This window comes from Musca vetustissima, unplaced genomic scaffold (assembly GCF_032173495.1).
Source record: "Musca vetustissima isolate MV318-11 ecotype Yass unplaced genomic scaffold, APGP_CSIRO_Mvet_v1 utg119104, whole genome shotgun sequence".
NCBI classification, from domain to species: Eukaryota; Metazoa; Arthropoda; class Insecta; order Diptera; family Muscidae; genus Musca; species Musca vetustissima.
The window spans coordinates 11-72,099 of record NW_026886194.1 but is presented as its reverse complement, the minus strand read 5'-3'; the positions used below and the strand labels follow the sequence as shown (position 1 = coordinate 72,099).

Genomic DNA, 72,089 nt, shown 5'->3' with positions numbered 1-72,089 from the left:
ATCACATCGATTTGACGCAAATACCCCCAAAACTTGTTGACTAGCATTTATTTAATTTTCAATAGATAATGTTTTAAAAACAGTGATTCATGATCTAATTAAAAAGGCAAATTGAATCAAGAAATAAGTAACATGTTGCTGTCCGATAAATAAATCAGATATATTGACAAAAAAAAATTGAAGAAGTGTCACGCAGAAATTGTGATGAAAGTTTATTTTCTCATTAGCTTCAACAGAATCATAGCGGATCCATCAAATTTATTTCACATCACATTATGTTCATATTCATAATTTTATTTATGTACACTCATGTGTGAGTGATAGTAAACTCAATATTTAAAATTGTGTAATGTAATTCAGATTTTGACAATCTTTGTATATAAATTTCAATAAACAAGAATGGCTGATATTACTAAGTAGTGAATAAACTAAAAAGTTTCCATTGAATGACCATTTTTCTTACCCATCACGCCACAGTAGCGAGGCTTTGATATCAAAAATTTAAATTGAGTTGATAAGAATGCTTCTAAACGCCTTGATAAATGAATGAAAGAAATCTTTTTAATAATATTGATTTTATGAATTTATACCCTACACCATCAGGTGAGGAGGGTAGGTGCCAACGGGTTGTTTAAAAAATGGCGCACTTAGACTATATCTTTTATCGTAATAATATCCATATGAATATTTAGAATGGCGTCAACGTAACATGGGCGTAGCTAGTACAGATTATTTTCAACAAAAATGGCTTGTCCCATATTTGCAGAAAACCCGACCCAACGATAGTTTGGTAAGTAACGAAAAAACAAACACAATGGTCACAGCAAATATAGACAGACAGTTTATTTCATTAACGCATGCAAATTAAATAACGGAAGCATCTTGACAATGACATCGTTTTCAATGTTCTTCAAACGTTTTTTTCCAAACCTATCAATAAATTTGATTTTTTTCGTTTTGTTTTGGTTCATCTTTTGTTGATGTTGGTGTTTTAGGTGAATGGAGCTGCTAAACAACTCGATCGCAATCTAAACGATTTCGAAAATCTCTTTCTGAATTCGAACAAGTTCATAATTGGAGATAATATTTCATATGCTGACCTGTTAGCAATATGTGAAGTTGACCAACCAAGTAAGTTAAATTTTAGAAACAAAACATGGTACAATAAAAAGTTAGCGTAAAGCAATCATATGATTTCCCTTAGAGTGGCAACATAATGTAATATTGATATGTTGTGTGTGCATTGTTTTGAAAAAAAAAATACCCAAAACACATTTAAAATTTATTAAAAATAAGTCACTTGTTACAGAAGTCAACACATCAATTTTGATGGAGTGCGGAGTACCTATTTTTTTAATTGTATAACATTTTTATTGTACCATGAGTGCCAATATAGGTTCAACACTGAGATAATTTTTTTATATGCAATTACAAATTGGCACAATTTACTTCGACTCAACGTAATGTTTGTTCCCAATGTCAATGTCAATAATAATAATATTAAAATTATAGCCTGACTATTTTGCAAAAACAAAATTAAAATTATACTTCATCTGTAATTGAATATTATTAAACATAGTAAATAGTAATTCATAGTAAATCTTGCAATTTTATGAAAAATTATTTGAATTTGTATTATTTTATCAAAAAAATCGTATAATTTTATTCAATCATTTTGCAAATAGTATAATTTTATTTTATTACTTTTTTTCTAGAATACATTGGTTATAATCCCTTTATTAAACGAAACAAGCTCTCAAAATGGTACGATGCAGTTCGCGAGGAATTGGGGCCATATTACAAAGATATTTCTGCCGAATTTGAAAACAAATTGCGAATCGCTGAGAAAGGCCATAAAGAAGCCATATCAATGAAACAATAATTATTACATAAAATGCATGATCCTCTATGTATTTTGTTGTATTATTTCCATTCATATGGAATATTTGTTATTTAGCATATAAGTTCATATTATAACCGTGCTTTAGTTGCGGAATTAGATATTAATGTTATAGTTGCTAAGAAAACGATTCACACAAATGAAATGTTCATATTAATGTATATACATGTAAATACATAAAATAATAATTACAAAAATTTTAATAAAAAGCAAATATAGTATTTAAAGAATATTAGAGCATTAAAGGTATTAAAAATAATATTTTAACTAATACTCTCAAAATATGATATTCTTCATAGATTCTTTGAATGTCAGATCTCAAGTATTTCACAATGTTATTTAAACTGAATGGAATATGAAATTTTTGAAATTTTTTTAACGAATACATGGCATAATTATGGAAGGTATTCTAATTTGAGAAATTGATATTGAATTGAAGAGGAAAGGAAATAGCTATGTGTTTTATCATGGTCCAATTAACGTATAGCTGCTGGCAATTTTATATTGTGTATAATTTTGGAATGTAAATGAGAAACCGCCATATGAAATGACTTACTAAAAGAGAACGTAGAGAACGAGCTTATTGATGTATGTAAAACAGGTCACTAGCTCCCATGTTTGCCCAGCAGTAATAGAGTTGTAGTCAATTTTCATACGTACTTTAAATTGTGTGGATTTACAAAATCCTGAAAATAAATGAAGGATAGGGGGTAAGTGCACCAATAGTCGGCACTTTAAGGATTTTCTCATTTTATTCTCGGGGTCAAAAATTTTTTTGATTTAATTCGAATCAACACTAATTCAAGAATGTCCCATCAAAATTTCAAGTGAAAATCTCAAAAACTCTTGAAGATATAGCCAAAGTTGTTGGCAACCCTGTTATCAACCAGACTGCAAAAATACTGTGTGCGATTGTTACAAATTACAAATCAAAATTAAGGTGTATTTACACTGTCAAACCAAAATCAATTGTGTTAGTGTAACAAAGCTTTTATTGCTCTTTGTGATAAACATCAAGAATGCCGAATACAAAGCGAAGAAGCACAAATAATGTTAAAAAAATAATTTCGTGTGTTCAATGCAAGACTCCAGTGTTGGAAAGCGACGAAGCAATAGAATGTGACAAATGCAAAAAAATGTTTCACTGGCAATGTACTCAACTTAATAAAGTGGAGATAGAGAAGCTCGCTGATGATGACTCTCTCGAATTCAAGTGTCATTTCTGTGAACCGTGTAACAACGGATCTGAGTTGAAAAGCATGTTGCGAGAAATGAGAGAAATGAAGGAGACAATGCAGTTTATGTCAACACAATATGATCAAATATTAAATGGTGTGAAGAAGAACACGAAAAAAATAAAAACATTACAAAAAGAGAACAAGAGCTTACGAGAAGATGTTACCAAATTGAAATCAACGGTTAATTTTTTAAATAATATTAGAATTCAAAATGATTGTATCATCAATGGTGTGATTACTGATGATAATTCTAATCCACTCGATATTGTTCTGAACATTGCGAATAAAGCTGGTGCTGTTATTGATGTCAACCAAATTGAAGACGTATATTTTATTAATCGTAACAAGCAGACCAGGAAAGCGTCCATAGTCGTTAAATTCATCAATAAAAAGTCGAAAATTTTGTTTATGAAGGAGAAAAAACATTTGAAAGATCATGCAGAGATGAAGAATGTGTATGTTGTTATGTCAGCCGGTTAACGCAATGCGCAGCGTAAACATCGCCCGCATTGTGGTCGATGCATTGATAGCCTGACGGCTACCGGTTATCGATTACCCCTTTTTTTTGCAAGGTAACATTTTCGATTACGAACAGCCTAATCGTTTACAAAGGGAATGCAAAAGAACGCCATTTGCATTCTGTCATTTGTTTCAAACTCATCAAGGCGGCAATTGGAGAAAAAAATAAAATAAAAGTGAATCGTGCTAATTGTGAATAAAAAGTGAGTGCTCCGAATTTACTACCATCAGAATTTTGACGGCGCCCGGGATTTTTTTTGTATAGAGTGAGTTGGATCAAAATCCTTTCATGCAGATAAGGCATTGTTATAGTTGTGCATTTTTTTGTTTCTTATTGGCAACAGGTATTTCTTTGGGCACATGGGAGCGTAGGCCTCGGCCTCAACCAGCACTTATTTAAATTGCTACCACGTTGCCATTACCAATTGCTATTGACCAACGACCACAGTTTGCATTTTTGTCCATTGTTACCATTCCAATACCGGGTTTCTTTCACCGGCACCACAACTCATTGAGAGTGACCACCACCAGAACCCATTGGCAGTAATCCCAACTACAACGCATTGCAATTTATCACCACCACAAACTATCAATAGTGATCACCACCATTGTGTGAAACCATTCGGTACCACAAGCTGTTGCATCAACCATTAAAACCATCCCAATAAAGTCCAGCCTTCCAGTTGCTGAAGTTTTTTTGTAAGACCTGAGTGCGCTTCTCCCATCACCGCAGTAAGCATTTAGTGTAAAGAAAATATATCATAATTAGTTATTCGTATTTTTCTGCCACAGGCGGGAAAATACGGATACTATTATTTCTATCTATTCATCGACGGACAGCCGATCTGAAAAACATACATAGTACTTACATACATTTATGTATATATAGTGCAAATATAACGGCATATTACCGTTATTTTAAGCAGCCCATGTGCATTCGTTTCCTTTTTGTTGTGTTCCTAAATTTTTGGTACAGTACAGTTACAAACAACGATAGTTGTCGAAGACGATTAATAATTAAAGTTTGTGAAATAGCTTTAATCGTTTAAATTATTTAAAAAAAAAAAGAAAAAAAACTGAATTCATTAAAATTTATGAAAAATCTAGAATAATAATCTAATTTTGAGATTATTTGAAATGAAAAATGAATAATTGAAAACCAAATAATTATAATAATTAATCATTAAAAAAAAAATTATTAAATTAGAATTTTAGTCGATTGTACAATAAAATTTTTTTGATTCTCGATCGCATTAATCATTTAGAAATTCGATTATCAAGAAATTGATAAATTAATGAAATCGATTAATAAAAAAATATTAATTAATTATTTGCATTATAATCTATCATTAATTTAAAGAAATTAAAATTAACTTAATTAAATTAATTATTCTAAATCAAAAAAAAATAATAATTATCTGAGGGTATAATAATTAACGAAATTAATTATACTATAATAAGTAAATTGTTAATATTATTATATAATTTAAATAATTAATGAAATTAAGCTTTGATAAAATTAAACTCAAATTTTAATTCTCAAATAATTATTAAAATTGATTATTTCAAACCCAAATAATTATTAAACTTAATTATTTCACAATCAAATAAATTAATTATTTCAAAATTTAAATAATTATTAAAATTAATTATTTCATAATTAATAAAATTAATTATTTTAAACTTGCTGGACGAGTAATTATTGGAAGACTTCAAAAGATTGATTATTTGAATCGCAATCTAACGTTGAAATAATTAAATTAATATTTTTTTGAGAATTAAAAAAAACGATTTCCATCATTGAATATTTAAAAACTAATTAAATAATTCAAATTATCATTCATATTATTATATTATATATTTTCTAACTATTACTGTATGTAAATGTTGATCCCTATTAAATACTAGTAGCTTTTCAGTCATACCCGGTCTAGAAGGTGACCGAATATCTTACCTCTTGAGCTCAATAGGGTCGAGATTTATTTTACAAATTCTCATATGTTTGCATATTTCTTTTTATTGAATTTATGTTGGGATAAACATAGAACAATATAGGTATTTTGTTACTATACATATTCCTACCTTTGTTTTAATATAATGTTCACTCATATAATACAAACTTAATGTCATAATGTACTATATATGAATCCCGATACAAATAAAAGGGAATAATGATTTTTTGTAACGGTGAAGTGAAAATGTGTTAGTCATTTATTTAATGGTGAAATAAGGTAGGTTCAGCCAAATAAAAATGTTTTAGGGGGTTTCCTGCAAAAGAAGAAACCCGCAGGGGATTTTGAAGAAATCCGTGGGAGGGCTCAAGGTACCCATACACCATCTGGGGTACCAACAATATCGAACATCTGTATCGCTATCGTGACTCTTTAATGTTATTTTTCTTTAATATACTGTTGTGCATGGTCGAGTGAGGACGATGAGCTGAGCCGAGGCAAAACAATAAAAATTGATGACATACCAACAACAGCTGAGTATGACACAAAGCCATAATACACTCTCGCCGATTTCATGTTACAACAAAATGGCGCCCAACGTAAAGCAAATTTTGATTTTTAGTGTCATCGGTTTGATTTTTGAGTCCTGAGGTATTATTAAATTATAATACTCAGTTGCGTCAGAAACAAATCACTGCATGCAATTGTTATAAGATCTCCATCTTCTTATAAACTATTTTGTTCGTCTTGAACAGTTGTGTATATAACAAGGTTCAATCTTGCGACAAAATATAGTCAAGTTTCTTGTTTTTCTATTTTTAAACAATGCTAGTACATAGTCATTAGTTGCAGATTTTTATGTCAAGCTACTAATTTGCGGTATTAGATATGTTTATTTGGTATATTGATACAAACAGAATTTTATTGGTAAAATTTTCAAGATGATCTTTACAGATGTTTGATGGTTACAAAGTTCTTGTTTCTTTTGTTTGGCTGGAACCTAACCTATATTCATATTTCACCTTATCATTACATATATATATACCATACTTTTTCTTGAACATATTTTTTATGATTTCTTTTTGCGGAATTTCAGTGAACATTTTGGAAGATTTTTTATCAGATCTATATCGTTTTGTTTTTGGATATTTTTTTATGGTATTTTATGTTAATTATTGTTGATGGTTAATAGATTTCTAAAACTTCGAAATTTTACAGATTCTAGTTTAGATTACGGCAAAGACAATTATTCTACATTTACATTCTAAATTATATTTGGCATTCAACTTTATTTTCATGTTTTTTTATCTTGGTTTATTTTTCTGGAATTTTTTTTTCAATTTTTTTTTTAATTTGAATTTTTGAATTTTAATTATTATGCCGCTTCCACCTAAAACGCAAGGCAGGACAACTAGGTCCAGCAGTAAGGCAACCGGAGAGATGGAATTAAATACGGAGTCATCTACCAGTCATACCGCAGGCATACGTCCAGTTACTCAGCCTGATGTAGATGGTGAGGAAACTGTGATACAGTCAACCCCTGTCACGGGAGACGAAAACTCTATCAGTCAGCCTTCCTATAGTCCATTGACCATCCGCGGCAATAGTGTGAATGAACCGCAATGCCATCATATGAGAATCGAGATTATTTCAATAAACCCAAATATCCGTACATTAGTAAATGGGGAATCCGTTTTGATGCTACTTCTAAAACCCCGCAAGTGGAGGATTTTATTTTTAGAGTGGAGAAACTCCAGAGAAGTTATGGTTGTTCGGATCAAGATCTTTTAGATGGTTTCCATCATTTGTTGGAAGGACGTGCAAATCAGTGGTACTGGGCACAAATCAGATTGCATCCGAATATGAACCTGGCGAATTTAAAACTTTCTATTATACGTGAATTTCAGAAATATCAGTCCAATTTAGATGTGTTGAGGCAGATCATGGATCGTAAGCAAGGTCGGGAGGAATCTGCAAGCCAATATATTGATGCCATAACTAGTTTGAGGTCTCAGTTGAGCAATCCGTTGAAAGATTACGAGGTCATTGATATTATTAAGGCTGGTCTGAAACCCAGATTAGCTCATTTAATATTCAGTGCTGGTGCTTATTCAGTTGAGGGATTACGAAGCGAGTGCAGGAAAGCCGAAGAATTTCTGGATAGGGAATCTTTTCAGCGATCTAGAAGCAACTTTTCTCCTCGTGCAGTAAACGAACTTTTTGATTCCGAAGTTGATGATTTGGTTGAAGAAGTTGATGAATTGAGGTTGCGACATAAGCCAATTGGTGTTTCAAAGAACGATACTGGACATTGTTGGAACTGTGGTAAAAGCGGTCACGGGTTCAAGCAATGCACCAGTTCTCAACGTTCATTATTTTGTTTTCGCTGTGGTGCACCTGGTGTTACTGCTCCTCAGTGTAGTCAATGCAAGCAAGGCAGTCGTTCAAAAATTGAATCCAAATCTGAGTCTGTTTCTACTCAAACAGTAGATTGACTATCTGCAAATGATAAGTCTACTTCTACCGATCCTTTTGTTGTTGACCCGAATTTTGTTATAACCAAGCCATCTGAACACTCTGCAAAAACAAAACCTGACATAACTCAGCCTTTTCATATTCGAATGGCGAACTATTTGAAAGTTCGTGAGCGTATTTTCAACTCCGAAGTTTCCGTAAAACCCATTTTTATTTCCAAACGTATTTTGAAAGCTCGAGAGCGGTATCGTATCCGTCGTTTAAAACGAATTTCTATTTCATCTGCAAAATTTTCTGAATTGGGATTTAACGATCCTCGTCCATTTCGAGAAGTTCTAGTTAATGGAGAACCTGTTTTGGCATTATTTGATAGTGGAGCAACAGTGACCTGCTTAGGCAAAAATTGTATTTCTTTAATTGAAAAATTGAATCTTAAGATTATTCCTGTTTTCAAGTGTAGTGTAGGTACTGCTAATGGACAGCGTGTTACTTGTGCCGGAAAAGTTAGGGTAGACCTTACATTTGATGATATGACGAAGACCATGGAAGTGTATGTTATTCCGGGTCTCGAAAACTCTATGTATTGCGGTGTCGATTTCTGGAAAGCATTTAATATTGCTCCGAAGCTTATAAGCAGCTTAGAGATCAGTCCAAAAGTTGAAGATTCCGATTTACATATTCTTAATGATGATCAGAGAGCTCTGCTCGAGAAGAGTAAAGAAAGTTTTCGTGATTTTGACAAATATGGTTTGGGGAAAACTCATTTAGAGGAACACGTCATCGATACTGGTGATGCCGTTCCGGTTAAACAACGTCACTATCCCGTTTCTCCAGCAGTGGAATCTTTAATTTATCAGGAACTTGATCGCATGCTTAGTTTGGGAGTCATCGAGCCGAGTACTTCACCGTGGAATTCACCAGTTACTCTTGTGCGTCGTGGGGAGAAGAATAGGTTATGTCTGGATGCACGCAAGTTGAATGAAGTCACCATCAAAGATGCGTATCCATTACCTTTTATTGATGCATTGCTAGGTCGTTTGCAAGATACATATTTCATTTCGAGCATAGATTTGAAAGATGCCTTCTGGCAGGTACCTCTGGCAGCTGACAGCCGTCCGAAAACTGCGTTTACAGTACCGGGGAGACCACATTATCAATTCACTGTCATGCCGTTCGGGTTGTGTAATGCAGCTCAGCGGTTATGTCGGTTGATGGATAAAGTGATCTCACCGGAACTGCGGAACAAGGTTTTCGTATACCTTGACGATCTTTTAGTGGTTTCGCCAGATTTTGAGACTCATGTCGATCTGTTGCGCAAGGTAGGAGAGATGTTGTCCAGAGCAAACCTGACCATTAACTTGAAGAAATCGAAATTTTGTCGTCGAGAGTTGCGATATCTAGGATACATTGTCGGTGAGGGGAAGCTCAAGCCAGATCCTTCAAAGATAAACAGCATTACCGATATACCAATTCCTAAGAACACACGCGATGTTCGCAGATTTTTGGGAATGGCCTCTTGGTTCAGGCGTTTCATTCGAAACTATGCCGAAATTACAGCTCCTCTCACAAGCACGTTGAAGAAAGGTAAATCTTTTTGTTTTCATGATCAGGCCATTGATGCTTTTAACAAGTTGAAAGTAGCTTTGACTACAAGTCCTGTACTGAACCATCCTGTTTTTGATAAAAGATTTTATGTCCAATGTGACGCCTCTAATTTGGGTCTTGGTGCAGTCTTGTTCCAACTGGACGCTGAAGGTCTGGAACGTCCCATCGCATTTCATTCCGCTCAGCTATCCAAGGCAGAACGGAATTACAGTGTAACAGAGCGTGAGTGCTTAGCTGTCATCAGTGCTATCAAGAAGTTCCGTCCTTTTATTGAACTTATGCCTTTCACTGTAATTACTGATCACAGCGCTTTGAAATGGTTGATGAGACAGAAGGATCTCAGCGGTCGATTGGCAAGATGGAGTTTAAAGCTCCAAGCTTTTAATTTTGATATCCAGCACCGTAAAGGATCACAAAATGTAGTCGCGGACACATTATCCCGTTTGCACATGGACGAAATCAACATGTTTATCGATGAAAAACCTTTAATTGATTTAGAATCTCCCGAATTTAAAAGTGAAGAATATTCACAGATAGTTAGCATGGTGCTCGAGAACCAAGACAGTTTACCCGATTTTAAAGTTTGCGATTCGTTTGTTTATAAAAAGACACTTCCGTCTGATGGCACTTCAGTCCACGAAAATTTCATTTGGAAACTCTGGGTTCCAAGTAGCTTAACCGAATCACTTATTGAGAACACACACAAATCTTCTAGTCACTGTGGTATAGGTCGAACGATCGCGGCACTTCGACAGTATTTTTATTGGCCTAAAATGGCAAAACAAGTTCGAGACTTTATTAATGGTTGTATCGTTTGCAAGGAGACAAAAGCTCCAAATAAAATTTTACGAGGCAAGATGGGAAACGAAACTGTCACACACAGGCCATGGCAAAAGATTTTTATCGATTTTATTGGACCGTTTCCGAGATCGAGGTTAGGTAACGCATTTATACTTATCGTTTTAGATCACTTGACGAAGTTTGTTCTTTTGAAACCACTAGCTAAGGCAAATTCGAAAAATGTTATTAAATTTCTAGAATCCGAAGTATTTCACAAGTTTGGTGTACCACAATTAGTCCATTCGGACAATGGAAAACAATTTATCTCGACTGAATTCACTTCATTTTTACAAAAGTATGGTTGTAAGCAGATTCGTAACGCGGTGTACTCTCCACAAGCGAATGCATCCGAGAGGGTCAATCGGACCATTATCGCAGCGATTCGATCTTACGTTTCGGAGGATCAAAAGGATTGGGATAGATATTTATCCTCAATCGAATGTTCATTAAGATCCACGCTTCACACTTCGACCGGCTTCACACCATATTTTTCACTTTTTGGCACACACATGATCACACATGCGAGTGAATACGATTTGGCACACAAACTTGGGATTCTAGAGGACGGCACGGTAGATATTGTTCCGAAACACGATATTTTGCACTTAGTCCGAGATACGATCAAAAGTAAATTGCACGATTCGTTCGAAAAATCGGCAGCACGTTACAACACTCGATCTCGCGAAGTTAATTACAAACCGGGACAGGAAATACTGAGGAGGAACTTTGTTTTGAGTGACGCTTCCCGCCATCTTAATTCAAAACTATGTCGAAAATTTGTCAAATGCAGAGTTGTTCGGAAAGTAGGGAACTCACTTTACGAAATTGAGGATTTGAACGGTAGGACGATAGGGGTCTATCATTCGAAAGACCTGCAGCATATGGTACCAAACAAGTAGTCGCAGGGCTATTTCAGTCGGTAGAATTCTTAATCTCAGGGTCGCAGTTCTCCCCCATTTTTTTTCTTTTTTACACATCACGGTTGACTTCCCGAATCAGTTAGACTTCGGCTGGCCTGCGTCAACATGTTCGGGTTTGTTATGTCAGCCGGTTAACGCAATGCGCAGCGTAAACATCGCCCGCATTGTGGTCGATGCATTGATAGCCTGACGGCTACCGGTTATCGATTACTCCTTTTTTCTGCAAGGTGACATTTTCGATTGCGAATAGCCTAATCATTTGCAAAAGGGAATGAAAAAGAACGCCATTTGCATTCTGTCTTTTGTTTGAAATTCATCGAGGCGGCAATTGAGCAAGGAACAAATAATAAAAAGTGAATTGTGCAAATTATAAATTTCTAAAATAAAAGTGTGTGCTCCAACAACAATCACCATTGGTAACGGCGTCCGGGATTTTCTTTTAAAAGTATTTCACTGGGCACGTAGGCTTCGACCTAAACCAGCTCCTATTGCCCAACGCTACCATTGCCAATATCAATTTTGTTCCCCGGCACCACCACTCCAAATCAATTTAAAGTCACCACCACTCCAAATCAATTTAACGTGACCACCACTCCAACTCATTGCAAGTGACCACCACCACAGCCCACTGAAATTTACCACCACCATAACCCATTGATATTGACCACAACCCACTGAAAATTATCACCACCGAAAAACCATTAACAGTGGACATCACCATTAACCAGCATCAACCATAGACACCCTTCCAACAAACTCCAGCTTCCAGTTGCTGATTTCCTTTTTTTTGTAAGGCCTGGGTGCGCTTCCCCCATCACCACAGTAAGCATTTGGTGAACAAAATTGTATCATAATTAGTTATTCGCATTTTTCTGCCACAGGCAGGAAAATACGAATACTATTATTTCTAACATATCCATCGACGGACAGCCGATGTGAAAAACATATATTGTACATAAGTACATATGTATATATATAGTACAAATATAACGGCATAGGACCGTTACTTTAAAATCACATGTGTCTTCGTTTCATTTTTTTTTGTTGTTTCTAAAATTCGAGTACAGTACAGTACAGCTATAAGCAACGATAGTTGTCTAAGTGAGTTGATGATTGAAATTTATTAGATAGTTTTAACTTTTTATATTATTTATTAAATCTGGTTAAATTAAATTTATTAAATAATAATAATTTCAAAATCAAATCATTTATATAATTAATTATTTTAAACTCGCTGGACGAGTGAAATTCTTTGAAGACTAATACATTAATTATTTGAATTGTAATTTATCATTAAAATAATTATTTAAATTTAAATTTATTTGATATTTCAATTATCTAATAATTAATAATTAATTACATTAACCTAATTGCCATTCATATTTCTTAATATTATATTTTCTGGAGTCTCATTATAATCGTATGTAAATGTTGATCCCTATTAAATACCAATGGCTTTCCAGTCATACCCGGTCTAGAAGGTGACCGAATATCTTACCTCTTGAGCTCAATAGGGTCGAGATTTATTTTACAAATTCTTATTTTCTTACATATTTCTTTTTGTTGAATTTATATGGGGATAAACATAAAGCCTCATAAATATTTTGTTCCTATATATAAGTATATATATTAATAGATATATATTTATATTCCTATGTAATGTTTATAAAAATCCCAATGCAAATAAAAGGGAATAATGAATTTCTGTAATGATGAAGTGAAATAGTCATGTATTAGTGATTTATTCAAAAGGTGAAATAAGGTAGGTTCAGCCAAATAAAAATGTTTTTAGGGGGTTTCCGGTAAAATAAGAAACCCGCAGGGGATTTTGAAGAAATCCGTGGGAGGGCTCAAGGTACCCATCCACCATCTGGGGTACCCACAACAACAACATCAAGCATCTGTATCGTTTTCGTGACTTCTTAATGATATTTTTTTTTTTTGATATACTATTGTGCATGGTCTGGTGAGGACGATGAGCTAAGCCGAGGTAAAAATAAACACAATTAATGGCATACCAACAACAGCTGAGTATGACACATAGCCATAATAAACTCTCGCCGATTCCTGTTGCAATTCTGGTTAAAGAATGATTTTGCCACGTTTCAGATGTTCTAACCACATTTTCCGCATATGTTCGGTGGGAAAAAACTTCCAGCATTACAGTATGAGTTTTTTAAAATTGTTTTATTTCCCAAATATCCTGTACCTATTCACATACATCCCGGTGTACATTAAGCTATTACCCGTATTTGATGCAATTCAACATGACTGACATACCATTAACCATACCATAGCACAGCAAACTATAACATTTCTTCATAACGTTCCATAACTATATCATGTCATGACATCCTCATCATGATTTAAGTACGGAGAATGACTCTTCTTCGTCTTCGTTTGTTCGTTGATTTTCCACAACTACAGAGTTCCAGTTTGTGTTCTGCCACAATATTTCAAAAGGTTACTCAGTGGTAGGTATGGATGTTCTATTCCAACAGTTTTAGTCTCCCGGTTATTGATGTTTTCTGTTGTTGCTGTTGTTTTTTAGTTTATGTTTTGAAACTTTTCGAAAGTTATGTGAAAAATGTGAGCTTGGATTATTTGTATTAACAGCATCTGTCTAGGCCATGAACTTCTACACAGAAGAAGGTAATACATTAACGCTAACATATGTTGGCATGCGAATTGTTTATCTGTCTTTTTCAGTTTTCATCTTCTTTCCAATTGAGTTATAAACAAAAAAAAAAACTTAAAAATAAGGCCATAAAGCCGCATAACAGAGATGACTTTTGTTTTATTTTATTTTCAAAATAATAAAAAGCTTCTAAGAAGTAAAGGAAGCATAATGACAAATGTTGTCTAATATAGCGGGATGTTTGAAAAACTTTTGGTTAATGGTTATTAATTTTTCGCATTACAATGTTATGAGAATGTGATTAATTTTACATTACTTGTAAGCAAATAAATAATGAGTTACATCACCAATATCTCAATTATGCCAAAACCCCTCCTGATATTCTCGGCAGTTGCTGCTACCGGTGTACTTTCGAATTGCTTCCTCAACTGCATCAATGTTAGTACAAAATAGTCCTATTGATCTCGAGGATCTCTTTTGTACTTAAACAGTCGTGATTTAAAAATCGCATACTTTTTTTCTAAGTGAGTAGATCGCACAACAATTCCGTGTCTATTTAATCTAAACCAAACCATGAAATCGGCATGAAATATACAACCTGCCTTTAAAACTTTCTTCTTCTGTTGCTACTTTTGGGATCTAAGTGCTTACACAAAGCATCGCTATCTTATTCGATTAAATCTTGTGCGCATTATTTCATTGGTTTTTATTCCATTTATGTAGATACATGATTGATCTGATATAGTCTGCGCTGGGTGAGGGTACTGCCATCTATCGTTGCCTAGAAATAACCACCTCGAATTGTAGTGGTTCGAGCCCTTGCTTATTTAGTAATGTCACTTTTATCAGGGTAGCGTTGTCTCCGGCAATTTCTAAAGTTATGAGGATATCAAGAATTTCCTGTTTTCAAGTATATAGCTAAAGCTATCGGTGTGAAAAATTTTACAACTAAAATTTTCTTGCTCTGTTACGACCCTTGCAATCATAGGTCTTTCACAAAACATCGCTGCCTTACTGAATCTGTTATTGTGTTCGTTTTTCATTTAATTGTTTTTTTATTACAGTTAAGTCGTTGATTGGTCCAATACAGTCTATCCTAGGTGATGACGCTGTCATCTATAATTGTATAGAAGCAACGACTCTGCATTTTGTGGAATGGTTGGAACCCTTGCTTATTTAGTGTAACAAATTTCCCTCTGGTAGATGTTATCTGCTGACATCTATCGTTTCCTAGAAACAATGTATCTTTGAATTTGGTTTGTCATAGGCGATGAGGCTGCCATCTAACGTTGTTATCTCCTACAATTCCCATTATATGTTATCCCCATGTAATGATGACGAGTTTGGTTATTAGAATGTGGGATGCATTTCTTCTCTTTTTTTAATATTCATAAGCCACTTTGAAGGCTTTCCACTTTTTCGCACAACTCATATTATCCTTTAACATATAACCTAATATCTAAAAGTTTTATGATTTAAAAATGAGACGAAACCTCAAGAAGTATAGTACCCTAAAGCAAGAATCGACACGGCTCATTTTTTATTCTCAATGTCATCCAAGGTAGTTTAACAAAATCATTTTTTTATTATTCATAATTTCTGAAATATAAATAATCTCTCCCTGATCCGAATAACTTTTATTCATGTGATGTCAAACTCAAAACAAACATAAGCAATATAAAATAAAAAAAAATATAAACAAAAATTGAGCCACAATTCTAAATTGCTTTAGACAGCCAATTTCAGCACCGAGAAAAAAATAAACTACCGTTAGTTTAAGTCCAATTCTGTAAAGGCGATGAAAACAACAAATAAGTCAATGATTGCTTCTATGTGTCCTATAGCCAAGAAACAAAAGCAACAACAACAGCAACAACCACTATGTATTCTTTTTGGCATTAATTATATGGCTAAAAGCCATAATAGACACATAAATAAGACAAAACTGTGATATGTCCATGACATGATCAGTGGGCGGGGAATACCAGATTGGTGGTGGAAACCAAAGCGACAACCACAACGTTACAAAATTGGGGTGAGAAGTACCTTCGACGTCCTCGAACAGTTTGGCCAGTAGTAGCAATGCCTCAAAGACCTTAGCTATTGGCTACACACGTGAAATCGGTCTGTAAGATTCACCTTTGCTTGTCTGATTTAGTAGTGCACCATCCTGTCCATTTTCCAGTTATGGGGAAATATAACATCCAGGATGAACTGCCTCCATAATTGTTTTATCGTACGGGCTTTTCAGGCGAACAAAACTGTTGTCTATCCATTCAACTACCGGAACCCATGTCGATAATCAGCAAGTTGATAGCATTCCCGAATGTTTAGGAGTAGCAATGCCTCAAAAGCCTAGCAATTAGCTACAAAAGTGAAATCAACCTCTAAGATTCACCTTTGCTTCATTCCTTGTCTGATTCAGTAGTGGGAACATCTCGCCAATTTTCCAGTCATCGGGAAATATTAGCGTGGCTGACATCTATCGTTTCCTAGAAACAATGTATCTTTGAATTTGGTTTGTCATAGGCGATGAGGCTGCCATCTAACGTTGTTATCTCCTACAATTCCCATTATATGTTATCCCCATGTAATGATGACGAGTTTGGTTATTAGAATGTGGGATGCATTTCTTCTCTTTTTTTAATATTCATAAGCCACTTTGAAGGCTTTCCACTTTTTCGCACAACTCATATTATCCTTTAACATATAACCTAATATCTAAAAGTTTTATGATTTAAAAATGAGACGAAACCTCAAGAAGTATAGTACCCTAAAGCAAGAATCGACACGGCTCATTTTTTATTCTCAATGTCATCCAAGGTAGTTTAACAAAATCATTTTTTTATTATTCATAATTTCTGAAATATAAATAATCTCTCCCTGATCCGAATAACTTTTATTCATGTGATGTCAAACTCAAAACAAACATAACCTATATAAAATAAAAAAAATATAAACAAAAATTGAGCCACAATTCTAAATTGCTTTAGACAGCCAATTTCAGCACCGAGAAAAAAATAAACTACCGTTAGTTTAAGTCCAATTCTGTAAAGGCGATGAAAACAACAAATAAGTCAATGATTGCTTTTATGTGTCCTATAGCCAAGAAACAAAAGCAACAACAACAGCAACAACCACTATGTATTCTTTTTGGCATTAATTATATGGCTAAAAGCCATAATAGACACATAAATAAGACAGACTACTTACTGCTGGCCAAATACAAAGGATCATGAAATACAGAATTGGCTACCATTACTCCCAACATACAGTAGACGTGCTTGGTGTAGACAGCTATGTATGCTGCTGCTGGGTCCATAGTATTTGCATGAACCAACCAATGAAAGAAAAAAAGAAAACTGAATAAAAGCCAAACTGGTAGACAGGCCGACAGACAGACATACGGGCATACGTAAAGAACGCCAAATTGTTAAGCTATTAATGACAATTCAAAGTCTACCGTTTGTCAAAGCCAAATCAAGTCAAGATAAAGCCAAAAGCGGAACAGAAATGCCAACAACAACAACTAGTACGATGGCATACCACGAGAATGCAGCAAATTAAATCAGCCGAAATGACCCCCCGAGTCAAAACCAAACATTTGAAGAAAAAAAATCAAAATCGAGGCAATCTAAAATGTAGAAGCTCGAGAGAGTTTCACAAATTGAATGGCAAATGGCGAAGCTGTTCGCATGACATGCAGCCAGCCATGAATGAATGAACGGAACGAACCAATGCCCGATTCTTTCGGGCATATTACATCGACCTACAACAGATGCTGGCTAAAATGTTTGATTGCCTTTTGGCAGTACAGATTTAAAACGAGAGAAAGAGAGAGAGAGGGCAGAGCTAAAAAGGATAAATGCAATACATATGAATGGTTCACCTTTTCGATGTTTGGGATGGATGGATATGTTAGAATCCAAAAATGTAATGAAGAGTTTTTTTCTTTTTGGTAATGCTTGTGGTTAACAACAACCGAATCCCAAATGATGAAGTTTTTGTTTTCATTGTCGTTAGTTTTTTTTTCGTTACTTGAGCTATCAAATATTAGCCAGGCAATGGTTGTTAACCACCCAGCCATACAACCAACGAACCAACCGCTCACTCATCATCAAACCCCATGTTGGTGGCTGAAATCGTGATTAGCGGTATTTTTAATGACATTTAAAGCCTTCAACTTGAAAATGCGTCACAGCAAAACTCATCACCACACGCTCACATACACATCACTTGAAGTAGGGAGCGAGTGAGAGAGGTAGAGTAAAAAATCTAACTTCAAATCCATGAGATGATTATCAAAACGTGATCATATACATGACCAATTTTTGAGGATGATGGGGACATGAACTTTAGGAGATAATGAAAATTGCTGGAAAGACAGTGGTTAATATTGAAAATGAACAGAAATAAGACAAAAATCGTTAACTTCTACCGGATCGAATTTTGGATACCCTCAATATATTTAAAATCAATCGGGACTATTACATGAAGGTATATGTAAGCCAGGAAAAGGATTCATACACCAGCACGTAGTAACATGAGCACATTTGTAAAGTGTGAGTTTGATCTGGCGAGAGGTGACCTTGTTTCTAAATTGCTTACTTTGACCATAGTAGCATCTGTTGGCCAACACTATCCTTCACCGAATTTAAAAACTGATGTCATTAGTTATACCCTACACAACTATGTTGTCAGGGTATTATAGCTTTGTGCAGCCCAAGAGTTTGTAATGCCGCCAAATATTGGTCCTAGACCCACCTTTTAGTATACAGCTCATCATATCTCGACTAGCTGAGTCGATCTACACATGTGTGTCCGTCCGTCTGTCCACTATAATTTGTAGACACGATACAGGCCACAGCTATGGACCAATCTTCACGAAATTTTGCATGTAGAATGGGTTCTGGCCAATGAAGACCCCTATTCTTTTTGGTAAAGAGCGGTTAATATTTAGGGGATGAAATGGACAAACTACATAATTTTGTCGGTTTTTCTAGTCGCTCTAGAGGCCGCAATTATGGTCCGAACATCGCGAAATTTTACATGGAGAAGGAGATCGGACCAAAGAATAATCATGCCTGTTTTTATACAGATCGATCAATATTTAGCGGGTCAAATGGACCCTGACTTTTGTGTGAAAAATTACAAAATTTGTATTCTAGTACTCGGATGTGGGACCTTTAGTACTCCGATGTGGGAGTTACACATACAAATTTACAGGTGCTTACGTATTCATATATTATTTAGTAGCCCATTACCGCACTATAGGGCGGAAATATAGCGCTGATCGCTTTGAAATTTTCCATGACGATCCAGGTATGGTCAAGGACAAGGAATTTGCGGTGATGACCACATAAAAAATTTGGAATGAAGTGGACCGAACACATAATTTTTGTAATTTTTCGTGTCGATTTATAGACCACAATCCGAACATCACAACACAACTCAAGGTGAAGGGAATCTGGATAACTAATTATCAAGGATGTACTGAATATTAGAAATATTCGGAAAATATGTCAACGTAAGGAAGAGGTGCTGTTGATTTCTAATCAGTTAAAAGTTTCTGTTCATATTCGCCTCTCGTCTAATCGTTTCCAGGATGTTAAGAAGATCACACGACAAACAGTCACCTTGTTGGAATCCTCGTTCGGTATTGAAAGGCTCTGAGAGATCCTTTTCGACTTTAACTGCTGAACATGTGCCAGTTAAAGTTATGGCTCTAAGTACCTCTGAACGGATTTTCGTAGGTCTTTTCCAGAATTGGCAGAGTAAACATCTGTTATTATTATTGATCAACATAGAGATCACTACATAATATGTGTTGCCAATTACATAATTCACAATATTTAGCATTGGTATGGTCCAATAATGTCGTTCACACAGTGCGCTGTATAGCACTTTATATGCGACAAGGCAAGGATTCTAATGTCTCTATAGTTGGCATATATCGTCTTGTCTCATTTTTTGTGTACTGACACAGGATACTAGGTTCCAATCATTGGGCATTCATTCCTCTAGCCAGCTGGTGCATGCTCCTGGCAGGCATCTGAACCTCGGTGTTGAATAGTTCGGCTGGTAACACATGGGACCTTCCCCAAAACTAAAGTCAATATCAATACTTTTTGGTATCAAGAAGCACTGTGCCCCTAAAACACTGTTCCACTGCGCATATTCACAACATCAATTCACAAAACTCACAAAGAAGATTTTTTGCAATGATAGGTTTTGTGATAATTGCTAAATCTGTCAGATAAGCTTCTTAGACCCACAGAAGCAGAGAGAGAGAGTCCGAAAGAGCAAGATGCAAAATAAACAAGTATTTGAAGATAAACAAGAGTCAGCGGAAAGAAAAAAACGAAACAAAACATTGACATCAGAAGCTGGATGTCATGTTAATTTCACTTTTGTACCCGCAACAACAGACGACACGACGACGACAACGCTGAGGATGACAATGACCAATGCTACAAGACATCTTAGATTACTTTGTATTATGATTATGCTTTCGTTGTTGTTGTTGCTGCTGTTGTTTTTGTAGTTTTCTTTTAAAACTGGCATGTTTATAGTATTAAATTTCCACCACTATTTTATTTTTGTATTAATGTTTTGTTATTCTCTTTTTTAATTCATTTCAGGCTATAACATTGGCCAAAACCTGTGAGGCTACAACTGAAATGCGCGAATGTCGTTCACCCAAAGATTGGTCATTGTTGGCATTGCAAAATACCCGTACTGGCAAATCACATTATTTGGTCATTTGCAGATGTCCAGATCATTTTAAAATGGGTAAGTTTCAGAGGATGGAATTAAATTGGAGGAAAGAAAAAAAACTGCTCGTAGAATTATGAAGGAGATTCAGCAAGTAAAAATGTCGTTAATTTTGGTCGGATTGAACTTTTTACACCCTGAACTATGAGGTGGATATTTCAAATAGCTAAAATCGATCGAGACACCCAATGACACCTAATTATAGGTTAAAACAAGTAAAAAAGTGTCAGTCGGTGTTGCCGACAGATATATACCCTCAGCAGGTTTTATTATTCGCTTTATATAAGGTATATATTTCTATAAGTATGGTTTCGGATTTAATGTTGTTCAGATCGGTTATTCACTGCAATTCGCTTCAAATTAAATGTACAAGTTTATAAAATATTGAACCTTTGTTGGGGATGTATCGGAAGGAAAGGACCGGGTCCCATCTTCGGACTTGACTTAGCTTGGCAAAGATAATAGGTTTTGCAGAGTTTGATTCAAGTCGGACATACCATTCGCCTAATGTTGGACTTATAAATATTTAAAGTTTTCACCATTTGTGGGGAGGTACCAGAAGGTGTGGACCAGTGGGTTCCATCTTCGGTCATGATCTAGGCTTGCTAAAATATAATGTTTAGTTTAAAATCGGACAGTCCAATCGCCTGATATTGGATTTAAAATATTTTGACCATTTGTGGGGGAGGTACCGGAAGGAGTAGACCAATGGGTCCCATATTCGGACTTGATCTAGACTTGGTAAAGATAATATGTTGTGCAAATCGGATAATCTGTTCACATGATATTTTTAAATTAATTTTTTGCTAAATTTTGCCCGATTTGTGTGGGAGGTACCAGAAGGAGTGGACCGATATTCCCCATCTTCTAACTTATACTTAGTTTATGTTTGGAGAGTAGGAGAATTAAATATTACGATGTGCAGAGTTGGATGAAATCAGTTACTCTCGTCGAGATTTATCGTGCGCACTAAAACCAATATTTCAATGAGGCACATACAAGCCGTAGCAAGGTGTATTTACTCTATTTAGCCTGATTCTACCCATTCAGAGTCCAAAATACTAACTACAGCCAATTTGGTTCATAAGCTCCCAAAATACCGAAAATTGAGAGGTACCGTTTTATGGGCCCTAGCATAAAAAGTGGACCAATATTAATAAGTTTAAACAGGAAGATTTGCGTTGCCCAATGAGAACCCTAAATACCAAATTACAGCCAGATAGAAAAGAAACAGATAGAAAAACGCGCCCAAAACTCCCTAAAATATCGAAATTTGGGAGCCAACGTTATATGCGGGCTATCCTTAAAAGTAGACCAATATTGATAATTTTTTGAAGGAAGATTTGCTACCCAATGAGAATCGTTGTCCATTCCGAAATTTTCTTAGCGTTATTTTGGTTTTTCATTGGGTTGAGTTTTTTTTTTATTTTCATAGTCTTCGTAACACTATTATCCTATTTCAAAATTTATTTTTTTTTATCTTCTTATCTTCACAGAGGGACCAATGGCCCATGATCAACCCACCTATGCCAGTGTTCCGGGTATTCGTGTCTTCGGTATGATGTGTGTCAAACCTGGCTATTCGGTGCGCAAGCCATCCGTACAACCACCCAAACGTTATCAGTTGCAAAAACCATTCTATCGTCCCGGTTCTCAAACGTCCTTCAGTCAACAATCGAATAGCAATGTTGGTGGATCCTTTGGCGGCAGCAGCAATAGCGGCAGCGGTTTGTCATCACAACAATATGGCGGTGGCAGCAAGGATACCTATGGTAGACCCACATATGGCAGCAGTAGCAGCAGCTCTTCAAATTCCCAAACCTCTTTAGGTGGTGGTTTCAATTCGGCCAATAGTAACAACTATCATGGTGCCTCCGATTCATTCGCCTCCTCCCAGGGCAATTATCAATATTTGAATCGTCCCGAAAGTATATCCAACACCAACTTTAACAACAAACACACCAACTTTAGACCCGAACCGGTATCCATTAACAATTTCCCTGGTGGCAGTTATGGTCGCAACAATGAACGTGAAGGCTCCGATACAATTGAGGCCGCCACTGAAGTTGATAACAAGTTGTTGATCAATGGTAGCTCAACACCACCAGCCCAGACCAATGATGAAGAGGAGCTGGCCCGTACCACTCAAAGTGAGGAGACCACGAAAATCAGTGAAGAGCTGAAACGTGATAAACGTTCGCTAAGCGAAAACTCTGTTGATGGTGATTTTGATGATATGCCCGAATTTCCCTGGGATCGTGTTATAGAATTTGAAAAGACCCTGGTGTGGGACTAAACACAAATTTGAGTGAATCCTGAAGTAATGAAAACATAATATAAAACAAAAAACACAACAAAATAAATTGGGAACTAAAACGAATACTAAAACAAACAGGGTGTAGGTAGCATTTATATAGAATTTTTCATAATTCAATTAACAATAGTAGAAAATATACGTAAGAAAAATATTAGAGATTTTTTCGACATAGCTAAACTTCTTTGACTGAAATCGACAAATGAAATTTATAATAATTTTTTTTAAAATTGGTATTATATAAACAAACATAAAAATAGATATTTATAAATAACGAACGGAAACTAGATTTTGAATACACACTGAAGAACTATTCTTAATATGACATATATAATTTATTTTTAAGTAAACATTCTTCTATTAAGCATTTATTTAATTTGTTTTATAAAAACAAGAAAAACAAATAATATATAAAAAAACACACACTATTATACAAATAGCAATGAATTAATTAAATAATTTGATATTATTAATCCTAGTTATTAATGCTGTAATTTTATTTTCTTTTATTTTTTTGAATTATACTCGATATTATTTATAAATTATTTAATTAATTCGTTGATTTATTTATTTGAATGCATTTATTTGACAAACAAAAACATCACGAAACGAAACCTAAATTTATAAACACACAAAAGAAACATATTTAATAATTAAATTTAGTTTTTAGTATTTAATAAGCTATTTATTTTGTAATAATTACTTAACCACACTCAGATACACCCAGCACGTACTGTGGATCAAAGTCGAAATGTGTTATTTTGAAAATGTTTTAATTCAACTCCTAATATGGCATGCACAATGTTTATCTCAACTCACAAATATTAAAGATTCAAATTCGCATTTTTGTTCTGATTTGTATTTGATCTGTTCCCTTCCGAAGTACAATAGTAAAACAGGGCCTTAAACAGTGCCAACTGTAAAAAAAACCCTTTTACAACTACAAAATATAACAGATTACATTGATGTTGGAACGGCTTCAATCGGCGCTGGATACAATACAGTAAGGATCAAATTAGCAAGATATTATCCAAGTTGATCTTCGTCAACAAGTTTGATAATATTTTTGTTACAGCTTCAAGTTCCCTTATACATAAAAGTGTATATTTAATAACCGATTTTGACTTTGAGCCACTGTATGCGTACATAACCATGACCACAAACTCACACTATCAATCTATGTTACTTTATATTATAATACACATGTATATGCTAAAAAAATTATATCATATATTTACACACTACATACATACATAGTATGTTCAATATATGGTGTGGTAAAATAGAAAATTTTAACTGAGTTGACCTTCGTTAGGACACTCTTACACATACACACATACTCTAATATAAAAAAATAAACAACAAAATTAAAATCAAAAATTACATAAATTATTATTAAGCGGCATTTATTAGGTATTAATATAAATCATAGAAACAAAAAAACGTGAGAGTTAACTTTTTTCTCTTAAATAGAACTCAAATTTGAAAAAAACCGCAATAGCGAGTTAATAATATGTAATAAATTAATTATTTATATATATATATATATATAATGAGAAAATTTTTGTAATAAAAAACACAAATTAAAAATAATTGCATTTTTGGATTATTTAAAATTCATGGTAATTTGTGGTTAAGAAATATGATGTAGAGCAATAAAAAATATGGACTGAGTGCTAATTATTTCATGTTCGGGAAAGCCAAGTCCTATATAAGGTCGGACAGTAAGCACAGCTGAGTATAAAGTTTGCTGTCAAATCATATTTTGAAACCTATACAAACATACAAAATTATATGTTAGACGTCAAAACGAAAATATTACTATTTTGTCAACACTCAATTCTAATTTATATTGTCTTTGTGAAGCACATTTGGACTATTTCAAGAGTTTAAAGAAGATTTTCAAGTAAATTATCCTACAAATTATAATTTGTGTTGTGTTTTCTATTTAAAGCGAAAAATTTTGTTTTCGCCTCGGCGAAAAAAATTGACGTTAAACATAAGTTTTCTCTATGAATTCGCTTACTCGCAGACCGTATATAGGCATTGGCGGAAAGCCATATTGTTTTATTGTATGGCAAACATTTTTGATCTAATGATAAAAAGGGGGATCTTTATAAAGGGAAGATAACAGATAAATGGAATGGACAAAGGAAATTTCAAAAGTTCGATAAGTGCGGTTAAGTCTGAAGTGGTTTCCTCACTTAAATGACATAGTAAATCAGAAGGTTTTGCCACAAGGTCATAGGGAATACTACCTTGAAGTTATTTTGAACCATAATAACGAATCAGCTCATACATCGAAGCTTATGCGTGAGTTTTAATAAAAAACCGTTATCATGTCTCAATATATTTACCGACATTGTCATCGCCGATTTTTTCTTCTTCCCAAAATTGAAGACACCAATGAATGGAAAGCTTTTTGCTACGATTGCAGAGGGACTTGAGTAAACGAAAAAGAACCTATCGGCTTTACCAATATGCGCTGGCATTGTAACGACAGATTTCCCCTTCTGCGAAAGAGAAAAAAGACGAGTGTTGTTAAGTTTTATAATATTTATTCAGTACGACCTTTTTTATTATTTAATTCCTTCTCCAACTAATCCACTTTCTACTTAAAATAGAAGGTATAGGACCAAGCACACATATGTAGACACCGCCTAAAAATATCTATAATCACTCAAATTTTTTTATTCGATGATAAACTATAATTTCGTCCAGTTCGGAAGATAAAACACGTGGCGAAAACTTAACACAGCGCCATTGTAAGCCCGTATGCGTAATTAACTCCTTATTGCCAGCCGTCCGAAGACGAACTGCAGTAAAAAATTTATTTATACACGAAGAAAACTTAAGCTATTACTGATTACTATGGAATTGCCATCTGTCCGAGATTTGATTGGTAACGTAGTCGTCCTTCGAAGTGGAGACCTGGATAAGTGCTCCTGGTGGGGCAAATGCTGGGATACTAGGATTTGGAGACCTGGGTAAGTGCTCTCACAAGAGTTGGGATTCGGATTTTCCAAATAAATAGGTCTATTGGGGAATTATACTACGGGATACGCAAAGATTCTACTGCAAGGATACGAAATGAATCTACTGCGGGAGACCGTAAATAGTACTCAAGCAAGGATACCAAGGGATTATACTGCACGAGACGTTAATAAGCACAGTAACAAGGGTACGGATGGGGTTTACTGCACGAGACCCTAATAAGTACTCAAGCCTTAATAAGTACTCAAGCTAGGATAAGGAAGGATTCTACAGCAAGAGACCTTAATAAGTACTCAAGCAAGGATATGGACGGATTCTACTGCAAGAGACCTTAATAAGTACTCAAGCAAGGATACGGAAGGGTTTTACTGCAAGAGACCTTAATAAGTACTCAAGCAAGGACATGGAAGGATTATATTGCAAGACCTTAATAAGTACTCAAGCAAGGAAATGGACGGACTCTACTGCAAAAGACGTTAATTAGTACTCTAACAAGGATACGGAAGGGTTTTACTGCAAGAGACCTTAATAAGTACTCAAGCAAGGATATGGAAGGATTCTACTGCAAGAGACCTTAATAAGTACTCAAGCAAGGATATGGACGGATTCTACTGCAAGAGACGTTAATTTGTACTCTAACAATGATACGGAAGGGTTTTACTGCAAGAGACCCTAATAAGTACTCAAGCAAGGATATGGAAGGATTCTACGGCAAGAGACCTTAATAAGTACTCAAGAAAGGATATGGACGAATTCTACTGTAAGAGACGTTAAAAAGTACTCTAACAAGGATACGGAAGGGTTTCACTGCACGAGACCTTAATAAGTACTCAAGCAATGATATGGAAAGATTCTACAGCAAGAGACCTTAGTAAGTACTCAAGCAAGGATACGAAAGGATTCTACTGCACGAGACCTTAATAAGTACTCTAACAAGTACACGGAAGAGTTCTACTGCAAGAGACCCGAATAAGTATTCAAGCAAGGATATGGAAGGATTCTACAGCAAGAGACCTTAATAAGTACTCAAGCAAGGATATAGACGGATTCTAATACTACTCTAACAAGGATACGGAAGGGTTTTACTGCAAGAGACCTTAATAAGTACTCAAGCAAGGATATGGAAGGATTCTACTGCAAGAGACCTTAATAAGTACTCAAGCAAGGATACGGAAGGATTCTAATGCACGAGACCTTAATAAGTACTCAAGCAAGGATATAGACGGATTGTACTGCAAGAGATGCTAATACGTACTCAAACAAGGATATGGACGGATTCTACTGCAAGAGACCTTAATAAGTACTCAAGCAAGGATACGAAAGAATTCTACTGCAAAAGGCCTAATAAGTAATCAAGCAAGGATTCCCAAGGATTCTACTGCACGAGACCTTAATAAGTACTCAAGCAAAGGCACGAAATGAATCTACTGCAGGAGACCGTAATAAGTACTCAAGCAAGGATACCAAAGGATTCTACTGCAAGAGACCTTAATAAGTACTCAAGCAAGGTTATGAAAGGATTCTACTGCAAGAGACCTTAATAAGTACTCAAGCAAGGATATGGACGGATTCTTCTGCAAGAGACGTTAATTAGTACTATAATAAGGATACTGAAGGGTTTTACTGCAAGAGACCTTAATAAGTACTCAAGCAAGGATATGGAAGGATTCTACTGCAAGAGACCTTTATAAGTACTCAAGCAAGGATATGGACGGATTCTACTGTAAGAGACGTTAAAAAGTACTCTAACAAGGATACGGAAGGATTCTACTGCAAGAGACCTTAATAAGTACTCAAGCAAGGATATGGACGGATTCTACTGCAAGAGACTATAAAAAGTACTCTAACAGGGATAAGAACGGATTCTACCGCAAGAGACCTTAATAAGTATTCAAGCAAGAATACGGAAGGATTATACTACAATATACCTTAATAAGTACTCATGCAAGGATACGGAAGGATTCTACTGCAAGAGACCTTAATAAGTACTCAAGCAAGGATACGGAAGGATTCTAATGCACGAGACCTTAATAAGCACTCAAGCAAGGATATGGAAAGATTTTACTGCACGAGACCTTAATAAGTACTCCAGCAAGGATACGAAATGATTCTACTGCACTAGACCTTAATAAGTACTCAAGCAAGGATACGGAAGAATTCTACTGCAAGAGACCTTAATAAGTACTCAAGCAAGGATACGGAAGGATTCTAATGCACGAGACCTTAATAAGTACTCAAGCAAGGATATGGAAGGATTCTACTACAAGAGACATTAATAAGTACTTAAGCAAGGATGCGGAAGGATTCTAATGCACGAGACCTTAATAAGTACTCAAGCAAGGATATGGAAGGATTCTACTGCAAGAGACCTTAATAAGTACTCAAGCAACGATATGGAAGGATTCTATTGAAAGAGACCTTAATAAGTACTCAAGCAAGGATACAGGGTTCTACTCAGCAAGGATACGAAAGAATTATACTGCAAGAGTCCTTAATAAGTACTATATAAGGATACCATGGCAAGGATTCGAAAGGATTCTACTGCAAAAGACCTACATAAGTAGTTGAGCAAGGATACGGAAGGATTCTACTGCAAGAGACCGAGATAAGTACTTTAGTAAGGATTCTACTAAATCAAGGATATGGAAAGATTTCTTTGGGTCCCTGAATAAGTACCCAAGGACGGTTATTAGAATTTTTTCAATGTGTAACTCACCTGAGCTGAATGTGTCTTCTTTCGTGATCTGGCACTGACTGTCCCTTTTTACTCGTTGATCTCCCTTTTATAGCAAGCCCAACCACGTGCTCTAGAGTGGGATAACGGGAACTAATTTCGATCAACTTGTCACAACAACATTGCCTGTGATCATCACAACCAGAGGTTGTGAAAAGTTGTTTGAAAAACGGGGTTACCGTATTTGATAAGTTATTAAAATAAGTTTTATTTATTAAGAAGTAGGAGAACACATTGTGTGGGCAAAATTGAGTTCAACGTTTTTGGTCGTGTTAGTAATCCCCGATTTTATATGAAGGGGATTACTTGGAAAGGGTTATTTATAAATAAATAAATAATTGTTGAAAATAAATTTAAATTTGTGGTTTCCTTCCAAAACCAACTCCTTATGTGGACTTCCGAAACCAACTTCTTATGTGGACCCTACTTCTCAACCTTGATCCGTATTTCAAATTTCAACTTGTTAGCTCTATACGTTCACCTTCTACGAAATTTTAAAAAATTTAGTACATTTTAGTACTTTTCAGATTCTTATTATTCGAATTTCCAAAAATCATTTGGTGCATCTATCCTACACTCCATCGATGACCCTCAATCCAAATTTCAGAGTACTAGCTCTACTGATCGGTACCATATTTTGTAATTTTTAGATATTAGTGTTAGTACGAATTTACAAAACCCCAGCCTTATCTAATACCTTTGGAATAAGAAAGACCACAAATTTCAAGATTATAGATTCAGGCGTTTCGTCTGGGCGCCGGTCAGTCAATCACTTTAAACTTTAATTTATATAGATTGACCCTTTGTAGGGTAGGTATCAGAAGGAGGGTTCCGACGAGTCGTATATTCGGACTTATACAAATCGGGTAGTCCGAACTTTGTATTCGCCTGATTTTATAAAATAATTTTGAGGACAATTTTGAACATTAAACTAAGTTTGGAAGAAATATTACGATGTGCAATGTTTGGATGAAATAGGTTATTCCGTTCGAGAGTTATAACATTTGTAAATCAACTTCAAATTGTTTGAAACGGATTTGGTCCAAAGAAGCATTGGGTATAAAACCAATATTTCGATGAGACACATTTTTGCCGTATCAAAGTGTATATACCCTCATTAGCCATAAGGCTGAGTTTATAATGAATGCGATGAATTTTCTTATTTCTACGGAATACCATACCATACCAGCTATAACAAATAATTTATTATGTGATAACGGTTGTTCTAATGATCTTGAAATGGTAAAGCTATCCGCTTATTTATTAACGGGCACATGATAATAGAATCTTTATAAATTGTAAAATAAAAATTAAATAAAATGTATGCACTTACCTAAAACTTCAGCATTTACCACAATATTACAGCTATACATGGGACTGACTAAACGTTGAGGTTGATTCTGGAATGCCATGCGACAAACTTCCTTCGATGCAGTCAATACTTGACCTAAAATAAAAAAAATATTTAATACAATCGCATCACATATTTAGTAAAGAATGAAATAATATATCTACCCGAAAATGGTCCATAAGCCTTGGAATTCAAATCGTCACTGGTATCAACCGACCATTCGAGAACCATAAAACATACACCCTGTATTGGTTCTTCGCATAATGGTCCAGCTGATGTGGACAATTGAAAACCATTTACAAAAGAGCTGTTATAATCGCGACGAACATCTGAACACTCTTCCGAAGTTTTTGCTATAACATTCCAAATAGATGGATGTTCATAATCACTTAAGTTTAGTAAAATATTTGTCCCACAATGATGAGGACCGAAAGACCAAATACGTTCGACTAATTGTTCCGTAGTCAAATTAGTTAGTCCTTTTGCATCGAATTCTTTTAAACCGGTCACAAGTTGTGTTTTAATTTGTTGTAATAATTGTTTATGCTTCTCTGAGGAGTTCAATGATTTAGTTGCCGATAATTCTTTGAAGAATGTATGATATTTTTCCAAAATATCAATTACAGTTTGTGGAAGAGGTAATGCGATAACACGCAATGTGGATAATTTATTCAGCGTTTGTATTGTGGCAATTTTCTTGGTGACGTCTTTATCTTCCGAAGTCTTTACAATTGCTTCATTGACCATATCTACAGTAGCTTCAGGCACAATAGTCTCACGGAATGATACAATTGGTTTAGAGACATTTACTTTGATTTTGGCATAATTTTCCTCTAAGTCATGTACACATTTCTCTACATGTACTTCTCCCAGAGTGGCAATAACATGTTCGCCAGTCGGCTCTACCGATACCTGAACACACGCATCTGCCTGATTGAGTAATTTAAGGCCTTTAACTAGTTTCCGTATATCCGAGGGATTTACAGGTTCTATGGCAACACGGAAAATTGGTGTAGCCATAATGCTCAGTTCGCTAAATGAGGTGCAGTACATGGTGTTGCTTAAAGTACCCGACTTGACAATATCTTTTTCGAGACCACCAATGCCAACAATGTTCCCCGCAGGAACTTCATCTAAGGATTGTAATTCACCACCCATAAATAGATATAAATCTCCAATTGTTACTTCGCTGACATGGGGTGAGTCCAGGGAAAGGGAGCTTTAAGAATAAAATATATTTTAATAGACAGATTTTAGAATTTCTTTAATGACGAAACTTACTCTTCTTTTCGTGGATCATGTTTGGGTGCCAAATTATACAACTTCATGCCTTTCCTTAAGGTTCCACTAAAGATACGTGCAAAGGCAATAAAAACAAATTCTTGTTTTTCCTCTTCTAGCTTTTCTTCTTCCAGTCTTTTCTCCTCCTCCGCCTTGTCAGCTTCTTGTTGTGCTATTTTCTTTTCTTCCGTAGTCATTTGTTCAACACCGGTGGTTATATTTTCGACCGATTCTTGTTGAGCTGCGGCCAATTGTTTCCGCTCTTCAATACGTTTACGGACTTCATCGCGTCGCGTTTGTAATTCTTGTTCGGTCAATCGTTTCGGTTTATTTTGTGGTAAACTTTGTACATGAACCGGTGTCATTTTCGATACGAAAACAATGATATTTTCAGAATCTGATTTACATTGTTTTAAATCTTCTTTAAGAGCCAATGATTCTGGAGGATAAGTGCTTATATCGGCATTTTCGGGATATAGCAAGCGTTGAGCACGTTCATCACTGATTGTGTTGGGTGGTGGTACATGCTTAACAACCATTTCTAAAATGGTGCGATCAATTGGCAGCCATTGTCCTAAAACGGTTTTAATTTGTGCCTTTGGATCAGCCAGACGTAAATCGCGGGCCTGCAATTTAATACCCAGCTTTTCGGCAATTACTGAAATGAGAAAATAATAAAATTAAAATGGGGTTAATATTGTTCTAAATACACATATCTATACTAAAATTTTATATTGAAAGCTTCCACGATTAAAAAAATGCAAAATTGAAGGAATTTAATTTTACCAAAATACCGAGTTAAAATGGATATTATCGGACAAGCATGTCCACAGGTCAATATTCCAATTTCAGATATTTATTCTCAAACAAGTACAATTCATGGGTATCAATGGAAATCTCATTACGTGGGCTTTCGTGTGAATTTGTAGTATAAAAAACGCGCGTTCTATGAAAATTAACGAATAATTAAAAATGTATAAATCGAACATATAAAAACGAATGCAACCGAGAAAATAAATGTGAAATTAATCAAAAACTTTTGAAAATTACATTTAAGGAAGTAAAATGCTAAGGTTGCTATGCCAGTGTGAAACATATTCTGAGTTGATGGTTATTACCAAGGATATTATTTAGACAGATTATTACCGGAACAAGTCAACACAATTTTACAGGTGGATCATGTTCCAGGGTGTGGCCGTCCATAAAATGTACCAATGACTTGCGACGCAATTTTGTAGAGATGTATAGGCAACATTTTAATGGACAGGGGACAATAACATAATATGGATAACCTTGGATAGTTTTCGGTTTCGTAAATACTCAATTTTTTAAACTTTAGATTCCTTCGCCAAAGTTAACTTTGGATATTCCAAATTTACATGTTGCCTGTTACAAGTCCATTTCCAGCATATAAGGAAGGGAAAGGAAGAAGATGTTCTTAATTGAACACAAGCAGAATTTTCTTAAATTTAAAATTGATTTCTATGTCAAATTCCTCTGTAATTTGTCCGCCTTTTCTCTGTAATTAGTCCGCCTTTTGGGGAGTTTAAAACTTCTACCTATGACAAATCGAAGGAATAAATAGCTTCTGGGGAGAATATCCCAACAAGAAACTATGGGAACTGATGAGGATCAGTATAGTTTCTTTCTATATATGAAACGCGTCTAATTTAGGTCCCCTCTTGGATCGTTTTGAGTTTTTTTACCACATGTAACCGGTATTTTAGGTGGCAATTTCGGCTAAGCGACATACCCTCTTTTTAATTAGAATAGTATCTGTGGATAGCTGGCCTTCGGCCTGTTCCTTTTAATTAGAACAGTGTTTGTGGATAGACAGCCTTCGGCCAGTGATTTAAGACTTTCCTCAGGGACAGATGGTAATCCATATATCGGAATGTTCACTTTGATACGGGAAAAATGTGCCTCGTCGAAATATTTGTTTTAGACTCCATCTTTCTTTGGACGAAATCCGTTTAATACAGTTTGAAGCCGATTTACAAATGTCTGTCCGTCCCTTTGTCTGTCTGTTGTTGTTGTAGCAGCCCTATTGCTTTTACACAATGGACTGAGCTGACAGACATTGGCCGCGTCGTTTCGGATTGTAGACCCCTCTGTCGTGGAAACAGTTTGACTTAGTTCAAGGTCGAAAATGGGGAATATCGGTCCACTCTTTCTGGTACTCCCTCCATATAATAGTCAAGTATTATCATGCGAACGGACTATCCGATTTGAACCAAACTTTGTACAACCTATGGTCTCTACCAAGCCTAGATCAAATTCGAAGATGAGACGAATTGGTCCACTCATTCAGGCACTTCCCCACAACATTTTCAAAAAGTTTATTTTGTAATATCATGCGAACGGACTATCCGATTTGAACCAAACTTTGTAAAATCTATTAATTTACCAAGCGCAGTTGAATCTGACAACTTGGTCCACTCCTTCTGGAACCTCTCCCAAAAAGGGCCAACATCTTCAATATTTATAAATGCAATATTAGGCGATTCTATTATCTTTACAAAACCTAGATCAAGTCCTCCCCCAGAAAGGATCAATATTTTATAAACTTGTAAAATTTATTAAATTGAAGCAAATTGAATAAAATCATAAAACTCTTTGGTAAAAACATACTTTCGGTAAAGCGAATAATAAAACCTGTGCGTAATTCCGAAGACCTCCGCAAACCATAGGCTGGAAGTATTTATCTGTCGGCAACACCGGCTAACACTTTTTTTCCTGTTTTTTAATCAGGAGTTCAAACGCTCTAAATTTGTACCAAAGGAAAATGTATACCGTTGTTATCAGGCCCCAAGAGGTAGATGCGGTAAAAATTTTGAAACGGGGGGGCTTTAAACTAGACATAAAACAAAAATGTATATAGTTTTTTTTTAATTTGTAACCCAATTTCACAGGTTAATCCCGGTTATTTGACCCATTTAAACCAAAATATATCGGAAGTTCGATCAGATTTTTCTGAAATTTTTTCCACGGGGATATCTTTTTTTCTTAGGGGACGTACCCGGTTATATCCGGTACTACGGATCCGGTTAATATAATATGGGTATCATTTTAAAAGTTATAAAAATACCTTTCCATTGAGTGGTAATATGATGGGGTTATCTCAGATATAGTCAAAAAATGGGTTTTGGTCCCCAATTTTTTTGAAAAACTCTCTAAAAGTCGAACTTGGGTCCATTATAGTCCCCCTACAACCCAGATTCAAATGATAGACCACAATTTGCCCATTTCAAAATGGTGCGATATGTGGCTGTATCTGGATCAAAAGATATGGGCCTTAGAACCCTACAAAAACGGCTGTCGCATAGCCGGTGTGGGTATCTGTCCATAGGAGAAAGTCTTAAATTCCCGGCCGAAGGCCGGCTACACAAAAAAATATTCTATTTAGAAGGAGTTTCTGTCGCGTAGCCGGTGTTGGCATTTATCTATAGGAGAAAGTCTTAAATCCCGATATGTGGCTGTATCTGGATCAAAAGATATGGGCCTTAGAACCCTACAAAAACGGCTGTCGCATAGCCGGTGTGGGTATCTGTCCATAGGAGAAAGTCGTAAAATTCCCGGCCGAAGGCCGGCTACACAAAAAAATATTCTATTTAGAAGGAGTTTCTGTCGCGTAGCCGGTGTTAGCATTTATCTATAGGAGAAAGTCTTAAATCCCCGGCCGAAGGCCGGTCATTAAGAAAAATATTCCATTTAACAAGAGATTCAGTCGCGTAGCCGGTGCTGGTATCTGTCCATAGGAGAAAGTCTTAAATCCCCGGCCGAAGGTCGTCTACACAAAAAATATTCTATTTAGGAGGTTCTGTCGCGTAGCCGGCGTTGGCATCTGTCCATAGGAGAAAGTGGTAAATCCCCGGCCAAAGGCCGGTCACCCAAAAAACACCATGCAATTTAAAAGAAGATTCTGTCATGTAGAAAGATTTTCCTTGTTTTTATAGGGTTCTAAGGCCCATAACTTTTGATCCACAAGAGATACAGCCACATATCGCACCAATTTAGAAAGGGCAAATTGTGGTCTATCATTTGAGACTGGGTTGGAGGGGGACTATAATGGACCCAAACTCGACTTTTAGGGAGTTTTTCAAAAAAATCGGGGGTCAAAACCCAGTCAATGACAAGGTAAAGGTATAACCTTTAAAATGATACCCATTTTATATTAACCGGATCCGTAGAACCGGATATAACCGGGTACCCGTGCCCGAACTTCCGGGTCAAATAACCGGGTAACCGGGTACGTCCCCCAAGAAAAAAGGTATCCCCATAATTAGGGTAAAAATACTTTCCTCTGGAAAAAATTTCAATTTCAAAAATAGTTTTTACTAAACTAGAGTTGTTCCAATATATCTCATTTTTAGATATTTAGAAAATTTTTAAAAATTTTTTCACTCACTTGGGATTTTCTCCTTATCCTTTCTCACAGCAATGATGTCATATAAACTCCAAATATTCTCCAAAATGAATTGTACAAACATAGGCTTTTTGGCCTTTTCCTGGGCACCGGGTGCAGCACATTTTTTCTTGGCATTATAGTAGTAATCACCCCATAACACCTGTTCCAAATCATTTGCCGACATTTCCAAACGTTCCGCATAGGTGACAGCAAAATCTCGTACACTAAATGCCCAACCATCGTAGGCAGAACAAAATACAACATTACCAGCAGCCGGATTGAAATACAACATTGAATCATCACTATCCTCTAAAGCCGATTCATAATTGTCTTTATGACTAATATCCTCCTTGGCCAATACATCCGAAGCGAATATGCTACCCAACACGGCATTAACTTGTTCCAGAACTTGCATGATGTGAAAATATGCATCCAATGGGGTCATTTGTTTTTCCAAAATTAAACGATCGATTTTGTTCAGTACCAATACCGGCTTCAATTGTTCAACATAGACCTGTTGCAAACAGGCACGAGTCTGTGGGCAAACACCTTCCACAACATCGACTACAACAATTGCACCATCACACAAACGTACCGCCGTAGAAACTTCACTGGAAAAATCCACATGGCCCGGCGAGTCAATTAGATTTATAAGAAAATCCCTTTGATTTCCCAAACTTTGGTAGTACAACGAAATGCTGCTACTTTTCATGGTTATACCACGTTCCTGTTCATCTTGACGATTGTCCAGATAGCGCAGCTTCCCAGCCATACGTTGAGATATAATGCCATTGCTGGCCACCAAGGAATCAGCTAGAGTTGTCTTGCCATGATCAACATGGGCCAGAATGCAAATATTTCGCACAAGTTCGATATTCTTTTGTAATTTTACCAAATCGGACAGATCGACAACGGGCATTTTGCAATGATTTTTCAAACAAACAGCGATAAGAAAAAGAAAACACTTAAAATATTGGGTTTATAATAAATATGTATCACGCACGAAACCGGTACACCACGGGTTCTTAATACTGGACAGCGCGGATAAACTTTGCGAAAACAAAACAAAACCGTATGCACGTTAAGACCAAAAAAACGTGTTGAATGTTTTTGTTGATGTTGTGAAATTTGCAAACATTCACAATGACATGTAAACATAGAACGCTGAGTTATGAAATTCAAACAGCTGATTCGGGCATTCACAATAGGAACGGGGTAAATAACGACGTCCAATAAGAACGGTTCTTATTTAAGATTATTTTTGAATACATTTTGTGTGTGAGTTTCAGTGTTTTAAAATGAAAACAATTGTACTGTATCACATGAGGGTATAAAGGTGTACAGTACCAATTTTTCTAAGTTAATTTACGCTGAGGGTATATTGGTCCTAGATCAAACTTTCGACAAACTGTGATGGTCTAGTTATATGTATACGTCCGTCTATCATTACGATTTTTAAACAAAATACAGACCGCAGTTTTCGACCATCGATACGAAATTTAGCATGTATGTACGTTTCTATCCAAGAATGACACCTATATTTATACACTTATGGGGCTATATACACTTTGATACGACGAAAACGTGCGTCCATGGTATAATAATAGAAGGTAACAGCAAGTGTTGTTGTACAACAAACGATACAACAACCACATGGAAATTTGTTTTTGTAAGTTATACTAGTGTCAACGTCGTTTGACAGAAAAATGTAAACAAACAAATAAATTATATTTATTTTGAAAATAAAATATTTTCGAATCCTCAAAATAAATTTTGAAAAAATTAAATGAAAATCTATCAAATTCATATTTCTATCGCTTCCACAACTTTCCTATAATTGATCTATTGCCACTTATATGTGTAACACATATGAAAATGCAGGGAATTGCGAGTTATTCAATGAACAAGGATTTGCTTCCTCAAACTTCCCAACAGGCATATTGAGTAAAATGAATTCGTGAGGACATTTAATAAAGAACAATTTCGAATTGTATGCGTTCCCAATTTTCCTGTTGGGTGATTTTTAAAAACATAATTTGTCAAATTCATATTGACACTAGTATTACGTTGGAATCAAATCAGCTGGGACTTGCTGTTACCTTTTATAATTGTACCATGACGTGCGTCGTAGAAATAGTAATTAGACACCATGATTCTTTGGACATAATCCGTTTCGGAAAATTTGGAGTCGATTTACTAAAGTCCATCCGTCTGTCTGGCCGGCTGGTACCTACGATAACTCTCGAAGGAAGTAACCGATTTCATCCAAACTTTGCATATCGTAAAATTTCATCATCGAAGATGGGGAATATCGGTCCATTCCTTCTGACACCACCACAACACCAGCCCAAGCCTAGAATAAGTCCAAAGATGAGACCCATTGGTCCACTCCTTCTGGTACCTGCCCCACAAATGGTCAACATTTTCAATATTTATGAATCCAATATTCGGCGAATGATATGTCCGATTTGAACCAAACTTTGCACAAGCTATTATCTTTACCTAAGGTGAGACCCATTTATCCACTTCTTCTAGTGGTGGTCAATATTTTCCATTTATACTATATTTATAAAAGAGTAGTGATTGATTAAACGATTCATCAATGCCCCGACGAAACGGCTGAACCTAGAACCTTGAAATTTTGGGTCACTCATAGTCCCAAGGTGTCAGATAAGGCTGTGTTTTGGGAAATTCGTACTAGAACGAAAGGAAAAGTACAAAATAGGTGTAAATATGTTACCATTTGTATTTGGCGAACCGGTGGAGCTGGAACTCTGAAATTTGGATTGGGAGTCATTGATGGACGGTAGATAGATGCACCAAAAGGTTTTTCTACTAAAATGTACTACATTTTGTACAATTTCGTAGCATGTGAACGAAAAGAGCTAAAAATTGAAATTTGGAATGCAAATCAATATTCCAGAACCTAAAAGAATTCACTCATTTTTTGCTACTTTTTACTCGAAAGCAGTTCCCGAACCCACAAAACTGGTAAAACATTGAATCAAATTTAAGAGAGCACAAAACAAAATGGCGTTCTCTTTGTAAACTTTTTACTAGAAAAATTTGTCCGAGTAAAAATGGTAAACAGGAATGCTAACTTCTGATTGGTTGTTATGTTTATTTTGAAATATTGCCATCTAATTTTGGCATATTTTCTAGATTTGCGTTCCTGAACTTTTCAAAATCTTTGTACTCTGGAGAGCTTTTTTGAAATGTTTCCCTTTTACTAGCTTTACTACCAAAAAAGTACTGGAACAGACCATATGTATGTTCTTCTGCCATAATAAATTATTTTTGTCGGTTTTTCACTGGTTGATCTCATGGTACTATTATAAAAGGTAACAGCAAATCCCAGCTGATTTGATTCCAACGTAATACTAGTGTCAATATAAATTTGACAAATTATGTTTTTAAAAATCACCCAACAGGAAAATTGGGAACGCATACAATTTGAAATTGTTCTTTATTAATGTGCTCCCGTATTCAATTTACTCAATCTGCCTGCTGGGAAAGTTTGAGGAAGCAAATCTTTCTTGAAGGAATTACTCGCTATTCCCAGCATTGTCATATGTGTTACACATATATATGGCAATGGCTCAATTAAAGGAAAGATGTGGAAGCGATAGAAATATAAATTTGATAGATTTTCATTCATTTTTTTCAATTTTTATTTTGAGGATTCGAAAATATTCCATTTTCAAAATAAAAATAATTTGATGATAATTTGTTTGTTTGTTTACATTTTTCTGTCAAATGAGTTGACACTAGTAGAACTTACAACAACAAATTTCCATGTGGTTGTTGTATCGTTTTTTGTACAACAACACTTGCTGTTACCTTTTATTATTATACCATGGGTTGATCTAGAGGCCACAATTATGTTACGAACATCAAGATATTTAATACGGGAAGGCCTGGCTATCGATGATTCGTAGTGTATGTTTTTTAACATTTTAATTATTAATAACATTTAAATTTTTTATTAAATTAACTTTTTTAACGAATTTTAAAAAATATTTAACGTTAAAAATAATTTAGACGAACATATGGCGAACATATGTTCCATGCCACACGTCAAACTTAAAGGAGCCATTTCAAAATGAACCTTTCTCTATTCATGTCAATATGACATTTTACTCACTGCTGTCATAACACTCATCGAATATTTGTCCACGTTTTCGAAAGTTGCATCGGTTCGGTTTCCATAGATTTTGTTTTGTGACTCCTGGCATTTTTTGCTTTAATTGTTGACCAAAATGACGACACTAAGTCCAGAGGAGAAGAAAACCCTGATTACCCGTAATCTTCAAGAAGTCTTGGGTGAAGATAAACTCAATACGATATTGAAGGAACGCGACTTGAAAATATACTGGGGCACAGCCACTACCGGTAAACCCCATGTAGCCTATTTTGTGCCGATGTCAAAGATTGCCGACTTCTTGAAAGCAGGATGTGAAGTGAGTCTATAATAAAAATAAAAGTTTTGTTTTGTAAAGCGACGTATCGTGGACACAGTGATGGGTGGTTTACTGGGTATAGTAAATTACCTATTTAATCAGATTTTTTGATACGTGTGCGAGATCCTGGCTATAGCCTTTACCCTTTTAAATGGCATTAGAGATGATCCTGGTCACATTTGTGTAGCTTTTTCCATTCTCAATAAAAGAAAGCTATTTGTTTATAATTTTTAATGAAAACAAATATAATTGTATAAACATGAGTCATAAACATTTTTAGAAAGGTAAGAAACTATGTATGTTAACAAGGCTTAAAAACATGGGAATGTGAAGTTTGTCTATTATCAGAAAGAAAGGATTCCGCAAACAATATATACATATTTATTTTTAATCAGAGGTACCGGACCCATGACATGTTACATTAAACCATTTCGGGGATTACATCAAGAAAGATTTCAAGCATCGAAATTTGTTATTCGAAATAGTAGTTAAAAAAGGAACCATTATAGAGCCTCACGTGTATGCGATCAGAATACATCTTTTTATTTGATGTGTTTCCATTTCAGTTCTATTTACTCTTTCTTTTATTTTAGGTCACAATTCTTTTTGCCGATTTGCATGCCTACTTGGATAACATGAAGGCACCATGGTCTTTGTTGGAATTGCGTACAAAGTACTATGAAGCTGTTATCAAGGCTATGTTGTCCTCTATTGGAGTGCCTTTGGAAAAACTAAAGTTCGTTAAGGGAACCGACTATCAACTTTCGAAAGAATATACCCTTGATGTGTACAGACTATCGTCGGTGGTGACTCAACACGATGCTAAAAAAGCCGGTGCTGAAGTTGTCAAACAAATCGAATATCCATTGTTGTCGGGTCTCCTTTATCCCGGTCTTCAGGCTTTGGATGAAGAATACCTTAAGGTTGATGCTCAATTCGGTGGTGTCGATCAACGGAAAATCTTTACATTCTCAGAAAAATACTTGCCCCAGTTGGGTTATGAAAAACGTATACATTTCATGAATCCTATGGTACCCGGTTTGGCTGGTGGCAAAATGTCATCGTCCGAAGAAGATTCTAAAATCGATTTACTCGATTCACCCGCTAATGTTAAGAAGAAGTTGAAGAAGGCTTTCTGTGAACCTGGCAATATCACCGACAATGGTCTGTTGTCATTTGTGAAACATGTTTTGTTCTCTTTGTTCAAAGAAGGTGAAGGCTTCGAAATCAATCGTTCCGAAGAGAATGGTGGTGATATTACATTCAATAATTATGCCGACTTGGAGCAATACTTTGCCGATAATAAATTGCATCCAGCTGATCTTAAGGCTACCGTTGAAAAATATATCAACAAATTGTTGGAACCTATTCGCAAGGAATTCGAATCACCAGAACTTCAGTAAGTTAAAATTTCTGCTTAGAGAAGAGGGAATTGATATTTATTTCGTTTTAACTAGGAAATTGAGTGCTGCCGCATACCCTCCACCCACTAAAACCAAGGGTGGTAATGCCGCCAATGCTGCTGCACCTGAAGAAGATGGTCCCCATCGTTTGGACATTCGTGTGGGTAAAGTTATTGAAGTTCAACGTCATCCTGATGCTGATACTTTATATGTCTTGAAAATTGATTTGGCTGAAGAACAACCACGTACCATCATCAGTGGCTTAGTTAAATTTGTTACCGTTGAAGAACTCGATCAACGTTTGGTAGCTGTCTTGTGTAATTTGAAGCCTTCCAAAATGCGTGGTATCTTGTCTGAGGGCATGGTTTTGTGTACATCAAAGTGAGTTTAGTAGATTTCATTTAGTTTGTAAATTATAAATCACAGTGATAACATATTTGTTGTTTCCAGTGCGGATCATACTGTTGTGGAACCCATCATTGTCCCAGCCACAGCTGCACCCGGCAGTCGTTTAGCATTTGAGGGCTTCAGTGGTAAACCTGATGAACAATTAAATCCCAAAAAGAAGGTGTGGGAAAAACTATCTGTGGACTTTAAAACCAACAATGACGGTTTAGCTGTATGGAAGGATAATTTCCTTTTGACTCCCGAGGGAGAAAAATTATCAAGCAAATTAGCCAATTGTTGCATTAAATAAATCACATGTTCCCTTTGTTATGATCAACTCCCAATGGCATTGGCATTTACTTTATGTTCTTATTTATTTTTACTTTTGATTTTTTACAATTTTATACAATATCGTTTTAAGCTTAACAGTTACACAAAACCCCTATTCATTAAAAAATAAAAGATAATGCTTCTGTGAAAATTCACGTCTTTTGGAAAACAGAATACTATCTTGTTTTGTGAGGACATATTAGAACATAATAATTTTTTATTCACACATTAACAATATGAACAACCTAGAGAAACTAATTTACTAGACAGTTACTTTTCGTTTCTCTGGTGATTTTTCACAATAAGCCATGGCATCTGCAAGTCGTTCCAATACCACTTTCTTACCCAAAATTTCCATCATTTCAGCCACACCAGGTCCTTCCTGTGAAAGTAAAAAAAAAAATGGAAGTTATCTTTTTTATTTATTAGTATTAGAAATTAACTTACTTTCAAACCACTTAAAGCAGATCTTAAAGATTTCATAAGTATAGGAAATTTGATACCATTTTGTTTGCTATAATCCTTTAGGACAGTATTTAAGTGATCCTTTGCAAAATCTTCCTTTCTAAGAGTATCCAATAGTTTGTTCTGTTGTTCTGAAAGGGAAATCAAATTTGTTCTTTTCTTAAGATACTTGCTTCAAGTTCCTATCCTATATCTTTACCTTTACTGATAACATCGAGTTGAAAATTTGCCGGCTTCACCCAGAGGAAACTCAATTTTGGCGAGGTCAAATCTTTTATAAATGTTAATCGTTTTGATGACCAATGGAGGATATTGCGAATATGTGCTGTATTAAGATCGAGATTTTTTCTACAAAAATGTAAATAAAAATAACGATATAGAATTATTTTGGGGTCAGAATTTTATAATTAGGATTTATTGGGTTTTCTCGGAATGGGGCCTGATATAGGTGGTTAGAAGGACTGTACTACTGTAATATATAATTAATTGTAATTTAAATTACAAGTTAAAAAAAAATAGAAAGTTTCTTCATACTCCATATAAAAATAAAATCACCGATTTCAGTTACTTTGAATATCCACCTCTTGGTGGAGGGTATACAAAATGTGTGTTTTTACTTTTTATATTTTTAATAAATAAATAGTCCAAATATGGAATCCAATAAGTCTATTATGCGTAGTCAACCATCTATATAAGGAAGAACGTCTGTATACCATTTCTTTATATGTCTTCGATACGAATATTGCTTCATAATTCCTCATATATTCCTCAAATTCGTCATATATGTAGAATTAGTCATATATTGATATTCTATACATAGAAGAACTTCTATTGAAAGAAATAACCTAGAAGAACTTCATTGAAAACTATTTAAGACATGTATATAATATCTTCTATACATATAAGGCTCTCTCACGTATGCTTGTGACAAAGAAATCCCCTCTGAGCCACCATATTACATTAATGTTCTGTAAGTAGAAAATACAGTTTTAGATGTTATACTCACTCCGAAGGATATGTAGTTTGCACCAAATTTTGTACCATTTTCACCAAGTCATTTGCCGAGTCTTCAGACTTTAGCAATTCTTCGATTTGTAAACGATTAAATTCATCAAGAAGTTCAGGATTTAGACGGCTTGGGTGAGAATTGACTTTTTCAATGTCGAACTAAATTTAATGACATTTGTTAATATCTCGAGAAGAACAACAAAAAAACCAATTCCACTTACCATTTCCGAAAGTTCTGATAATGTATAAACTTTTGGTTTCGAAAATTGTTCATGAGGAAAACCACCACCAGCTGAGACAACATAATTTAACAAGGCTATTGGAAAGTAGCCTTTATCTCTGTAAGATAAATTAAATAAAAAACAATATAATTTAAAATTATTTTTATTTATTTTTTACCCAATTAATTAATATCCAAAACCATTGTGTAATTACCTGAAATTTTGAATACCTATATCACCTTGGCGTTTACTTAATTTAGTCCCGTCTACATTAACCAGAAGTGGTAAATGACCAAATTCTGGTGGTTGCCAACCAAAGGCTCTGAAATAATAAGTTTTTCAAATAAATCCAATTATGAACTACATCACCTGGACCACTTTCTTACCTATACAAAAGTAAATGTTTTGTTGTCGATATTTGCCATTCAACACCACGAAAGACATGTGAGATTTTCATTAGATGATCATCGACAACATTGGCAAAGTGGTAGGTTGGGAATTGATCAGATTTCACAATAACTGGATCTCCTTCATTTTGACTAACATTGTGATGTACTGGGCCATAAATTAAATCATTAAGCGGCTCCTCATAATCGTTTAGCTTAAAACGAATACAATACGGTGTCGATTTAGCTAAATGCTCATCAATCTGGTCTTGTGTAAGATGACGACATTTATTATCATATTTTGGTACTTGTCTAGTACGTAAAGCCTCCTTTCGCAGCAAATCCAATCTTCGTTCTGTACAAAAACAACGATAAGCCGAACCATTGTCAAGCAAAACTTGAACATGGTCTCTAAAAAAAGAAAATGTGTTTTAAAACAGAAGATCCCCCAATAAAAACATCAATCTTACAAATATATTTTGGTACGTTGACTTTGTATATAAGGGCCATAGTTACCCGGCGCCTTTGAACCGGGTCCTTCATCAATTTCTATGCCAGACCATTGCAAATCTTCGATTAAACGTTCCATGGCTCCAGGCACGAGACGTGTTTGATCTGTATCCTCAATCCGCAACAGGAAACGGCCATTGTTATGCTTGGCATACAAATAATTATACAAAGCAGTTCGAAGTCCTCCCAAATGCAAATATCCTGCAGAAAAAATGTAAAATGTTAAATCACATAACAGAAAAACAATCATGCCCGCAAGAACATACCAGTTGGACTAGGTGCAAATCGTACTCTTACTTCTGTAGAGTTATATCTTTGAATGAATATTTGAGTTGCATAATTTAAAAATTTCGATCTTTTAAGTAATAACATTGGTGAAAACTATACACCGGCTTCAAACGATTCCTACAAAATATTAAAAATTTAAACAAAAACAAAAATCGCATTGAATCATATGTACGTAACAGCTGATTGACTGTCCATTCACAATAGAAACACATTGACCAAGGTTAATGATATGTTTACACCAAATGTGAATGTAATTGGATATGACATTTAATTCATGCCATGGTGTAATATTTGTACAAAACGTAAACAAACATACAGACCATCAGAGATGGCCTGTCAGAAAAAGTGACGTAAATGACATACATTTCCGACGTATAATACATACGTCAGAAACGTCGGAAACCTACCCAAAACCATTAAGTTTTTGACAAAATAGCTATTTCCATTAATCAATTTGGAAATTACGCATGCTTTACTCAAATCCATATAAAATTTCAAAATTTTCTCCTCAAACAAAAAAAAAAATAGAAATTTTTATCAGTTCTAGTAAGGAATAGTCAGATACATGTAAAAATAATATATATTCTTGAAAATAATACCATGTTCTGACGAGCATTCGAACAACGTAGTTCGCTCTCAGAATTACGTACATGAATTAACCCGTTCATACAACACTATTCATAATTCATGTCATCAGAGTTTTTTATTTCAAACTTTCTGTTTCTTGTTTTACAACAAAAATGTAACATGCTTTAGTGAATTACACAGGGATCTAAAGAGAAAAGATAATTCTCTTTCTCCTGACTATAGTATGAACCCATATCTATTTACTTTTCATTAATGTTTTCCATTTTTTTTCTGTAATATTGTTGTTTTCATACATTTTTATATTTTCTCAATTCAAATGTCACATACTGTCGCATATAAAAATTTGGAGAATTTTTTGTTTGAGTTGCCCCACATTTGTTTCTTGTTTTGTACGCTAATTAGAACCAAGGGAAAAGAAATGCATATTGCATTATGTAGATAACAAAATGTACATCCTGCTGCATATATAAAAACTAGACAATTTTTTACTTTTCATTCATCATTTGTAATTTTACTGAAAAAGTTTGAAAATTTTATAGATATTTTCATGCTGTCAAAATTAATTTATTTTCGATAAATACTCTCAATTGTTAGGGATGGGACACATTTCTTGGTTATTCAGAGAGTGATTTGAATTGAACAACGTACAAAAGTCGGTGTTCGCTCAGACAATTTTGTATGGGGAACTAAGTAATTACTTCATAATTAAGGGTCGAACAACGAATGAGAGAGCGAACAACGCTCGTCTGTACATGGCATAACTGTATATGCTGATAATATTGATACAAATGACGTTTACTACATTTATTACATTTTATACAAGTATATGACGTTTTCGGCGTTTACAACTTTTTGACAGTCGAAAACCTAAAAATTCGTCACACGGACCATACCTGCAGACCATGTACTTCAGTACTTTTTAATAGTAAATCTAGTAAAAGAGAAACATTTCAAAATCGCTCTCAGAGTACAAAATAATTTGAAAAGATCGGGAACGCAAATCTAGTAAATATAGCAAAATTATATGGCAATACTTCAAAATCAACATAACAGCCAATCAGAAATAGGCATTCCTGTCTACTTTTTACCATTAATTACAAAATTTAAAGGTTTAATTACATTTAATTCCAAAATTTTTGTTTTTTGTCGTTTAGCTTTAGCATGTTTATTTTTAGCCATTTATTCATATTTCCAATGTAGTAAGCTAGATTGTCGTGACATTCTTCATCTGAATCTCCTTCTGGGTATATCAAAGTGTCATGAGCGTATAGGACTATTTCACTATTTTTCAGGATATTCGGCATATCATTTATGTAAATTAAAATAGCACCCAGGATCGATCCTTGGGGCCCACCATAATCGTTGTGGTTAGGTCTAGATATTATTCCATTTACTTTCGTAACCTGTGTTCTTGCGGATAGATATGATTTAAACCACTCTAGTTCGACATTCCGCACTCCAATAGCGTAAAGTTTATTTAATAGGATATTTTTGTCCACCATTTCAAATGCACGTTTGAAGTCTAGACATTTAGCCAATAATTTTTTTATTTTTACCAAATACGTTTCCAACGATAGTTAAATATTGTTTCGCACGAACAGTTTTTTCCAAATCCGGATTGAAATTTTTATAATAGATTATTTTGTTTTAGGTCATGGGATAATTACAGAAGGTAGTCTCTTTTTTTCGACGTTCCCACGCCTCTCATTCCCACCCCTGCCGACCGAGGGGGCGACTAATATTAGATTTTATTTGTTCTACGCTCAAGCAAAAATCTACATTAGAGTATACAGAGTTAAAGTCAATACACATTTTACTAAGAGGATCTCCCATAGAGTAATTCGTGCGGTGGAAGTCTACATATAACAGTTGATAGTGTCTACTAGATCGGACAGGAACATTTATTCTAATAGAACAAAATTAGGAAATCCGAAGGTATATTATCATTTAATATTTTTAGTACCATCATAGTATTCAACATAATACGTCTACTTTTCAATGTAGGCAAACGAATTAATTTTAACCTTCTAGCATAAGATGGCAACAGAAAACTACTATTCCAATGTAATCCTCTCAGTGCAAAAAGTAAAAATTGTTTCTGCACGGATTCGATTTTATCGGAATATATTGCATATTGGGGATCCCATTCAACAGAACCATATTCTAAAATAGGTCTAACAAGAGACGTAAATAGTTGTTTCGTTATATATGGATCCAAGAATTCTTTGGCCCACCGTTTTATAAATCCTAAGACACCATAGGCTTTATTTACCATAGATATAACATGATTGTTAAAATTTAATTTTGGATCCATTAGAATACCAAGATCAACGAAAGAATCCACAGTTGATAAAACCGAACCATTAATATAGTAATGTCTTATCGAGAAAGAATTTCTAGAAAAACACATATGTTTACATTTATATAAATTCAAGTCCATACAATTTAGGCTGCACCATCGAAATAGGCTATTTAAATCATGCTGGAGTAAATCAGCTTGCTTTTCAGAATGATGGGTAATGAACAACTTGACATCGTCTGCATACATTAACAATTTGGAATGCGATACAGAATTTGGCAAATCATTTACAAACAATAGAAACAGAATCGGACCTAGGTGACTTCCTTGCGGAACACCTGATGGAACATTAATCGATTTTGAAAGACATCCCTCAAACAAAACTAGCTGTGTACTATTTTGTAAGTACGATGAAATCCAATTTACCAAATTTATGCTAAAGCCAATATGATTTAATTTATAAAGTAGAAGTTTATGGTTAACCCTATCAAAAGCTTTACTAAAGTCTGTATAAATTGTATCAGTTTGTTTACGCTGAACAAATCCATTTATCACAGTAGAAGTAAAGTGTATAAGATTGGTAATAGTTGAAAGACCACTACGAAAACCATGTTGATATGGACTTAACAAGGGTTGAATTCTGTGTGAAATAACGGTCTTAATTAACTTTTCGAACAATTTTGGAATAGCACTTAATTTTGCAATTCCTCTATAATTCGAGACATTTGTTAGACTACCAGACTTGTGTAAGGGTATTATATAAGACTTCTTCCAACAAGTAGGAACATATCCATATTTAACACTAGAAAGACGGGAATTTTTTATATACCTATAATGACTTCATTCTGAAAGAATTTTTATTGTGTAAAGAATATTTTTTAAACTTATTTTTTAATATTTTTTACATTATTTACAATCATACAAAACGATGTTATTATTTGTTTTTGGTGGTAGGGCTCTCGAGTTTCCCCTTTTGAAAAATAAGAGCGCGGACAAAATGTTCGAAAAATAGGAAGTCTTTACTCTAAGAGTGAAATCGACTGGATATATAAAATTTATTTTTCCCGATTTGTATGTACGTTTGTGTTTCTAGAGTGGCAAACGGGTTTCGATGTTGTTGTACTGATCTGGTCATATAAGAAATGTACTTTATACAATAATAAACATAGTTTGATTATTTAATATTTCACAAAAGGTCAAAATGACCGCTTTTAGGCGATATAGGTATAGCACATGTGAATATGGGGAATGAAAGAGGGGAGGAAGAAGCTACTGTGATTAATAAACGTAGTTCTATGTGGTACAAAAAGTCACCAAATTTTAAAAAGCTGGGTCATAATATACACAATTGTTTTTGTACTTGAAATTGAAAAACGGTCAAAATGACTGCCTTCGGCAATCTAGTGTTAAGGGAATAATTATATACAGTATTTTTCGGTTAATTGCACATCAAAATTTGCACAAATTTTCGTTCAATTAACCGAGGAACCAATTATCCGAACCCGCTTAATTGAATAGTTTGTTCAATTACAGTAATCACGTATAATTGGAAGTACTAATGATTTAAAAAAAAAATTCAATGTCAAATACAAATTACGCTTTCTCGAAGTTTTTCCTTAGCAATAAACTTATGTTTTTAATTAGTAGAGATGCCACCTAGACTTTTTCACAAATTATGTCAAATATGTATGTAAAAAAATGACAAAATGAATGATTATTATGCAATTAACCGGAGTAAAAGGAAATTTAATTTTAATGGCATGCATTTTGAATCAATTAAGCGGGGAAATCAATTAACAGGGTTTAATTATCCGAGAAAATTTACATGTATTTTCCTATGAAATACTTTTTGCCCCATCATGTGGTTCAATTAAGCGTGGAATCTAATTAACCGTAGGGTCAATTAACCGAAAAATACTGTATTTGTAAATATAAATGGTTTAGCAATTTATCCCACTGAAGGGAGGAAGATATTTTAATTTAAATTTTGAAAATTGAATGCTTTCAAAGGCCAATTTCATGGTATAATAATAGAAGTAACAGCAAATGTTGTTGTACAACAAACGATACAACAACCACATGGAAATTTGTTGTAAGTTTTACTAGTGTCAACATCACATTGACAGAAAAATGTAAACAAACAAACAAATTATATTTATTTTGAAAATTAAATATTTTCGAATCCTCAATATAAAATTTGAAAAACATGAAAGAAACTCTATCAAATTTATATTTCAGCCATTGCAACATATATGTGTAACACATATGAAAATGCAGGGACTGGCAAGGTATTCCATGAAGAAAGATTTGCTTCCCCAAACTTTCCCAGAAGGCAGATTGATTAAATTGAATACGGGAGCACATTTAATAAAGAACAATTTAAAATTGTATGCGTTCCAAATTTTCCTGTTGGTTGATTTTTAAAAACATAATTTGACAAATTTATATTAACACTAGTATTACGTTGGAATCAAATCAGCTGGGATTTGCTGTTACCTTTTATAATTGTGCCATAGGCAAATTTATGTAATATTGAAGACATATATATGGTTTATTACTAACAAAATTAAAAAAGTGTTATTTATTCAATGTGTAAACTGATTCTTGACATACTCTAAATGTGATATAGCACTTGGAAACGCTTCACATAGCTTGTTCTGTTGATGGCTCTTATGTTACGATATCATAACAACAACATTTGGCGACGTATCAATTGTCGTATCTTTACCTGAGCTCCGATTTGCTCGATTTTACTCGCGAGTGAAAAATACTCCCGAGTGGGGGTACGTAAAGAGTACGAGTTTTTTAAGGAGTATACTCTCCACTCTTTTATTTTGTTTGGGAGTGCTCACGAGTACTCCTTTTGAAGAAAAAGAGTGAGAGTCAAACTGTTCGAAATAGAGTAAGAGTTCACGGTTTTTGATGTTAATCTTTTGTGTGCTGTGGGGAGATAGATCGTGTACAAATACAAAAAAGTACATTGATTATTTTGTTTGTTAAATGTAGTTCAAAACAGTGAGCGGAGCAGTATAGTCGGACGGGGCCGACCATACGATACCCTACACAACTACCACGGAACTCTAACATTCTGCGGATTTTTATTATTTCGTGATAGTTGCACCCTCTTGCTCGATTAGACGTATACAGCACCTCTTCCTTACACTGACATATTTTCCGAATATTACTAATATTCAATACAGTCCTTCAAATTACTTGTCCATATTCTCTTCAACCTGGGTTGTGTTGTAATATTCGAAAAAATCCAAAAAAGTTTAGTTTTCGGTCCACTTCTTCCCAAAATTATTATCTGATCGTTACCGAAAATTATAGGCGTTGTCCTTGGCCATAACTGGAACCTCATGGAACATTTCAAAGCGATGAGCGCTATATTTCCGCCCTCTAGTGTGGTAATGTTTTACTAAATAATATCTGAATATGTAAGCACTTGTAAATATTTAAATGTAACTCCCACATCCGAGTACATACGACAATATAATTTGTATCAATTTAAAGGCCAACCACTCCTCTTGGATATACTGTAAATATATACGCCATACAATACAACTTTTTTTCATTTTTCACACAAAAGTCAGGGTCCAAAACAGGCATGCTTATTTTTTGACCCAATCCCCTTCTCCATGTAAAAATTCGAGATGTTTGGGCAATAATTGCAGCCTCTGGAGCGACCAGAAAAACCGACAAAAATTTTGTATTTGGTCCATTTCATCCCCTAAATATTAACCGATCTTTACCAAAAACAATAGGGGTCTTCATTGGACCGAACCCATCCTACATGCAAAATTTCGTGAAGATTGGTCCATAACTGTGGCCTGTGTCGTGTTTGCAAATTATAATGGTCAGACGGACGATACGGACACACATGTCTAGATCGACTCAGCTAGTCGAGATATGACGATCGGTATACTTAAAGGTGCCCTGATCTTTGCACTTGTATGACTTTGCCGAAGACATAATAGTTATGACTCGATAAAATGCATTTCGACAAAATCGTTTATGAAAACATATCCCGGTGGAATCAGGCGTAACAGAGGTATTTTAAGAATAAAAACGCCACTACACGATAATTAAATAAAATCAGCAGTTCGTCTTCGGACGGCTCACAAGAAAGACGCATTTAAAGTGTTAATCACGCCTACGGGCTTAAAAAATTACAAGATGGCTCTGTGTTAGGTTTTCGCTTACCTTGTCACGTGTTTTATTGAGGTAAACGAAAAAATATAACAAAATCTCGTTCATATGGTGTATGGCCCTATCCTTCTATTCTAATAGAAAGTGGAATAGCTGGAGGAGGACCTGCCACCAGATTTTTTCGATATAGATGGTGTTGAAGTCGACTGGAAAAAATGCAGATTTTGAAAGCTCTCTCAGAAAAAAATATGGCTCCCAACATTGAGTGTAATGTTATAAATTGTCTCAACAAATGCTTGCCATTTTTTCAAAAATGAAAAGCTTTATTTGAATTTGTCAAGATACAGACATAGTAGACGAATTCTTTTTACAACGGCGTTGGTTTATCAAATACTGCTCAAACGGACGATTAGATCCTAGAAACGGCGATACCCCCAAATCGAATACTGCTCAAACGGACGATTAGATCCTAGAAACGGCGATACCCCCAAATCGCACACAATGGTAAAAAACCGCCCGTCTCGTAGACATATACTTGTAAAAGTTTTCTATATTATAAAGAAGCAAGTGAAAAAAGCGAGTGGAACATATGTATAAAATTCTCAAAAGACTGCAATTTAGAGTGCAAACTTATATGAGGATTTGCCCAAAGGGGGACCAATATTGATTAGAAAGCTAGGAATTGGGAGTGATGATTATATTAGGGGATATGCCTAATTAATGACCGATATAACTCAATTTCGAACCCAATATTTTATCTCAATACTTTCCTTCAGGAGATATCATTATATTGGAGAGATGCCTAAATGCTGACCGTTGTATTTCATCATCGTTAGGTTGGAGTTTCGTTAGAAGAAGGGTTAATTACAAAAGATGGCGGTTAGGAGGTTACATGGGGACTACCCCTAAAAGGGGCCAATATTAATAATTTTTGGTAGGGAGATTTGTTACCAAATTACAGCGAATTCGGTTGAAAAACGCGTTCAAGAAAAATACAGAAAATTGGAGGGTACCCGTACATGTAGGCTACCCAAATAAATTGACCTATATTTATAATTTTTTGTGGAGAGATTTGCTTCCCAATAGGCACAAAGTACTAAATTACAGCCAGCTCTGTCGAAAAATGCGCTCAAAGCCCCCAAAGTACTGAAAATTGGGGATATCGTTTTATAAGAGCTACCAAAAAAGTGCACCTATATTTACAATTTTTAGCGAGAAACCAAATTACAGCGAATTCAGTTGAAAAACGCACTCAAGAACCTCAATGTCTAAATCTGGACCGATATAGCCCATCTTCGAAATTGACCTGCCTGCAGGTAAACGACAACTTATGCATGGTGGAGGGTGGAGGGTATAAAAAGTTTAAAAAGTGCTTAAGTTCGGCCGGAGCGAACTTTATATATCCCCCACGATGATCTTTCAGGAGAAAATGAAATTACAATAAATTCCGATTAAAAACATGGCAAAAATACCGAAGATTGGGGGTAGAATTGTATGGGGGCTACCATGAACTTGGATCTATATTAATCCTTTTTTATTGAAATTTTCTATACATTAGGAACCCAAAACGCCAAATTTTAACCAAGTTATTTCGAGGAATTGCAAACAATTCCCAATACCCTCCAATGTATATTAACATTGTCAATGTTAAAGTCGAAAACCTGAAACAGACCCAATATCTACTCTCGAAGGAAATATTCGATTTGTTCCAAACAACGAACATGGAGTATATATCGGTCAATATTTTTGAAAAAAAAATAGGTAATATGTATTTCACATCTTAATATTAGTACCTAACATCCATCTGGATAAGAAAATAAACACAACTAAATTTGATTTTAGACATCACTTTTAATCTAGCATATTGGTTCTTGTCTTTATCCAGCAGTATAAAAACCACTCCAAAAGTATATTTTTTCATTTTATCAGCAAGGATATATTTGATAAGAGATGATTCATTGGACGATATATACATAGAAATGCCCAAAGAAATATCAAACAGCGGTTTAGTCGGCAATTTTTGAAGACTACTATTATCATTACTGCAGCTCATTCTGTTCTCATTTTTGTTCACCCTTTTTTTCGATTGTACTTTTTTCAAATTGTAAATATTTAGAAAATTTGCTTCATAAATATACTTTTTTTTTAAGAAAATGCTCAACTGGGTGAGAATATTTGTCATATTTGTCACCTCAAAATTTCCTGTTTGTCAAAATTCCAGTGCATTTCAGAGAATATAAAAATCATTTCACTCAAAATTTAACATTATGTTATGGCACCATATCCATAGACTAATGAATGTATAGACGACGAAATACTCAAAAAATGCGCGGTCAAGTGACTCAAAACAAAAAACTCAAAAATTTTTAAAGACGTTTTTTGGGGAAAATGGACTATTTTTCTTTAATGTTTTTATCTGAGGATATAGTTTTTGCTTAAAACTAACTATATTCAAACAAAGCCATAGAAACCGTAAACAAAGACATAGAAACCGTAAAGACTCGACAAAATGCATTTTGACAAAATAGTTTATGAAAAAATATCCAGGGGGAATTAGGTATAACAGAGGCATGTTAAGAATAAAAACGCCAATACGCGATAATGTGTTTATAAAATGTAAATAAAATCAGAGATCTGCACGCATAATATAATTTTTTATTTAATAAGCTTAAGATATAGCATTACAAACGTTTAATATTGTTCTCTCTGTTGTTATGATATCGTATCTGATTCCATTCCAAAATAAAAGGTTCAAACATTTAAGTAAATCAGCATTTAAAATTGAGTAGCGCATTCAGCAGACTCAATTCAGAGAGGACTGGTGAGAGCATTTCGTCGTCTATACATTCATTAGTCTCAAAGACATAGAAACCGTAAAGACTCGACAAAATGCATTTTTGACAAAATAGTTTATGAAACAATATCCAGGGGGAATCAGGCATACCAGAGGCATGTTAACAATAAAATCGCAAATACGCGATTATATGTGTATAAAATGTGAATAAAATCCATAAATCTGCACTCAAAATATATGTTTTTATTTTATAAGCTTACGCTACAGCACTAAAAACGTTTAATATTGTTTGCTCTGTTGTTATGATATCGTAACAACAGAGGAAAAGCCATCTATTGGAAATTGTCTACGTATCAATTGTCCTATCCAAAGACATAGAAACCGTAAACAAAGACATAGAAACCGTAAAGACTCGACAAAATGCATTTTGGCAAAATAGTTTATGAAAAAATATCCAGGGGGAATCAAGGTTAACAGAGGTATGTTAAGAATAAAAACGCCAATATGCGAAAATGAATGAATAAAATGTAAATAAAATTAGGGGCCTGCACTCAAAATATGTATTTTCATTTTATAAGCTTAAGATATAGCATTAAAAACGTTTAATATTGTTCTCTCTGTTGTTATGATATCGTAACAACAGAGGGAAAGCTATCTGTTGGAAATTGCTTACGTATCAATCAAAGACCTGAAATAGTAAAGACTGGACAAAATGCATTTTCCAAAAAAAAATATATTTTTCTATATAGATGGTGTTGAAGTCGACTGAAAAATTGCATTTTTCAAAGCTCTCTCAGGAAAAAAGATGGTTCCTACAATTGAGTGCAATGTTATAATTGTTCTCAAAACATTGTTGCCGTTTTGTTGAATAAAAAAAGCTCTATTATGACATGTAAAAATACAGACATTAAAGATGGACTTTTTAAGGGTGACGGCGGTTTTACAAGTCCTTGTTAAACGACCGAGCATAAACATTACTATATAACAACATTAAGGTTATGTACATGAAATGGAATTATTGTTCATGTTTAATTATGAATGATGCTTAATCAAATAATCTTTACTTCTCATGATTTATATTAGGCAACGTCAATTGCCTCAATTTTGTAGTTTGAATGGCTAAGAGTTGAAGGGAATGGCAGAACTTCATCTCTCTTGTCCACGCAAATAAATTTGCCAAATGAAAATAAAGACTGACACATTCAACACGAACAATACAATAAGGATTTTCCAAACCATTCCTGTATATTATATTCCTGCGAATTTGATATGAGCATTCAATCAGCGTTGAGAAGAATCATACTGACAATGACAGATTTATATCACCTATTGGTTTCTTTCCCTGGAATTGTTCAAAAGTATTGAGATAAAATTTAACCGAAAAGCCAACAATGATAACGTTCGATCATATTTATTTTTTCATCATATATGGCATAACCCATCATGGCACAATTAGTACGTATCCTCATCAATGAAATAAAGATGTGGATGAATTGGATTACATTCGAAATAAACGGTATGTCGGTAACAACATCTTTTTTCACTAAAATGCGTTTTGATATAAATTTCCAAATTATTAGCATCTCTTACTGAAGGAATGACTTTATTACTACTTCACTTTTATTTTAGATGGATTAAAAACGCGATTATCTGCGGTGCATACTGACCTATGAATATAAACAGCTACACAGATAAGATGTTCATGGATTTATTCATTCATTCATTCATGGATTTGCAGATTTGAGGGAGATGACAAGATTATGTGTATAAGCAAAATATGAATATGTAACTCTACCGCAAATTATGAATAAAGTTTTCAACATGAATATTTAATTGTTTTATTTTTTTGTCATTACTTCAAATTGAATTATGTAGTATTTTACACTTTATACCTATAAAATACCTATAAAAACGAATTAATCTGAAGAAAAATTTTATATGTTGACAGAAAAATGTAGGCAATTGTATTTTTATTCTCGTGTGAAAATTAATAGAAAAAGGAGTTTGTGTTTAAATTTTTTCTGATAATAAATATAAAGAATACAATGAATAAACGGCGTATTTTTTGGTGTCGAAGTCAAGAAAAAAGTTTTGGTTTTCCCAAAAACGAAGCAGAAAAAGGTCATTGGTGTAGAATTCTAGGTGTTGATAGTGCTTCCATTGGGCCCGGATCTCGTCTATGCCAGAGACATTTCGATCCATCCTGTATTGGATCGAAAAAATTGACCAAATACGCAAGACCTAGTAAGTACATGTAAACCCCATTTTATTGTATATAAGTATAATCTTTGTATGGACGTGGACATGATTTCACTTTGAGGGCGAAGGAAGAAAATTGTGTAAAACTTTTTAAAAAATAATAAATTTCGTCACGCCTTGTAGGCATCATTTTTTTAAAAATCCACGTCTTGTAGACCTTAAAAACATTTTCGAGGCCTACAACTATAACTATAAAATATTTAATAAAATTCCCAGCCTCTGTAGAGGCTTCCAAAAATATTTTATAAAACCCCAGCCTCTTAAGAGGCTTCCAAAAATATTTTAAAAAATCATAGCCTCTGTAGAGGCTTCCAAAAAATATTTTAAAAAATCCTAGCCTCTGTAGAGGCTTCCAAAAATATTAAAAAAATTACAGCCGCTGTCTACCAAAAATATTTTAAACAAATCCACGCCTTGTGTAGTCCTTCAAGAATATTTTAAACAAAAGCACGGCTTGTGTAGTCCTTCAAAAATATTTTAAACAAATCCACGCCTTGTGTAGTCCTTCAAAAATATTTTAAACAAAAGCACGCCTTGTGTAGTCCTTCAAAAATATTTTAAACAAAAGCACGCCTTGTGTAGTCCTTCAAAAATATTTTAAACAAATCCACGCCTTGTGTAGTCCTTCAAAAATATTTTAAACAAAAGCACGCCTTGTGTAGTCCTTCAAAAATATTTTAAAAAATCTACGCCTCGTATAGAAGAAAAAATTGATTACGTCCAGGGATCGAAGTTCCTCGTCCTTGGACTTAACTCCACATTTTGATAGAGAATATCATTTTCCTTGGTGAGCTTGAGGGTCTCCTGTTTCTCCTTGTCGGCACCCTTGGAGGCTATGTCCACGACCATTTTTTGGCGGTTCATAGTCAGCCAATTTGTCAAATTTTATGAGAGCCTGTAGACCCACCACAGTATCCTGGGTGGAGTCAAAACCACCATAGCTATTACGTTGGGCAATGAGCCATCTAATTATGGGAATGAATTTCGTGGTTTGCAGGGCATATCAGCTAATTTCCACATCACTGCTGTAAAGCCACAATCTAAGCGTCAGAGGTCTATCCGAGCTCGACCACCATTTACGATCACCACCAGTTTTGACCAAAGAATTCAATTTGGCAACTTCTCTGGGGCCATGGCGTGGTGGCCCTATCCAGGGTATAGGTGACAATTGCCTGGGCATGAAGGGATTCAGATTTCTCCGAATTCTCGTTAATGAACTCCAAATCATTTGTGATTTCTTGAGAATATTTCTCAGCATAGGTCTTATTTTCCAGGGTCAATAGGACCGAACATGTGAGGGACACGTGATTGGCTTCTGCCACATAGAAGAAGCCTTGAGATTTTGCCGTAAATGAACCATTTTTGGTCTGTTGATGATCCAAGTATTCCAAGGAGTTTTCAATGATTTTCTTATCAAGTTTGATGTAGTCCTACATGTGTTGTTAGCCAGTTTCCATGTTGTAACGTAACTTCGTTTCCATATTGGGGGGTCAGGCTTTTGGTGTTCTATGGAGAGAGAGAGGGAGGATAAGCCAAAGACAGCTTGAGAGAATTCTAAAGGGACGCCCTTACCTCCAAATATTTTATAAGTTAATAATTCGTCAGCAAGGGTATAATCTCCGAATCGGGTATAATCTCCGCAGGCAATTCCATTTCGAAGAACGATTTAATTTCCGCCTCAACACCGGCGGTACTCGAACTATCTTCGTACGTGATTGATTGCCAATTACTCCGTTGGTGATTTCGAATTCAATTTCGGTAAATTCAAATTGTCCAAGGTGACCTCAGTCAATTTCGATTTGTTCTGTAGTTACGTCCGTTTGCATTTATGGTCATGATGTGCTTGAATGACCTGCTTGTTTCTTCACATTTTGTACATATATATATATATATATATATTGGAAATTTTAGCGAATTCAATGATATGTGTACGGAAAGTATAAAATAAACGAACCACATTGTATATTTGTTTTTTAGTTGCTAAACCAGAAGATGATCAGAACCTACAACGTGATATTTGTATTAAACCCGATACAGTAAAGAACACGGGTATTGTTCCCGAAGCAAAGGGGATGGAAGATGTTGCAGAAACTATTATTCTTACGGGGTCAATTGAAAATATGGATTCAATACGTGTGATTGATTGCGAAAAAACTTACAGTAGAAAGAAGACACTTCCATTGAATCCAATGTAAGACAAGTTAATTCTTTATTTTTCATCATTTTTACGCCATGTACGATCACTTTACAACAAGAACGAACTCATATTCTTCACTAAATTGTAGGATCGATTTTCAAATCCTTCAAAATACACAAATTTAAATTTTTGTAAAACAACATTGATAACTATCTATATTTCATAACTCTCCACTCTTCAACTTTAGGTATTATTAAATTCGATATTTCATACTTATATTTTATTATATTAATATTCATTGTATATTACTAAACAATATGTCCACCTTTCAATTTCTGCAGAGATCATTGTGGCACAAATGCTGTTGGCAAATATAAATCCAATGAGTGTAATGGTGGGTGCAAAAATGAAATAGAAAACCTTAGACTCGAAATTGAAATACTCAAACATTCTATAACAATGAAAAATAATGAAAACACAGATTTGAAACAGACAATTCAGGGACACATTGTAAATGAAAACCAATATAAAGATAGAATCGACATTCTTGTTAAGGAACGAAATACCCTCGCTTGTGAGATTGCAAAACTCAAAGATGAATTATGCAATTTCACAAGCAGGTGTATAGTTCCAAACAAGAACGTATCGACACAAGCATTGACATTGGCACGTATGGGTACCGATAACAGTAAAAAGTATTCACAAGAGGAAAAAGACGTAGCACAAAATATATATTTTAGAAGTCCGTCCTGTTACAAATTTATAAGAGAATCGTTGAAATTTAATTTGCCAAACCATAAATCTTTAGGACGATGGCGCCCTGTACGAGCAGTAAACCCAGGCATGGACCACGATGTCATAACAAATTTGAGAGCACAAGTTGCAAAAATGTCTAAAAAAGAACGGATATGCTTCATGGTCCATGATGAAGTGGATATTAAAACGGGCTTAGAATACAACAATTCCGCTGATGTTGTTGATGGGTTTGCAGATTACAGTAATGGGAGAAGGACAAATAAATTGGCCCATAGATGCCTTGTTTTCATGTTGAAAGGAATATGTTCGAACTGGAAATATTGCTTAAGCTCTTATCCAGTATCGAAAAACATGGCAAGGACGCATTTAAAGTCTATTTTAGAAGAAAACTTGCAAGTTGCTATGGATATTGGGTTGGATGTTCGTGCTTTAGTGTGCGATCAAGGTCCTACAAACGTTTCGTTATATGGTCACTTGATGACATCAAGACAAGAACCCTTTTTTTGTTTTAATAAAATATACTGTATGTACGACTATTGCCACTTAATAAAATCAGTAAGGAATAATTTTATAAAATATGGATTTATAGACAACAATAAGGACATAATTCAATTTCGCTATGTTAAAAAAATGTTCGACATTGATTCAAAAAATGCTAATTTTAAAATGTGTCCAAAACTAACACCCAAACATATTGAGCCAGCGCTGTGGGACAAAATGAGTGTGCGAAGGGCAACTCAAGTTTTAAGTAATACCGTATCAGCCGCCATAGAGACCTGTATACAAAACGGACTTATACCGGAGAGTGCATATCCCACAGCAGTTTTTATAAAAACTTTGAATGACATTTTCGACGAATTGAACGTCAAAAACGTAAATTCCCGAAATCCAAATAACCAACCTATTTATCGAAACGCATCCGAAAAAATTCAGAGATTAACCAAGGCAAAACAGTTTTTTGAATCGATTGTTGTGAATGGAAAGGTCAACAACGTACAATATATTGAGGGATTCAAACAAACTTTGCACTGTCTGATATTGCACAGCGAAGACATTTTCCGAGACTATAGTGAGGTTGCTTTTATTTTGCCTGGCAAAATAAATCAGGATGCTTTAGAAAATTTCTTTTCACGAGTAAGGGGTGCACTTGGCAATAACACTCATCCATCAATTAAAGAATTTAGATATATAATGGCAAAAATAATGTCTTCTGACATCTTAGCTGCAGCCACCAATAAAAATTGTGAAGATGACGATAGTAATCATTTACCAATAGCTGCTTCAAATGAATCGGAAGTTGTGATGAAGAATAGCTTCCACCAGTTAGTAGAACCTTGTGATGACGATGAAATTGACACAGAGGAATATGAAGAAGATAAAGATATAGAATGTCAGGTACAACGGTATATTTCGGGTTACTCTGTATATAAGAGCGCTGTACAGAAAAGTAAGTGCAGCCGATGCCTGCAGTCAATGCAGAAAGGTTCTACCGAAAATGACGCTTCCGAAATTTTTATATGCAACAAAAATTTTAGTAACTCTAAGTTAGCATTAGTCAATCCGTCGAACAGTTTTTTTCATTTATTTTGTTTTCAAATGAAGTGCTACAAAATTGCATTTAAAAAGTATGCGTGGAAGCAGAATGTAAAAAGAAAAATAGCTGACTATATAATTGGACAATTCAACGTTAAATTTAATTGGTTTAACGAACAACATATATGTTATAAACATAGAATAGCATGTTTAAATGTTACTCTGAATGTGTTGATAAATAAAAATATGAAATGGCTTTCGACTAAACTGATAGTAACAAAGGCAAACAAAAAGAAGCTTCAAAAAATGAATATTCCTATTGTAAACTTGTAGGTTGATCTACTTAAGTCATTTACTAGGTAACAAATTATACAATTTTCCTTATTGAATTTGCTAAGTGGCAAAAGTTGTTAGTAGACACGTTGTTACCAAACTTGAGATTATCTTGGACATTTGTAAAACCTTGAACAACTACCATTGCATGTATGTATGTGTGTGTGTATGGGTGTGTGCTGGTCGCTGTTGTCTGTTGGTGGTGCCGAACCGTTCATATAGATGTGTTTGGTTATGGCCATTGGTTGATGTTTTTTCGGGTGTTTGGTCCGACGGGCTGGACATTCGTGAGGGTGTCTAGTCACTGTCCTGAGTGTGTGATCCGACGGGCCGGATACCCGAGTGGTTACGGTCACTGTCCTGTGTGGGTGTGAGATGTGTGGTCTGCTGGGAAGACGTGTCGCGGTGGTGGTTTTGGTCGCTGTTGTCTGTTTGGTGGTGTCGAACCGTCTGTTTAGACGTGTTTGGCTAGGGCCCTTGGTTGCTCTTTGTTCGGGTGCCTGGTCCGACGGGCTGGACATTCGTGAGGGTGTCTAGTCACTGTCCTGTGTGTTTGATCCGACGGGCCGGATACCCGAGTGGTTGCGGTCACTGTCCTGTGTGGATGTGTTGTGTGGACTGTTGGGAGGCTGTGTTGTTTGGTGTGCGTGTGTTATGCGGAATGCCCGTGAGCGTATTCTAGTGTTTGTAGGGATGTACATCTTCGAAAGTAATAATAACCGATATTCCGTAGGGTTCTTAAATAATTCTTAAAATATTAACAACAAATTAAGGACGCTTCAAAAATAGCCATCTCAAAAATTTTCTTGTATAGGATATAGTTGTGCAACATATTTATTTTTTTTATCAGTCTTTTTCCTTCTTTTGTGGTTTTTCTTTTTGTAATTTTTTGTTGGTAATCATGTACGTGGGCAGAAACGATCACATATTATAAGTTATACATATTAATTATCTCATTATTTTACTTATACAAAATATTTAATTTCTTACTTTAAGGTTTTAAATCATTTGTTAATTCAATATAATTATATTGTTAACATTTCCATTGTATTGCAGTTGTCATTTATTATAAAAAAAACATTTTTCACATTTTTGTACAATTTCATTATAATTAAGTTATCTATGTTTAAATTTACCTAATATATAAAATTGGAAAATTATTATATATATTTTAAGTTATACATATTAATTATCTCATTATTTTACTTATACAAAATATTTAATTTCTTACTTTAAGGTTTTAAATCATTTGTTAATTCAATATAATTATATTGTTAACATTTCCATTGTTTGCAGTTGTCATTTATTATAAAAAAATGTTGTTTCTCATTTTTGTACAATTTCATTATAATTAAGTTATCTATGTTTAAATTTACGTTATATAATTGGAAAATTATTATATATATTTTAAGTTATACATATTAATTATCTCATTATTTTACTTATACAAAATATTTAATTTGTTCTTACTTTAATGTTTTAAATCATTTGTTAATTCAATATAATTATATTGTTAACATTTCCATTGTATTGTAGTTGTCATTTATTATAAAAAAATTTTGTTTCTCATTTTTGTACAATTTCATTATAATTAAGTTATCTATGTTTAAATTTACCTAATATATAAAATTGGAACATTTCAATAAATTTGCGTTGTGTTGTTTCTTTATAATTTGAGCATTTGGTGAGTATATGCATTAAACATCTCTCATAAAACCTGTGGTCTCTATACTGACCAATTGGTTCTTATAAACCCATATGTTCTCAAATAGACCAATTAGTATTTATAAACTCCGGTTTTCTATAAACAGACCAATGTTCCATTTTACACACATTTTTTCTATGCAGATCCCTGGTCTATATACCCTTTCAATCGGCTTCTACACAGACAAAATGGCCTTTATATAAACCCGTGGTCTAAACATACACCTACTGGACCTTATAAATGCAATTGTAAGGGGGAATGTATTTTTAAATCTAATTGAAAATGCATGGGATATAATGGAAATGCAGTTAAGAAATGAGCCATAAATCACTGGAGCAAAATTTACTGAAATGTGGAATTCCATCGCACCAAATGAGTTCAAAACATTAATTAATTCGATTACTAATAATTAATGGAAAATTCTAAATTAAATTTATTACTGTCGTACGAACCTTTTATGGCGAACATTAAAAACATTTATTTTAAAGTATCACAAATATTTTTATTTTTTATTGAAAATAAAGAATTCTTAAAATAAGCCAATTATCACATTTTTAATAAAATTATATTTCAAACATGTGTCGTTTGCTTCAATTTGGAAATTAAAATGAGTGTATAAATGTGCATGCGTAAACTACGATTGATAAATGTCATGTTTTGTGAAACATATTGTATAATCAATCAAATAAAATATTTTATTTTGCAAAATTCGAAATGAACAGAGTACCTGAAAGGAGACAAAACAATAAAGGGCAAGTGATGTTAAGTTCGGCATGTATCTATAGCTGTCATATTGTTTTTCTACCAACAATAGCTTGAATAATCTCCAACTGTTAAATTAAATATATTTCCTCCGCATATTTCGTAATGAATAATATACAAAATTTAAAATCATTTTGAAATATTGTACTATTTTTTTTCAATACCGCCTTTAAAGTTTTACCAACTTCTTCACAACTACATAAACTTTTGCACGGGCGTGATACCCAAATATGTCAAAACCATATCTACAGGAGAACTCATGAAAATCCAATAACGAAATTGAAAATATACAGCTTTTATATAAAAAAAAAAACAGTAAGAAAAGTCAAAAGTCGGACGGGGCCGACTATATGATACCCTTCGCACTATTTTATAAAACGATGTTAACTTTGGCCCGGTGAAATTAATGGGGCTTTGATACCAAAACGGTGATCAATATTCGACTGAAAAACGTGTCCTAAATTGACCGAATATCAACTTGGGGTTGATAATAATATTTTTAATATGGATATGTAGGGGTACATTTGATAAATTTTTGGTAGCAAGCTGTGTTATACAATGAAAACCCAAAATACTAAATTACAGTCAATTTGGTTGAACAATGTGTTCAAAATACCGAATATTGAGGGTTACTGATGATATATGGGGGCTACACTAAAATGTGGAATTATATATTATATTTTAAATACCAAACATCCTAGGAGTACTAGACATGCATGGCCAAAAGTTCAGAGCTCTATCTTAAATATTGCGCGGGCATACAGACGGACATGCGCAAATAGTCATAGAATATTATTCCGATTAACAACAATAATCAAACAAAAAGACAATTTTCGAATTTAATATACACACCACCTTACGATGGAGGATTTAATGAACCTGATCACTTTATGGGGGAAGTACCAGTAGTACTTGTAGAATACTGATAGTCTCCTTTTTCCAACTTAATCTAAGTTTGGAAAGAATGTAGGATTTGTACATACTTTGGAAAAAAGACGAAAATCCCTAAAACACATTTAGTACAAATACACTTAAAGACTAAAACCCAATATTATAGTAAGACATTATTTTTACTGTATCTACGAGTACATCTTTTCATTTGCTTTAGGGTTAGGTATGTGAACTGTCCAATATTTTTCCTAAATGTAAAACTTCACTACACAGGGCCAATGTCAAATATGTACCTATACATCAATTAGGGCCGAAGTTATTAGCACTTACCATTTATTCCATTCCAAGTTGCTGCTATCATGTGCCTTTCCGTATTACAGGATCATCGGTTACCAGCTGTTGTTTTGGCATGTTTGTCCCCTTCATGACAATGTCCTTAACAAAACAGAAAACACATCTTAAATATTTGCCTACTTTATATTGATTTGCGGGAAACTCTTCATTCAGGACTTATCGACAAGACAGACGCCAAGGCTCAGGCGCACCACTCGGTAGGCACTCCATATTAAAGGCATATAAAAGAAATGTTCACATTGCTTCGCCTAAGTAACAAATTTATTACTGCACAAATATTGCAAAGAATAACCAAACATACCTTCAATTTCATTATTCACGCATTTTTCTGATGAAGACCATGTAAAAATGTGCCCAACAAATAGTTTTATCTGTTTTTGCTGATTTATTGCAGTTAATTCTTTTTGAATTCTCAATTTCCCAGGCATCAACAAAAAATTTTGCTTAACAAGGACGGACATAATAATTTCAAAAATGAAAACATCAAGAATATGTTTCTGTTTCGGTCATCCCTCAAGTGAGAGAATATTTTTACACTCTAAAGGCTAGCTTTTCCCAAAAATTCCACTGCATTTCAGAGAGTAACAACACAATTTCACTCAAATATTAACAGTATGTTATGTCACGATATCGTGACATAACATTATGTTATACCATACTGACATCTTCATTTAATCTTCGACTATTAAATGTCCTATCTTTATATATTTTACGTCTTTGTATCAATTGTCCTATCTTTATACTTTTATGTCTTTGCTATGGTTTGTGACCAGCATAAATCTGTGTAACGTATTTCCAGCAGAGGCCACTGTACCACATTAGTCGACACTCCAGCGACAAAGACATAAAAGTGTAAAGAATGGACAAACAGTTTTCTGTAATAATATATAGGGGACGCTTTCCATAACAGAGGTCTGTTAATATTAACAACATCGCCAATGGGCAACAAGTCGTATAAAATGTACAGAAAATATAAAATTTGGACTCAAAATTTTATTCTATATGACGTGAAGTCAAAAAATATTGAAACTCCCCACACAAATACGTCGAATTCATATCGGTATTTTGAAGTTGTTTACCGCATGCTCCATTCGAAATAACTGTAATTGGGCAATATAAAGCCACATTTTGACATATCCAATTTAACCATGTCCGTCTGTCTATTGAAATGAAGATAGAAATCACAATATTTAAGGTTGAATTTAAAAATTTTGTGAATATGCTGCTCTTGCTTCTTGGATGTTTGGAAATATCAGTTCATTTTTAGTACAGTCCCCACATGATGATAACGCCCCACATTTTGAAGAGTATTTCCAACAAAAATGGCTGTACATTTTCTTAGAAGAATATGAGCACCAAGTGAATATTTTAGGCAATTGAATGATCCGAGTATCATTTTCAATAGAAGTAGCTGTAATTTGGAATTCCGAGTTCTTGGTGGGTAAACATTTCTTTGTAGAAATTTTTCAATATAGGGTAATTTTTTACGTAGCCCCCCTATATTGTAATCCCCGATTTTATGTAATTTAATAGTACTAGGCGGGTGACGTATTGGATGAATGATACCAAGTAACGGCTCTGATTGGCTTTAACATGGCAAAGCCCAGGTTTATATTGGTCCCTCTTTCATCTCAATTGTGGACCTGACCAGACCTGCCCGTGGTATTACCTGGGGTAGATACTTTCATCACCCGTTGAAATAGTGAGCTGATATGTGACGCGATTTCCCGACCATAAGAACTATGTATACAAAATAGGTTGAGGCGTCGGGTAAGTGGCCCACACTTGGAAAATCCCTCCTACTTTGAAAAAAAAAAACAAAGAAAAAGCAAATCACACCTCCCTAATGTGTATAAAGGATCACGATCTGCGAATCTGAACTTGGAATGTTCCCACGTTTTGCAGAACCGATGTAGTTTTCGCTTTGACGGATGTATTCAAGCAGTACAAAACCGATATTATTGCCTTACATGAAATGCAATGGAAAGGTACAGGCGAAAGTAAATTAGACGAATACGCACTGTATTATAGCAGCCATGAAATGAGACATGAATTTGGCTGCGGATTTATGGTTAACATGCGAATAAAAAACCTCGTCTCCAGATTCACTCCAGTAGATGAGCGAATTGCTGTAATCCATATAAAAGCGAAGTTCTTTCGTCTCTATTTGCGTACATGCCCCGACCAAAGACAAAGATGAGCATAGCAAAGACATATTTTACGAGCGCCTAGAAACACATTCTGCTAGGAGATTTTAATGCAAAAATCCATGAAGAAGCATCCGACAACGGCATGAGTTTGATTGACTTCGAGGCAGCAAAAAACATGTTAGTTAGCAGCGCCAGACTCAAGCATCTCGATATACACAAGGCCACCTGGATTTCTTCAGATCAAGCAACGAGAAATCAAAGCAAAAAAATATTTTACGAGCACCTAGAAACAGCATATGACCACTGCTCTGGCCATGACATAAAAATTCTGCTAGGAGATTTTAATGCAAAAATCCATAAAGAAGCATCCGACAACGGCATGAGGTTGATTGACTTCGAGGCAGCAAAAACATGTTAGTTAGCAGCGCCAGATTCAAGCATCTCGATATACAAGGCCACCTGGATTTCTTCAGATCAAGCAACGAGAAATCAAATTGATCATGTTGTGAAGGACGGAAGGCATTCATCCAGTGTATTAGACGTTTGATCATTCCGAGGAGCAGCAAAGGTCAAGAAACCCATGGTACGATGCTGTGATTAGTAAAATTTGGATAGAGGAGTGCATGCCCAATGATTGGAACCCCAGCATTCTGTGCACAAAAAGGAGACAATACGATATGTGCAAAATATATGAAATGTATTAACAACTGAAGCCAATGGTTAATGACATTATTGGACCACAGCAATGCGTTTCAGACCTGGCAAACCCACCATTGACCAGATTTTCACTGTGCGCCAAATCCTGGAAAATACCCACGAAAAAACCATCGACACTACAAAACCGCATTCGAAAGCCCTATCCGTTCAGAGGTGTTTAAATCCATGTCTGTGTTTGGAATTCCTGAAAAATTAATACGGGTATAAATGGTACAATGTCAGCAGTTAAAGTAGGAAAGGACCCCTGAGACATCTTCAACATAATGCTGGAAAGGTCATACAATATGCAAATGTGAACAGAAATGACTATCTGTACATCAAACAGCGCAAGTCACTTGTCTATGCCGACGACATCGACATAATGGGTGGAACATTGCGAACGTCGATTAGACTCGGACAACTGTGGAACTTGAAAACAACAGCTTCGAGGTAGTGAACGATTTTATATACTTCAGTGCCGCTATAGACAAAACTAATAATATCAGCTTTGAAATCCGGAGGAGAATAGTGTTGGCCAATATATGCTACTATGGTCATCTCTCGGCAGACCAAACTCTCACTCTAAAAGATGCTGATATTATCCGTGCTGTTGTATGGATCTGAAGTATGAGTACTTGCGCAAGCAGATGAGGCAGCTCTTAGAGTGTTTGAGAGAAAAATTCTTCCGAAGATCTATGGGCCGATCTGCGTCGATGGTGAATATCGCCGTTAAATGAACCATGAGCTATACAATCTATTCTCAGACATCGACATAGTCAGACGGATCGAGCTGCGGCGACTACGTTGGCTAGGCCATCTTGTGAGAATGGATAAAGATGCCCCAGCTCAAAAGGCATATAAAAGCGAGCCAAGTTATGGTTCAGGCAGAAGGGGAAGGCCACAAATTCGATACAAAGATCAAGTGACAGACAACATCTCGGGAAATGGTCTTTCAAATTGAATGAGATGCACACAAGACCGACGCGCCTGGAAATTTTTTATGCTCGGCTTATTGAACAATCGTTCTGTTAGTACGATAAGTAAGTATTGCTTAAAATTAATAGTCACGCCCATTTTTGGTTTACTGAAGATCTCAGCCGATTAAATGTTAAAGACTTCCCGACCCATTTAGGTGTTTTGAATTCACACTTCATGGATGTTAAGTTTGTCCCGACCTTATTTATGTATTATAACATTAGATTTCCAAATAAAATTTTAATAATTTACTAATTTAAATATGATTACATCATTTTTCTTAATGGTGTGTTTAATTAGTCTAAATAAAATTTCCTATTTGTCAAGGAGCTGCTTTCATGTCCGTTACAATTTAAATATTCCATGTAATGAAAAAAAAAAAAACAAAATCATTTTCTTATATCTCTGGCTGCGTTAGACGACAAACAGTACGACTGAACTGACAGTGGCATTGAGACAAGTGACCAATTTCTACATTGAAAAAAAAAACTTAAGGTCAGCTTCATGCTGTCCAATAAAGTTATTTATCACAAATTGTACCAAATAGTTGTACTGTATTACAACTGAGACGACACCGTTTGGAAATTAATGGCGAAATGTTAACTGACAAACAAGCATGTTTTTGGCAATTCTATACATATGTATGTGTAGTAAGTAGTTCATTCATGACAGTTTTGTACTAAAGATTACAAATTTTCACTTTGAAACGTTATTACAATTTCAGCAGAAATTTATGTGGGGTCAGGTCCAAATGACAGTCTAAGTGGAATTTTCTAATGAATGAAATCGAGAGATATGTAGCTTGTGACGATGAGGTGCATACATGGATATAATCAAAACAAACCAGTAAGGAAAGTAGTAAAGTCGGACTGGGCGGACTATATGATACACTTCACCACTTTGGGGATATTCTGCATACGTATCTTCACAGATGTCTTTTCGAAGGAACATTGATTTCATACTTTTTAAATAGACTTTAAGCTATCTTTACGCACGCTATTTGGTATGCTTCACTGTTTAAAATGTAATATCAATGAAACACCCATCGGTTATTTGGTTTACAATCAACATGAATTTATACTAATTTCAGTACGTTTTGCCAATCGGCCTAGCTATTTGTCTTTAGTACACCATTTACTTAAAATCGGACGAACGTATATATAGGAGCTATATGCAAATCTGAACCAATTTTAAGAAAACTTGACACACACAAGGTTATAGTAACTTCAGTACATTGTACATAATTGTGTGCGGGTCGGCCAATCTTTGGTTCTTTAGTGCACAATTTACATTAAATCGGACGAAAATATATATTGGAGCTATATCTCAATCTGAACCGTTTTTCACGAAACTTAGCACACATCATTATGGACCCAATTCAGTGCCCTATGCCAAATTTCGTGCAAATCGAAAGATACATAGGGACTTTGGGTACCCATTTACTTTAATTCGGACGAAAATATATATGGGAGCTATTTATAAATCTGGACCGATTTTCTCGAAAATTGGCACATCACATCACTCTGCGCCTAATTCAGTGTTCTATCCCAAATTTCATGCAAATCGAATGATATATAGGGACTTTTTGTGCACCATTTACCTTAAATCGGACGAAACTATATATGGGAGCTATATCTAAATCTAAACCGATTTTCTCGAAACTTGGCACACATCATTCTGGACCTATTTCAGTACTTCCAAATTGGATTATAAATGCGACCTGTACTTTGTTTACAATTTAACATCTACAGACTGACAGACGGGCGGACGGACGGATATGCATAAATCGTCTCAGAAAGTGATTCTATGCATATTCTCAAAAGGAACCATGTGTCTATCTCGTTTTCTTTTGCCTGTTACAAACATATGCACAAAGACATAATACCCTGTACCATAGTGTGGTGAAGGGTATAAAAACGGAGTGGTGGTTTGATATATAGAGTTCGGAAATATTGCACACATATTGCTACTACTTCTTGCTACCTGCTACTCTAACCCACTATTCGGTATCCAAAATGTTATTGCAATTTTATCATATTATCAGTTTTTTGCTTACAAAAATACATGGAAAGACTAAAATTGAACGCTCATAAATCTACTCTATGTATATCATCAAATGCTTCAAAGTTCTATCTCCACATTTTCATTTCTAGACGATTGGTTTATATTTATAAGCCATGACCTTTGTAAATCCAAGAAATAGTTTTTAAAATTCGCTTCCTTATTATTAAGATTTTTTTCGAATTTAAATAAATATGTCTGTGTGTTAGTAATTATTCTATTTTATACGAAGATAAATGTGAAATA

The 72,089-nt window shown here is 34.7% G+C and overlaps 3 protein-coding genes across 3 annotated transcripts; 1 reads left to right on the top strand and 2 right to left on the bottom strand.

Moving 5' to 3' along the window:
• Window positions 1-30,213: 30,213 nt before the first annotated feature.
• Window positions 30,214-36,862, bottom strand: LOC133333702 (elongation factor-like GTPase 1). Its single transcript, XM_061541989.1, has 4 exons — window positions 35,944-36,862; window positions 31,536-32,193; window positions 30,419-31,473; window positions 30,214-30,350 (listed from the first exon to the last, which is right to left on the bottom strand). Exons 1-4 carry the CDS (start codon window positions 36,860-36,862, stop codon window positions 30,214-30,216), a joined length of 2,769 nt encoding a protein of 922 aa, XP_061397973.1.
• Window positions 36,863-40,202: 3,340 nt separating this feature from the next.
• Window positions 40,203-42,503, top strand: LOC133333700 (tyrosine--tRNA ligase, cytoplasmic). The gene is made up of 4 exons (XM_061541987.1): window positions 40,203-40,403; window positions 40,997-41,802; window positions 41,861-42,187; window positions 42,257-42,503. The coding sequence occupies exons 1-4, from the start codon at window positions 40,203-40,205 to the stop codon at window positions 42,501-42,503; spliced, it is 1,581 nt and encodes a 526-aa protein (XP_061397971.1).
• A 282-nt stretch (window positions 42,504-42,785) lies between these two features.
• LOC133333701 (probable glutamate--tRNA ligase, mitochondrial) lies at window positions 42,786-58,339 on the bottom strand. Its single transcript, XM_061541988.1, has 10 exons — window positions 58,209-58,339; window positions 45,380-45,426; window positions 45,074-45,314; window positions 44,604-45,014; window positions 44,432-44,539; window positions 44,218-44,335; window positions 43,995-44,155; window positions 43,188-43,336; window positions 42,971-43,119; window positions 42,786-42,905 (listed from the first exon to the last, which is right to left on the bottom strand). The coding sequence occupies exons 1-10, from the start codon at window positions 58,337-58,339 to the stop codon at window positions 42,786-42,788; spliced, it is 1,635 nt and encodes a 544-aa protein (XP_061397972.1).
• Between the last annotated feature and the right edge of the window lie 13,750 nt (window positions 58,340-72,089).

What these genes read in the sequence shown, in the direction of transcription:
- LOC133333702 (XM_061541989.1), bottom strand. Translation starts at nt 36,862, where the DNA reads ATGCCCGTTGTCGATCTGTCCGATTTGGTAAAATTACAAAAGAATATC. An exon ending in GGATAAGGAGAAAATCCCAA is followed by an intron (nt 32,194 to 35,943) that starts GTGAGTGAAAAA and finishes TTCTCATTTCAG; the next exon opens with TAATTGCCGAAAAGCTGGGT. An exon ending in GGCTTATGGACCATTTTCGG is followed by an intron (nt 30,351 to 30,418) that starts GTAGATATATTA and finishes TTTTTATTTTAG; the next exon opens with GTCAAGTATTGACTGCATCG.
- LOC133333700 (XM_061541987.1), top strand. Translation starts at nt 40,203, where the DNA reads ATGACGACACTAAGTCCAGAGGAGAAGAAAACCCTGATTACCCGTAAT. An exon ending in TTCGAATCACCAGAACTTCA is followed by an intron (nt 41,803 to 41,860) that starts GTAAGTTAAAAT and finishes CGTTTTAACTAG; the next exon opens with GAAATTGAGTGCTGCCGCAT. An exon ending in ATGGTTTTGTGTACATCAAA is followed by an intron (nt 42,188 to 42,256) that starts GTGAGTTTAGTA and finishes TGTTGTTTCCAG; the next exon opens with TGCGGATCATACTGTTGTGG.
- LOC133333701 (XM_061541988.1), bottom strand. Translation starts at nt 58,339, where the DNA reads ATGGTCGTGGACATAGCCTCCAAGGGTGCCGACAAGGAGAAACAGGAG. An exon ending in ATAGGTATTCAAAATTTCAG is followed by an intron (nt 44,336 to 44,431) that starts GTAATTACACAA and finishes TTTATCTTACAG; the next exon opens with AGATAAAGGCTACTTTCCAA. An exon ending in ACTCGATGTTATCAGTAAAG is followed by an intron (nt 43,120 to 43,187) that starts GTAAAGATATAG and finishes TTTCCCTTTCAG; the next exon opens with AACAACAGAACAAACTATTG.